This window comes from Taudactylus pleione, unplaced genomic scaffold (assembly GCF_031769625.1).
Source record: "Taudactylus pleione unplaced genomic scaffold, aTauple2 ptg000377l, whole genome shotgun sequence".
Taxonomy (NCBI): domain Eukaryota; kingdom Metazoa; phylum Chordata; class Amphibia; order Anura; family Myobatrachidae; genus Taudactylus; species Taudactylus pleione.
The window spans coordinates 4,575,023-4,641,801 of record NW_028284778.1 but is presented as its reverse complement, the minus strand read 5'-3'; the positions used below and the strand labels follow the sequence as shown (position 1 = coordinate 4,641,801).

Sequence of the window (66,779 nt, the reverse complement as noted above, 5' to 3'; positions counted from 1 at the left end):
GAGATCTGGAAATCCTGCCTGATCGGTTTAATATCCACTTTGGGAAATATAATAGATTATAATCCACAACAGCACTGGTAGTTTTAATGTCAGAAATATATAGCAATACGGCGCTGGATAGATGAATGCAACGAGATCCCCAAATGCAATGTATCATCAGATTTAGTAAACTGCCAATCGTTAGCACGCTGTAACAGACTAAGGGGTCTATTTACTAAGCAGTGTTAGGAGACAGAGTGAAAGTGATAAGGTGCCAGCCAATCAGCTCCTAACTGCCATCTCATAGGCTGTGTTTGAAAAATGACAGGAGCTGATTGGCTGGCACCTTATCACTTTTCACTCTGTCTCCTAACACTGCTTAGTAAATAGACCCATTAATACGTAAGCTCTGTTATGTGGCACTTTCCCTAATTATTCGGGTAGTCTGTATTTCAGATAGCGCCACTGTTCCCCTACCCACTTCTCATAGTCTGGTCTTCAGCAGTAATAATTTGCTGGTATCGACGGATATTTACTGCCCTGTGTCACCGCTTCTTTCCGCGGCTGTAGCGTCTCAGCCTGGAGCTCTGAGCGGCACCTTCCGGGTTGTGTGTGTGCCTTCCTCCGGTACCTAGGGTAACAGAATGCCAGCATGTGAAGTTCCTCCAATTCGATTCTCCCCCTTAGGGCTTTGTCTGACGCTGTCATTCTGGCTGACTTTCTATATAATAATACTAGTAGAGGTAACTAGTTAGTTGTGTGGCTGCATCCCATGTTTATTGTTTTTATTTAGAAAGTGCGCAGATAGTTTACCATACATTCAGTTTAGACACACCTTCAGATAGTATAGCACTTGAACTGATAAGGACATTATGTCATCTATTAATTGATACAGTTGAATCCCTTGGAACAACTCAACGAGAGTTGGGGTAGATTTCCATCGCACGGGAATAACGGCCTTGGCAGCACTATTAAGATATTTCAAAAGAGATTTTTTATATATATATATATATATATATATACAGATAAAGGCATGCTTAGTAGATTCACAAGCCAAACTTCAGGCCTGTTTGGAACGTTCGGCCCCACATTTTCCCGAGTGACCAAAACCGCCTCATCCCAAAGGGCCAAAAAGCTGGACAGGACCACCATATATGGAGGGAAGTACCCAGGTCCGCATCCCATCTCTAGCAGCATGCCGTAACTCCCTGGGACATTTTCGATAAGATGGATGGGCAGGGTACCAACGAGAAAGTACTTGAAAATGAGTCTCAATAGTATATTGGTCAAGCTACTGTATGACTTCTCAAAAACAGATGACCATTGGGTATTGCAAATTTCAGTACCAAGGTCTCCCATTTCTTAGTAAAGTTTGGCAATGTAGAAAAGTAATTTTTAATCAACAGTTTATATAAAGTGGATACAAATTAAACAAAAAAGAAAAAGAAAAATGAGAGGTTACAGAGAAAGTGTGCGTGAGCTTTAAAAGAAAGGCTGCACCCATCCTTCCAAACTCTTATCATTGATTACCTTTCCTGATCAATGTCAAGGCTTTATTGTTATGCCTTATCCCAAAGTATTATATATAGAAGGTAAGTATTCTAGATCTATATGTTGTTTCCAGTAGTGTGTTTGTCTATGCATATTTTGCAGCCGCCGGGACATTCGTTGTGATGGCCACCTGCAGCGTCTCTGAACTGCCGCTTGCGTACAAAGACTCAACCATCAGTCAATCATTGAACTAGGGTTACTCAGAATGGTCGCCAGAACTGAGACCCCGAAGCCTTCGCAACTGCATATGGAATCGTAGATGCAGGCTGAGACATGCCTATGCAAATGGTCGTGACATTAGTGCATCTGGGTTGCAGGACCGTTGCGGAACATGAGCAGTGTGACTTATACACCTACGCAGTAGAAAAAATTGTCCGTTTGCAAAAAAAAAAAATATATGAATCAGGCCCTTAGTCACGAGTATGTGAGTTATTATTTGTTTTTAATCGATTATTGCAAAATATCACATTCTGATACCTGCCTATCAGCGATCTCAGATGCCGGTATGCAGATGAAAGAGGGCACGTTGTTTTGGATTATTGATCTGAAAAATGATACTTTGCCCTCTATATGTGGGATATACTGTGTGTACATACTATGCGACACGGGATGTAGTAGGCGTGCGGGATGCCGACGATCTGAATACCGGCGACAAAGAGAGATCGGGATACCGGCACCAGTATCCCGACCGCCAGCATCCTGAAGGTAAGTGTTAGGGGGAGGTTAGGGTTAGGTAGCGGGGTTAGTGTTAGGATTAGGGTGCGAGGAGGGGGAGGTTGGGTTTAGGCACTAGGGGGGTGGTTAGCTTTAGGCATCGGGGAGGGGGTGTTAGGTTTAGGGTGTGGGGACAGGGAGGTTAGGCTTAGGCACTAGGGGGGTAGTTTAGGGTTGGGGTTAGGAAAATACTTACCTTTCTTCCCTATGGGTGCCGGGATTCTGGCTGTTGGTATTCTGTCCTGCGGCATCCTGACAGCCAGGATTTCATACCCAACCCTGCGATACATCCTGCCCCGTTTTGAAAGCCCTTGCAATGAGCGGGTTTACGACCTTGTGCTAGTGCAAGCTGCGGGGGATTTTCTGGTGAAAGAAGCCTATACGCTTCTATAGGCAATATCATGTACAGGTGATGTTGCCTATCCTGTGCAAGCTCTGTAAATTTATGCTTTCCAGTGCTTGATGCATATGGACACATTGCAGAGTATATTGGGGGGAGATGTATGAAGCCCAGAAACGGTATCAGCGCACGTTAGGTGCGCTGATACCGCTTCTCCCCGATGTATGATTGGGGGCCTGGGCGGTAAATGACAGGGGCGCATATTATTGGCGCTATCTACAAGATAGCAGCGCCGATAGCCTGGGCCATGTACGAACGGTCAGACCGTCTGACCATTTGGCCCGCTGTAGCTGTCGTTATCGACAGCTACAGCCTGGCGCTGCCCTATACCCACAGCAGGCACAGTGCTGTCCCTGCTGCCGGCTCCAGGCTGCACGCGGGGGATACTTGTGAGATCCCGCGCATGCTCAGTGGAGCCGGCTGGGAGAGAGACACAGCGCATCAGCACTAGGCTGATGCGCTGTGGTCTCTATTGGGTAGCGCAGGAGGGGGGAGTTAACGCTCCCCCTCTCCGGCCGATGAGATGTTCATACATCTCATCGGTAGTGCTCCCTGCTTCGCCTCAGTAAAGAGACGAAGCGGGAAGCGTTATAGCGGCACGTTACGTGCCCCTATCATACATCTACCCCATTGTCTTTAGGGGTGATTAAAATTGCATCACCGACATGCAACTCCTGGGTACAGTACATGGAAGTTCTCTATTGCACTTGGCACTTAACGGTTGATGCACTTACCACAAATAATGGGAAAAAGTATGTGCGGCAAAATGTACCTCCTGGGTTGTGTCGGTCGTCATGCTGTTATTGTACGCAGTAAGGCTGCAACTAGCCTCAAGGAACATTATTAACTGCACCAAGCTGTCCTTCACGAGAGAGACCGAGCAGTTCCTGTCCCACGGAGATTCTATACATCAACACGTCGCTGCAAGATACCACAGGCGCTATCTTAGCTGACGTTATCAAGCTGCCTACCTACAGCGAGTCACGAGCCGGAACACAGTGTGGCAGAGGTGACCCTGCCACGAGGCTGATGGAGCCTGAGGTTTGCCGGTGAGTGGCAGGACATGACATTCCTTGTGGGACATCAGAGCCCTAGGACATTAATTATCTTGTACCTATATGACAGTGCGGCATTCCTTCTAAACCTGCAATTTATTGTAGGTAACTGATACTAATCCCTAACTGGATTCAGTTTAAGGATTATTGCAAAAAACACGTTTGCATAAGACGTCTGAAAGCTATTATATTCCGCTTGTGGAGCTTTATGCATTTTTATTTCTGCCTATACATATGGAAGAAAGTATATTATAAAGAATCCTCCAAGATATGGGATAATAAAAATCTACGCCTAATAAATAATCAGCATTAAACCTCTAGCTGATACAAACTATTGTGGTGATCCAGACAAATTAAGTGTTAATTATTGGCTACTTTTCAACACTTTTTGATGTTATATGTTTATTAGACATTTTATATTCATATTTATATTCATGTGTGTTTCATTGGCCAATGATGTCTGTTTTATATTAAATTCATTATATTTTTAATAAACAGATTTAACTTACTTTTGGCATAGCTGATAAATTCATATATATATATATATATTTTTTTTTTATTAATTGTTATTAATTTAGGTTTCAAGTGTTCCACAGCGCTGTTGTTTTCCTTAATTTGTGTTTCTCTTTTGGCTAGCAACCACAACAGCTGCGTAGAACATCTGTTATAGTAATTTAATCAGTACATGTATTGATTTATTGATTATTCCTTTTTGCAGCTTCGATGGCTTTATATTCTTAAATTTGCAATTTGAAATGTTAAATAAGCAATGTGATGTTATTGCTACAAATTGATTTATGTTTATACATTTCCGATTTATAGACTGTGTATCTATTTATGCTCTACTGTTACATACTGCTGCCCTTTCAGGTACACAATTTTTATATTTGATATAGTGTTGGCATGGTAGTGTCTAGATGCCCTTCACGGAGAGGACCCTGACGTCATCAGCTACTGTCCACCATCATTCCCTACACATCCACATGGGCATAGAGCGGGAATATAATCCTGTGGTGAGCAAAGTGAGCCACCGAGCCCGAAGTGTGGCGAGCGAAGCGAGCTCACGAGGGGACAAGTTGCTTCTTTAGGTGGACTTTATGGGCTTGGAATCGCAGTTCTGCCCTCACCTCACGTCACTTCCAGGTCCTTAGCATGAAAAGGAAATAAAATGAAATAAGCTCTACTGTGTCGGCATGGTTACGGTCTCCCGGTGATGATGTAATCAGTGGGCGGCTGTTTCCTGGGTTGAATGCCAACAGTGTGCACTGTGTGGTGGTGGTTTATAAGGTGAGTCAGTTTGTATTGTTCTTGTTATGCCCTGAGGACGATGTGAATAAAGCATCGAAATGTTGGTGATTTACCTACCAGCTAGTTATTACCGAGTGCCGCCGTTTGTGATGTAGATATATAAATATATATAAACAAAATGGTCCTTGGTGGTGGCTGTGCTGTTGTCTTTTGTTGGGTCTTGATAAAGGTCCTAGTGGACCGAAACGTCAACACAATATGATCGTGAGTTGAAATAAAAATAAAATTATTTTTGCATGAAGTCCGGTGAGTGCCCTTTCTTTTGGATTTTGTTGTGTTTGGGGCTATATGCCTTTAAAGGGAGCATCCCATGATTATACAAAGTCTGGCCCAGAGTGCAGTCCAATTGGGAATATATATATATATATATATATATATATATATATATATAAAAATATCACATGGGCACCTCCAACTCCCCCGGAGGTGCCTAACCCTAACCCTCCCCTACTGGTGCCTAACCCTAATCACCCCTTTATCTACCCTAACCCTTTCCCATCCCCTGCGGCTAGAGCCTAAGACACCCGGTTTACCTTCGTTCGGTATGCCAGGTGTCAGGATTTCGTAGTCCGATATCGGGCTTTTAGTGTCGGGATATCCCACCCGCCGGTACCCTGACTGCATACCAGGCATGGTACTTAGCTCAGTACTGTGCAAAAGTATTAGACAGGTGTGGAAAAAATGCTGCAAAGTAAGAATGCTTTCAAAAATAGAAGTGTTAACAGTTTATTTTTATCAATTAACAAAATGCAAAGTGAATGAACAGAAGAGAAATCTAAATCAAATCAGTATTTGGTGTGACCACCCTTTGCCTTCAGAACCGCATTGAGACATATCCGTTGTGTTGCCACAATCTTCCTGTTGATCTTATTTTTGTGTTTATAACTATATAACCCACCTATGAGTTGACATGCGGCTATGATATAAGCTCTATATCTATGTTATCTGCTTATTTTATTTAAATTCTGTCCATTAATTCATTCTCAGCCATTGTTTATAATTTGTCAAATGTTCCCCTTCACCCTTCCCCTCCCCGGGATGCTGCTGTAGGACTCATTCTGAAGTCTGGACAGTGAGCCCGATTCACTACAGATCGTTATTCTGCTTACACGCACGCACCGCAGTTGCTAATATCAGCGGTGCTATGTAAATGTGTGTATTCACATTGCGATCGCAGCCTGACATAAGGACGCCCACTTCCCCTTACTCACATCCGTATACTTAATCGGTAACATCGGACCCATACGCACAGGTAAGGTAGGTCAGACCTCACTCAGGAACTGCTAACTTCAGCGCACGCTATGAGGCATCAGGCTGCGTATGGTATCACAGTGGCTAATTTATGCACGCCCCTGCAACGGCGTTGAAACGCCCTGGCACGCCTGCGTTCCCTGACCACCCACAAACGCCACTTCCCATCAATCACTCTGCAACGGGTCTGCGCCACCGCTGCAACCCCAGCGTCTGGTTCGCGCACATGCACTGTGATGCGTATGCATGCGCAGTGCGTAATTATCGTCAGATTGCGTGCGTATTAGCAACTGCACTCCTTGCTGAATCAGGTCTAGTTCACAGTTCCGGACTTGTTGCCTTTCCCTGCTTGAAGTCAGATGTATCACATCTGAGGCACGATTTACAAACCATGAGGGGAAGAGAGGGGGGGAAACCGAAGTCGTAATATCGAGACAGTAGCTGCCTGATATGGAAGGGTGCCTCTGGCATAATAATGTTAGGTTTGCTGGCCCGCCGAAAAAGGAGGAGGACGTGCAGCCGAAGTTCTTGGAGAGGTGATTGGTCCAGATATCGCTGTGATGTGTTTGCTCCACTATAGGGATCAGGACATGATACACTGATTGGCTTGTGCGAAAAGCCCTCCTGTGTTGGACAATCACATTTTTGTGTTCCCAGTCTCTTCTCTATAGTATGTGCATTTCTTTCCAATTTAAAGGTATTTAAGAGACTCTGGGGTCTATTTACTAAGCAGTGTTAGGAGAAGTGAAAAGTGATAAGGTGCCAGCCAATCAGCTCCTAACTGCCATCTCACAGGCTGCGTTTGAAAAATGACAGTTGGGAGCTGATTGGCTGGCACCTTATCACTTTTCACTTCTCCTAACACTGCTTAGTAAATAGACCCCTCTGACTCGCTTACGCTATGGTCTTTCCCTCTAGGTTACGGGTGAGCTGTAATGAAAAAGCTGTTCAACACGCCTTGGGAGGCCGAAGTATGGTTGAACCACTATGTCCATGACAAGTGTCAACTGGACCAATAGCTGTTGCCTCTTCTGTTTTATGACAATTGCCCTTTGCTTAATGTAGCTCTATATTCTTTGCTATTGTTTTAGGGATTTACTGGCTTCTGTCCTATTTAGCTTTATGACCTCTACTTTCCTACATTGCTCTGATTTATTTAAAATGTTTGTGCCTATTTAATTGCATACATTTGTATTGTTAATTGTGATGATGATCCTGTATTTGACACTTAAGAAATTATGTTAATTTGGGTCTACATCTGATGGGGCAATTGGGCTGTGGTCAGGATCTGCGTGTCGGTCTCCCCTTCTAAAGTTATTCTGTACCACTGTGGCCCTGACTTTCTTCTTGTTACTGAAGGTAGCTGCCCAGTACGCATATTTCTGGGGTTTATAGTTCTAGGTGTTGTTTTTTTTCTTGGTGCTATTCCCGGAGCCGGTGTTGTTTGCCTTCCAGGCTAACTGCTTATCATTATTGTGTTTGTTTTCTTTACTGTATACTTCTGTTTATACGGACATGCTGGTTGCAGGTGGGTATAGCCCCTTATTATTTAAATCTGGGTGCATGTTTTTTCTTTTTTCCCTCCTGGAGTATAATTAATGCCCCTGTTGTAGTATCTGCATGGACATTCCATACTCTTAGTGGGGATGGGTACGAGATACCGGCGTTCGGGATCCCGGTGGTCAGAATCCTGACGCCGGCATCCCAATGGGGTTAGAATACCAACCCTAGCCTAATCTCCCCCTCCCGGCACTCTAGATCTTCCCCCTTAGTGCCTAACCCTAACCCCCTACCCCACTATTTACCTTCGGGATTCCGACTCTGGGTTCCTGACAGGTGTCGGGATTCAGGAGCTGGCATTGTAACCACCGGAATCCTCGTGGTCTGGATATTGACCGCATCCCCTCTTAGTGGTATAGTTAATCAGTCACTTAGCTTTCATCACATTTACCCTAGCTAGCCTAACAGCTGGCCTTGGTGATGTCAGTGGTTCGCTGTGTGGAAGCCTAATGGCACCTTCAGACCATCATTTTCTACATGAGTGTCACTGGGTGGTGATGCTATAGGATATTGGCACGTTGTGCATACCAGTAGTTATACCAAACTCATATTCATCCATCTATGGCATGGATGGACCATTTTCCTCATTTGATTTTTGCTGTAGTCCCCCTGCTCATTCTGGTGCCCCCAGGGTGCTTTACTTCTATCAGTGACCTATATTTGTAATACCTATGTTTGTTAAATTTGTTCACTACTAAATGTATACGACTCACTGCTATACTTAGTTCTGTCTCAGAATTCTGCCTTGACATATGTGGCTCCAGTCTCCTACCTTGTTTTTTGTGTGTTTTTTGATTTGTTGCTTGCCTGTGTAAAATTAGAAAAATCTTCAAACACATAAACAATATTTTAAAGTATAGCGATGTCACAGAAGACAGAAAAATAAAAGTACAAGATACTACAATCTAGCAGGAGCCCCTGAGGAATATTAGTACTGTAATTCAAACGGACGTCGGGAGAGACATCTTATGAACTAGCTGGGATTAATATTGTATTTTATGGTTTATGAAACATGCACTTTGTATATTCTGAGTGCGATCTCTCGACCCAAACACACACGTACATGGAATTTGCTCCTACTAAATCTAGAGCAGTGGTTCTCCAACTCGGTCCTCAGGACCCCACACAGGTCACGTTTTTCAGGTCACCCAGCAGGAGCACAGGTGTATTCATTACTCACTGACATTTTAAAAGATCCACAGGTGGAGCTAATTATTTCACTTGTGATGTTGTGAGGGGACCTGGAAAACATGCACTGTTTGGGGTCCTGAGGACAGAGTTTGAGAACCTGGGATCTAGAGTGTACAGTCTTTCCACTTGTGGATTTGTAGGCCAAGGACTCAAAGCTGCCGAGACAATTTCCTGTTTCAAATGGAATTAGGAAACGATTTAGGAAGAGATTGAGGATTAGTTCTTTACACCACTCAATTGGTATAATGTATAAATATGGCTTTGTGCTATAAGGCCTCTAGTTCTTCTATTATTCTGGCAGAGGTTATAGCTACCAAGGACTGAGCTTAAAGTGTAAGTGCCCTCAGAGGAATCTCTTCCATGGGCTCAAAAGGACCTCGAGCACCAGGTTTAAGACCCATGGAGCTACGAATGATTTTATTAGTGGAAAATCCTTGCCTGGAAAAATCTCTTGACTCAATCAGAAAATAATTTAATTTCCAGAAATATGCTTATAGCTGACAACTTTCAGTGTGATAAGTGCTTGTGCTTTCTGCAGACCTTCTTGAAAGAAGTCTAAGATCTGAAAAATTTTGGCAGTAGGAGCCTCAATCTTTCTCTTTTCACACCAACAGGTGAATGTTCTCCAGACTTCTACAATAAGCTTCAGAGGCATCTTCCTTACTGGCTCATAGAACTTCAACCAGTTTATGTGATTACTTTTTTCTTCAATAGTGCCATTCCAACTTCCACCCCATCAACGAAAGTGTTTCTGGACATGTATGCATGCCCCTGATGCCAAAAATTTGAAAAAGGAAGTGGTGGCCATGGCTCTTCTTTTAGCGTAACTTTTGCTGTTGCAAACAGTGGTCTCAGAAGCCAGAATGACAGAACAGGCATAACCTGGTCCTCTTCTTTGTTTCCTTTCTAGGATCCTTGTGATTAGCAGGAATAGTGGAATTACATACTTCCCTTTGAAAACTCATAGTGTTGTCAGACCATGTTGCCCCTGCCTCAAAACCCTTGTGTTGTAAATAAAACCTCCTAACCTGTACCTAGCAACTTGACAAAATCAGGTATATTTCATGGTTCCTGAATCTTTGGAGTAAGTGCTGAACAATTTCATTTCATCTCCCACTCAACTGGATGAACTCTATTTTTGACTGAGGAAGTCGGCTAGTTTGGAAGTCGGCTAGGTTGTTGTCTTCGTCCACCACATACAGGGACGTCAAGGATAGTAAGTTGCTCTATGTCCATACTAGAACTAATGTTTCTTCTTTCATCATCCCTCCTCTGCTCCTTGTGCCATCGCCTTGCTTAATTTCACCATCACTCTTTAATTGTCGGAAAAGACTTTTAGAAGTTTTTTTTGCTATCAGAGCTGCGAGGTGGTTGTCACACAGCTCTTGATTCAAAAATATTTGCATGCAATTTTTTTATTCATGTCATCCATAGCGACTAACATGAACCTCTCTGTAGTTCTGATCCCTGCCACCACAATAGGGACCTGAGGGTGTATTGTGATGATTGTTTTAGATGGTTGAAGTTGAGTATCTTTTCCTTAGATGTCAGGCTGCCCAAAGTAGGATGCCAATGGCTTAGTAAATACTTTACCAAGTCGTAACATTGACATCACAGATTTCTTGTGAGATTGTATCTCTTAGGTCAATAGCTGTACTTTCAGAATTCCCCTTGATGAAAGTGAAGCTTTGTGCTTTCTTGTGTTTATGTACATCACTAAAAATTTAAGTTGTTGGGATGGAACTAAATTATTCTTTTTGTGGTTGATGATCCAGCCATGATTTTATAGCTGTATTATTGCATTTATTTTAATTTTTCAAACAATGTAAAAAAAAATGTGAAGAGAGGTCAATAAAAAGCCTGTGTCAGGAAAAATGTTTAATGAAAATGATTCCATAGATAAAATACTTTACAGTAGCAAACAAAGTTTTCCCTTGTGTGTGAATATTATTTAGATTAACAAGATTTGATTTCTATCATTTCCCATTATCTAAATGTGAAAACGACGTCTCGCCTCTGTGAGTTCTTTGATGCTTGACAAGATTGGATTTCTGTGTAAAAAATTTCCCACACTCAGAACATGGAAACGGCTTCTCACCTGTGTGAGTTCTCTGATGTGTAACAAGAGATGATTTCTCGGTAAAACATTTCCCACACGCAGAGCATGAAAATGGCTTCTCACCTGTGTGACTTCTTTGATGTGCAACAAGAGCAGACTTGTCTCTAAAACATTTCCCACACTCAGAGCATGAAAACGGCTTCTCACCTGTGTGAGTTACCTGATGTGTAAGAAGACCTGATTTCTGTGTAAAACATTTCCCACACTCAGAACACGGGAATGGTTTCTCACCTGTGTGATGTCTTTGATGTGTAACAAGAGATGATTTCTCTGTAAAACATTTCCCACACTCAGAGCACGAAAATGGCTTCTCCCCTCTGTGAACCCTCTGATGTGAAACAAGAGCTGATTTGTGTGTAAACCAATTCCTACACTCAGAGCATGGAAATGGCTTCTCGCCGGTGTGAAGTCTCTGATGTATAACTAAGGCTGACTTGTGGGGAAAAAATTTCCCACAATCAGAACAGGAGAACGGCTTCTCACCTGTGTGACGTCTCTGATGTTGAACAAGATGTGACTTCTGTGTAAAACATTTCCCACACTCAGCGCAGGGAAATGGTTTCTCACCTGTGTGAGTCCTCTGATGTTTTACAACATCTGATTTCTGTGTAAAACATTTCCCACAATCAGAACATGAAAACGGCTTCTCGCCCGAGTGACTTCTCTGATGTATAACCAGAGACGATTTCTGTTTAAAACGTTTTCCACACTCAGAGCATGGAAATGGCTTCTCTCCTGTCTTAGTTGGCTTATGGGTAATTAGCTTTGTGTTCTGTGTAAAACCTATAACGGCTGTAGAACAGGGAAATATTGTATCTACTGTAAGAGCTGTAATAGATGCAGAATCTGAGTTATCAGGAGAACATTGCTCATGGTTGGAGGTATCAGATGACGTATTGTGATGTACGGGATGTATAACTGGGGTAATAGGGTTTTCTCCTGGAGAACCTTGTGTGATTCTGTAATCTTCTATTTCACAGTTTGGAGATAAACTGAGATCTTGCTCTGATATATTCCCACTGCTGTGTCCATCAGCTGAGGATAAAACATATAAATGAAAACATCAATGTTCCTCTATAACAAGATTAGTTTTCCAATAAAGACTATGGCAAAACGTCCCCAAATTATCATCAAATTAGAGAATTCAAGATATTTAATGGTGAACTGTATAACTCATTTCAACTAGGCTATATTTAATGAAGAAGAAAAAAACACTCCTTTCAAACATATAGAAAGATGCACAATATCCATGAAATGTAGCGAAAGAAAGGTATCTGGAAGGAAGATCGACTGTCAATAGGGCGACAAGGTCAAAATGTCAACAGGGACAAAAGGTCGACTGACAAATTGCCGGAAGAGTTAAAAGGTCGTGACGTGGTAGGTGGGCAAACATCCTTGGCCAAATATGTACTAAGAACCTTATTATAAAACCATGTTAATTGTTGGAGATTATTATATATATTTTGATAATCAGTATTCTTTGTGCTTATAGTGTGCACCTGCATCTCCCTTTTTTCTGCTGTAGAACTACAGGTCTCAGCATGGTAACACCTTATATTATGTTTAAGAGTAGGATGTGCAGCCCAGCCCCCCTTTTTTCCTTGGGGTTAAATGGTCAACAGGTTCAAATGGTCGACCCACACATGGACGACCCAAAAATGGTTGACACATTTTTCAACACTTTTAGGGTTAGGCTGCTGGAGGGGATGGTTAGGCACTAGGATGAGGGTTAGGTTAGGAAGCATTTAAGAATTGGACTCCAGCAAATAAAGAAATTGTGGTATAGAAACAGTTCACATACTTGAATGTATGTAAATGTCCCGTGCGTCACACAAAGAACCACCCTTAATATTTTTTTATTTTTTTTTAAATAGTAATATATTTTTTCCGTAGCGTTGGTTTATTCTATCCCTTCCGCACAATTCACACTAATTATCTGGGATAAATCTGTGCTATGATATACACTTAAGCTGGCCACACACTAGACCAACTTACATCCAACCAGCCAACTTGTTGATTGGTTGGAATGAAAATCTGGTAAGGAATGGAATCAGCAATTTGCTCCCAAACGCTGGAGAATGGACCAAAACTGTTGTTTGAACAAATAGTTTAGATCAAACATTTAACAAACTTGTTTGAACTACCATTTTCATCTATTTTCTGGCATTTAGGAGCAAATTGCTGATCATTATTTACTCCCATACGTTACCAGATTTTCATTCCAACCAATCAACAAGTTGGCTGGTTGGATGTAAGTTGGTCTAGTGTGTGGCCAGCTTTACTGAGTACCTCTCTGTTCAAGCACTAAACTTTCCCACTGGGAAATCTTGACACATTTGCCTGCCCCTGGGATCAGACAGGAATTTGAGGTTCTCACTTATCTCCTAGTTATCCTTACTCCTTAGTTGATTCCGTGCCTTTTTCCTGATTCAGAGATGTACGCTATTCCGATGTTCACCCAGTTGAGCGATTATCGGCTGTCTGCACATGCGTCTTAGTTGCTAGCAGCGACTCTTCATTCGCAAAGTGATTGACAGTTAGGGGCCGTTTTGGGGAGGTATCCGGGAACAGTCAGATTCCCGGCTCCGGAATCCTGACTGCTGCAAACCCAACAGTAAGCATTAGGGTTAGAGTTATTCTGCGGGAGGGAAGGGTTAGGGTCAGGCTGCATGGGGGTTGGTTAGGATACTGACCTGCATGCGTCGCGATTATGCTACCGGGATCCTGACCAACAGCAGCATCAGTGCCGGGCTCCAGCAACCAACCAGTACGGGATCTCAGCTGCGTACATCTGTGAATCAGGCACCGTGTGCGGAACATATAGAATAAAGCCAAGACCCCCTAGCCTGTAATGCCCTAATGCCATGCAAGGCAAAATGCATGTACTATGTAAGAGTATATTGTGGGACGGTTGTATTAAAAGTTTCATAGTGTGTGAATGGCACGATTTTAATAAATTCCCCATCCCGGGAGCCAATTTCAGGGACTTGATTTCACCTTTTATTACACCAATGGGAATCGGCTCTTTATTATGGGAACATTTTATCCTTAGCAACTATAATCTTTGATTTGTGTGTTCGGTTACATAGGTAAACATTTGACATTTCTGATCCCTTCAAAGTGTCCACTGTACATTGTTCCATTTTTATAGGTAGGAAATGAACAAAAGTAAGTCCTATGACAATGCTAAGAGTATTCTTCCTCTTCCAGCTAGGCCTGCTGGCGAGGAGCCTCCACTACTTGGAGTTCAAGATGAATGCACCAACATTTTCTTTTGCAGTATATTTTTCCAAGGATTTTGCTTCCCCTTATTAGCTTTGCCCATGATCTGTTAAATGCCCTTTAGTGTCATTATAGGGATATTAACTCAAACAACCTGAGAATGTATAACTTCACATCAAACCACACAACCAAATTGTCCAATATACTGTATGTAATAACATAGGTACTTGCAGTTATAGTACACTGCTTGCATCAAATAAAATTAAGACAATATAATAATTACCAAGTACCACATAAACAAACTTAATTACTATTAAGGAACAGAGAGGATCATGAGTAATGTCACATGTGGTCTCACCCCTTAAACAATGTTAAAATCACTATAGTGACCTCCGTTGTACTGATGCATGAGATACACCAGAGAGTGTGGGGAGGAAACTGGTCAGATCTCTGGGCTGATAACACACAGTGACATGATGTGAGGAGGAGAACAGGAGTATAATAGGGTCTGATGGCTCCTGATGTATGAGATACACCAGAGAGTGTGGGGAGGAAACTGGTCAGATCTCTGGGCTGGTAACACACAGTGACAAGATATGAGGGGGAGAGCTAGGGTATAATAGGGGCTAATGGCTCATGATGTATGAGATACACCAGAGAGTGTGAAGAGACTGGTCAGATCTCTGGGTTGGTAACACACAGTGACATGATGTGAGGGGGGAGAGCAGGAATATAATAGGAGCTGATGGCTCCTGATGTGTGAGATACACTAGAGAGTGTGGGGAGGAGACTGGTCAGATCTCTGGGCTGGTAACACACAGTGACATGATGTGAGGGGGAGAGCAGGAGTATAATAGGGGCTGATGGCTCCTGATGTATGAGATACACCAGAGAGTGTGGGGAGGAGACTGGTCAGATCTCTGGGCTGGTAACACACAGTGACATGATGTGAGGGGGACAGCAGGAGTATAATAGGGGCTGATGGCTCCTGATGTATGAGATACACTAGAGAGTGTGGAGAGGAGACTGGTCAGATCTTTGGGCTGGTAACACACAGTGACATGATGTGAGGGGGAGAGCAGGAGTATAATAGGGGCTGATGGCTCCTGATGTATGAGTTACACCAGAGAGTGTGGGGAGGAGACTGGTCAGATCTCTGGGTTGGTAACACACAGTGACTTGATGTGAGGGGGAGAATAGGAGTATAATAGGGGCTGATGGCTCCTAACTCATCCACTGGGCAGATACATTATCCTCATTAGTTTGTGCTGACAGAGGAGGGTGCAGAATGAGAGGCTGATGTACTGACAGAACAAGGAGAATATGTGACTCTGCTCTCTAATAAGTGATTATTACACACCTGTGCTGATATCTGTAGGGATTTCCTCCTCCTTACACCGCTCATCACCCCTGACATAGGTCTCTTCATCTGCCTTCATATCTTCTACCTTAATAACAGTTAGGTCTTCACCCTAATTAACCCACAAAACAATGGTTTAATAATGTCTGAGATCATTAGTTGAGAGTAAAAAGTAGAATCATATAGTAATAAGTCACTTTGATATTTGATAAGACCCTAAATCATACCTACCTGATCCTCCTGTGGGATCCTGTGATTCTCCTCTGTACAGTCCTGGGAATACAGAGAACGGGGACATCTCTCTGGGGTATCTCTGTTATTGGCTGCATCTGTAGGAGACACACAGTGACTGAGTACATTGTATATATGTGATTATCAGATGATGTGTGTATATAGGTGGTCCCCTTAACTATTTTCCACATTAAAAGAAATTAAAGTCTCCCTTGACCCTGAAAGTAGCCAGTGACTAAGAGGCTGATGTAGTGACAGAACAAGGAGAATATGTGACTCTGTCCTGTAATAAGTGATTATTACTCACCTGTGCTGATATCTGTAGGGATTTCCTCCTCCTTACACTGCTGATCACCCCTCACATACGTCTCTTCTTCCTCCTCTATATATTCCACCTTAATGACTGTTAGGCCATCACTCTAAATAACCCACAAATTACACATTAATATCTGATTTCATTAGCTGAGATTGAACAGTAGAATATCAGTGTATTAGACACACACAGCTTCTCTACAGATCATATAGTGTTAGGTCACTTTGGTATGTATGTGTTGAGACACCAAATCCCATCTACCTGATGATCCTGTGAGGTCCTGTAATTCTCCTCTGTACAGTCCTGGGAATACAGAGGACGGGAACATCTCTCTGGGGTATCTCTGTTACTGGGTCCATCTGTAGGGGACACACAATGAGATTGCTTACATACTTGTATATACAGTGCTTTGCAAAAGTATTCACCCCCTTTGCATTTTTCATGTTTTGTTGCCTCACAACCTGGAATTAAAATGGATTGTTTGAAGGTGTGCATCATTTCATTCACAGAACATGCCTACAACTGGGAAGTTGTGTTTTTTTTTTTTAAATTGTGAATCAAACAACATTTAGGACAACATAACAGAAAACTTCAGCGTGCATAACTATTCACCCCCCTAAAGTCAGTACTTTGTTGAGCCACTTTTTGCGGCAATTACAGCTGCAAGTCGCTTTGGATAAGTCTCTATGAGCTTGCCACATCTTGCCCCTGGGATTTTTGCCCATTCCTCAAGGCAAAACTGCTCCAGCTCGTTCATGTTGGATGGTTTCCGCTTGTGAACAGTAAACTTCAAGTCTGACCACAGATTCTCAATTGGATTGAGATCTGGGCTTTGACTAGGCCATTCCAACACATTTAAATGTTTCCCCTTAAACCACTCGAGTGTTGCTTTAGCAGTATGCTTCGGGCCATTGTCCTGCTGGAAGGTGAACCTCCGCCCCAGTCTCAAATCACAGGCAGACTGAAACAGGTTTTGCTCAAGAATATCCCTGTATTTAGCACCATCCATCTTTCCCTCGACTCAAATCAGTTTCCCAGTCCCTGCTGCTGAAAAACATCCCCACAGCATGATGCTGCCACCACCATGCACAGATGCACCAGTCTCTACTGTGGAACTCTGTAACTCCTTCAGGGTTACCTTTGGTCTCTATGCTGCCTCTCTGATTAATGCCCTCCTTGCCCGGTCTGTGAGTTTTGGTGGGCGGCCCTCTCTTGGCAAGTTTGTTGTGGTACTATGTTCTTTCCATTTGACGATGATGGATTTGATGGTGCTCTGGGGGATCATCAAAGATTTGGATATTTTTTATAACCCAACCCAGAATTGTACTTCTCAACAACTTTGTTCCTGACTTGTCTGGAGAGCTCCTTGGTCTTCATGGTGTGATGCCTCTTGCTTAGTGGTGTTGCAGCCTCTGAGGCTTTTCAGAAAAGGTGTGTTTATACTGACAGATCATGTGACACTTAGATTTCACACAGGTGGACTTCATTTCACTAATTATGTGACTTCTGAAGGTAATTGGTTGCACCAGAACTTTTGAGGGGCTTCATATGCACATGCTAATTTTCAGAATTTTATTTATAAAGATTCTTTTTTTATATATATATTTTTCTCATATCACTTCACCAAATTAGACTATTTTGTGCAGATCCATCACATAAAATTCAGATTAAAAAAATAAATAAATTACAGGTTGTAATGTAACAAAAAAGGTAAAAAGCCAAGGGGGATGAATACTTTTGCAAGGCACTGTATGTGATTATCAGATGTGTATGGATCGAGGTGGCAAGTTCCTTCTTACCCAGTGATGTGAGGGGCCGGTAATTCTCCTCCATCATCACTCCCTTGTACGGACCCCGGTGTTCCTCTATATACTTCCCCTCCTGCATGGAGACATAGACAGTGACATCTACATACCTTATAGGAACCTGGCCCACATACAAAAACCTAGACAGTGCATACAAAAAACAGTTACAGGAAGGACAGGGCTGTATTTGTGAAATAAGAATTGTCTATTGTTCATGTATATACGATATATAAAGATATATGTGAATAAAAAAGAGACCACAATCCCTAACTGTGTAAGTTACACCTAAAAAAAATATTAAAAGCTGCAATCCATAATATTCCTGCTGGGCTGCTTAAGCAGGGTGCCGAGCCCTACCCGTTTAGCAAATGTTAAACACACCCAGGGCCTGATTCAGACCCGCTCGCTCTGAATCATAGTGGGGTTTTTTTTTTTCGGCCTCCAGGCCGCTCGCTAAGCTGTGGGTGACCACCCACAGCTTTTGCGGATGGCCTGGATATGGTCGCGATAATCACCCACAGCTTAGCGAGCGGCCTGGAGGCCGAAAACCCGCCCCCCACTATGATCGGGCTTGCGAGGAGACCCTGTGGTAGGGTCTCAGCTCTCGCAAGCCCAAGTGGACTTCCTGCTAATAGAGCAGGAAGTCCACTACTGACATCACGAGTGATGTCAGTAGGGCCGCCCACAAACACCAGGCGTTCCTAAGGGAATGCCTGCGTTTGTGCAGCCACCCCCCCTCCCCGCCTACAAAACGGGGCGAGCTGTCAATCAACATCGATAGCTGCTCCGTCTTGTAGTGAGACCCGTTACGACGGAGCTGCCGTCGCAGTACGGGTCTCGCGCATGCGCACGCCAGAGGTTACAGCTCTGGTTACAGTTGTGCTGATGAGAAGACTGAGGCACTGATACTATATATGAGAGCGGCTCCCTGCTGCCCGGTTACAGCTGTGCTGATGAGAAGACTGAGGCACTGATACTATATATGAGAGCGGCTCCCTGCTGCCCGGTTACAGCTGTGCTGATGAGAAGACTGAGGCACTGATACTATATATGAGAGTGGCTCCCTGCTGCCCGGTTACAGCTGTGCTGATGAGAAGACTGAGGCACTGATACTATATATGAGAGCGGCTCCCTGCTGCCCGGTTACAGCTGTGCTGATGAGAAGACTGAGGCACTGATACTATATATGAGAGCGGCTCCCTGCTGCCTGGTTACAGCTGTGCTGATGAGAGGACTGAGGCACTGATACTATATATGAGAGCGGCTCCCTGCTGCCCGGTTACAGCTGTGCTGATGAGAAGACTGAGGCACTGATACTATATATGAGAGCGGCTCCCTGCTGCCCGGTTACAGCTGTGCTGATGAGAAGACTGAGGCACTGATACTATATATGAGAGCGGCTCCCTGCTGCCCGGTTACAGCTGTGCTGATGGGAAGACTGAGGCACTGATACTATATATGAGAGCGGCTCCCTGCTGCCCGGTTACAGCTGTGCTGATGGGAAGACTGAGGCACTGATACTATATATGAGAGCGGCTCCCTGCTGCCCAGTTACAGCTGTGCTGATGAGAAGACTGAGGCACTGATACTATATATGAGAGCGGCTCCCTGCTGCCCGGTTACAGCTGTGCTGATGGGAAGACTGAGGCACTGATACTATATATGAGAGCAGCTCCCTGCTGCCCGGTTACAGCTGTGCTAATGAGAAGACTGAGGCACTGATACTATATATGAGAGCGGCTCCCTGCTGCCCGGTTACAGCTGTGCTGATGAGAAGACTGAGGCACTGATACTATAAGAGCGGCTCCCTGCTGCCCGGTTACAGCTGTGCATTAGGAGGATATCAGGTGAGCGGAATGAGGAGGCATTAGGGGAATATCAGGTGAGCAGTATGAGGAGGCATTAGGATATCAGGTGAGCGGTATGAGGAGGCATTAGGAAAATATCAGGTGAGCGGTATGAGGAGGCATTAGTAGGATATCAGGTGAGCGGTATGAGGAGGCATGAGTAGGATATCAGGTGAGCGGTATGAGGAGGCATTAGGAGGATATCAGGTGAGCGGTATGAGGAGGCCTTAGGAGGATATCAGGTGAGCGGTATGAGGAGGCATTAGGAGGATATCAGGTGAGCGGTATGAGGAGGCATTAGGAGGATATCAGGTGAGCGGTATGAGGTGGTATGATGATATCAGGTGAGCGGTATGAGGAGGCATTAGGAGGCTATCAGGTGAGCGGTATGAGGAGGCATTAGGAGGATATCAGGTGAGCGGTATGAGGAGGCATTAGGAGGATATCAGGTGAGCGGTATGAGGAAGGATTAGGAGGATATCAGGTGAGCGGTATGAGGAGGCATTAGGAGGATATCAGGTGAGCGGTATGAGGAAGGATTAGGAGGATATCAGGTGAGCGGTATGAGGAGGCATTACGAGGATACCAGGTGAGAGGTATGAGGAGGCATTAGGAGGATATCAGGTGAGCGGTATGAGGAGGCATTAGGAGGATATCAGGTGAGCGGTATGAGGAGGCATTAGGAAGATATCAGGTGAGCGGTATGAGGAGGCATTAGGAGGATATCAGGTGAGCGGTATGAGGAGGCATTAGGAGGATATCAGGTGAGCGGTATGAGGTGGTATGATGATATCAGGTGAGCGGTATGAGGAGGCATTTGGAGGCTATCAGCTGAGCGGTATGAGGAGGCATTAGGAGGATATCAGGTGAGCGGTATGAGGTGGTATGATGATATCAGGGGAGCGGTATGAGGAGGCATTAGAATATCAGGTGAGCGGTATGAGGAGGCATTAGAATATCAGGTGAGCGGTATGAGGCGGCATTAGAATATCAGGTAAGCGGTATGAGGAGGCATTAGAATATCAGGTAAGCGATATAAGTATAACAGGTAAATGCAGGATGATGATCCGCACTAGCTTGGAGAGATCTGTAATGTAATCACACCTGTACTGGTAATCATATAATTGAACATACTCCACTGCAAAAATGTAAAAAGCAGGAAGATAATGCAATAAGCACATTTTAAATAGCACGCCTATCCAATGCATTCTGAGACAAAAACAGGACACCCGTCCCCTCTATATCCACCTATGCTAACTGCTGCCCCCAGGCAATGAAGTACTGGAAGTGGTGATGGGAGGCCATGTCCTATATGGACATTGCTGACCAGGGTCAGCACAAAGCTCTGGGGGCAGAATCATGTGTCTGATTTACCTGTACCTATCATATATGGTAATCTTCAGATCTCACTAGTCACTCATGTAGGTACATACCCCACCAGCCACTGCCTGCTCTCACCCCCGGAAGTTTTTGCACCCCAACTTCCGCCCTGTGCGTTCCACAAGATTTACACCTTTTGCGTTCCACTAGACTTCCGCCCTGTGTGCGTTCCAATAGACTTTCACCTTCGGTGCGTTCCACAAGACTTCCGCCCTGTGCGTTCCACAAAATTTCCGCCCTGTGGGTTCCAAAAGACTTCCCCCCCTGTGCGTTCCACAAGACTTCCGCCATGTGCGTTCCACAAGACTTCCGCTCCGTGCGTTCCACAAGACTTCCGCCCTTTGCGTTCCACTAAGCAGGATGAAGCAGAGAGAGGAGACACTTCTCGGTGTTTTACTGCAGATGATATTATTTACTATTGTTAAACCTCTGAAGCTGATACAGAGGTTCTGTGCAGTAGGCTCTAGAATCTCTTTCCTTTGTACACTAGCTCCAGAAAATGGTAATGAGAAACTTAGAGGGTTTTCCATTTTCATATCAATTTTGAAAATTGCAGATGAAGCTTGTAAATGTAATTCTCTGTACATAATGACCTTAAGCTGGGTACACACTAAGCGATCCATTGTACAGTATATTGATTCGATCGCATAGTGTGTACCAACCGAACCTGTGTGCCCTTGGGTCGTTCATCTCATCGTTCCGTCTGCTGTGCTGCATAGCAGATGGGACTATGCAATGAATGACCCCATGTCACATAATGTCACATCGCACGTCCTCCGCTATATTATGCAGTGTGTACGGACAGCGAGAGTGCTAATCTCACTTTAGACGTGTCCTGAGTCCCAATTTGCACAGTGCCACCTATATCTAGAGCCTCCTGAATGTATTCCTGCATGGCCTTATCCTCTGGGATAGATAAGGCATACAACCTACCTTTAGGAAGTCTGGCTCACGGTAACAAGTCAATGGCACAAACAAAAGGATGGTGAGGCGGAAGAATGTCTACTTTTTTCTTGGAGAAAACCTCGGCTAAATCATGATATGGAGCAGTGATAGCTGAGACTTTGAATGATGCAGCAGCAGCAAGGCGAACAGGTCGAGACAGACACTGGGAAAAGCAAGTCGATCCCCACTCAAGGATTTTCCCAGTTTGCCATTGTATCACAGGGTTCTGTGTTTTCAGCCAGGGTAACCCCAAGATGACCGGAACCAGCGGACACTGAAGAAGGAAGAACGACAAGTCTTCCCGATGCAGCGCACCAACAGATAATTCTATAGGAGGGGTCCAGGAGACAACAGGAACTTTGGAAAGGCTTGCCCCGTCAAGACCGATAACAGACAGGGGAGTGGATAATGACTCGGTTTTCAGACCCAAGGTCTTGAAAAAGGACAGGTCTATAAATTTATCTGCTGCTCCCCTGTCTACGAAGGCCAGGACGGAAACTTGACCATTGGGTAGATTGATCACCGTGGTGATAAGGACAGAATTTTCTGGAGAGATGGATGCAAGGCCTAGATGTACCTCCCCTAACTCATCTAGACCTTGCCTTTTCCCAACTTGACAGGACAAAGCTGGGCTAAATGTATTACCACCGCAATAGATGCAAAGACCCAAAGAACGTCGCCTACGTTTCTCTTCGACCGGTAGACAAAATGCTCCCAGTTGCATCGGCTCCTCCAGCTCAGATGAAGCCATCCATAGTGGAGACCGTGGAGACAAAGACAGTAAATTATTTTCAACTCTGTGCTCCCAGGGTCGCCGATCAATGCGGATGTCTAGATTCATGAGGATATCTAGAGAATCCGGAGAAGGATATTGGACCAGGATATCATTAATTTGATCCGATAACCCCCAGTGAAACTGACTACGTAAAGCCTGGTCGTTCCAACCAGCATCCACGTCTCACTTACGGAACTCCGTACAGTAATCTTCAGCCGCCGTATTCTCCTGCTTTAACGACCTGAGACTGGCTTCCGCCATGGCCGCTTTGTCAGGGTCATCGTAGAGCAGCCCTATTGCGGCAAAAAATTAGTCCACAGTCTGTAATGCTACACTACTGGAGGGAAGACCAAAGGCTTAGGTCTGAGGGTCTCCCTGTAACAAAATAATAATTCCTACTTGCTGGACCTCTGAGCCCGAGGATCTGGGTCGGAGCAGAAAATACAGCTTACAGCTCTCTTTGAAATTAAAAAAGTATTTTTGGTTTCCTGAGAACTGATCAGACAGACTCAACTTGGATTCTAGCGCAGCATGGGCAGAAGCACCTTGAGTCTCCTCGACTAGAAGGGAAAGTTCTTGCACCTTTTGGGTAAGGAATTTAATCTGCGCAGCTAGAATTGGGGCAGGATTTTGGGCAGGCTCCATCACAAAAACTATCCTAATATAATGGGGCCGGTGATAATGTTAGGGTTGTAAGGAAAGTTACCAAAAACTCAGTCCAGCAACAGTCTAGAGAGCTGGGATGTTTGTGAAAGAGGCCTGTGGGCCAAATAAGAAGATGCAGCCTTTGGCCTGAATAGCAGTCTTTGGGCTATGTGGCAGCCTCTGGGCTTGTAGCAGCCTTGAGGGCTGGAAAGCTTGACTAGATGCAGCCTTTGACTGAGTAGCAGCCTTTGGGCTGTGTAGCAACCTTGAGGGCTGGTAACTTGGCTAGATGCGGCCTTTGGTCCGAGTAGCAGCCTTTGGGCTGTGTAGCAGCCTTGAGGGCTGGTTAACTTGGCTAGATGTGGCCTTTCGACTGAGTTGCAGCCTTTGGGCTGTGTAGCAGCCTTGAGGGCTGGAAGACTTGGCTAGATGATGCTGGTATGCGTTAAGTGCTACCGGGATGACACTAGCGGCAGTACATGGGATGCATACTCAGGACACAGATATCCACCTAGTGCCCGCGGGATTACACTTCCGGCAGTACAAACAATCACATACGCTGGAGTGCGACCTGTGCCATTGACACAAGCCGCTGGATGCTGGGTTGCGCACTGGAGCACTGAGTGCGGTCTATGCCGTCAAGATAACACAAACGGCAGGAACAATAAAGATGACTAGATACTGGGAACTTGACTGGATTACAGGAGACAATGCCAGAGCCGGAAACACATGAAACGCTATCATCGGAATCGGAGCAGCGTTCACGCCAGGAGGAAATAGCCGCAGGAGCCAATCCAGAAATGATTGACACTTGATGGGGAGGCGTTTCAGTGAATTACCGCCCTGCGTTCGCCTGGTCCTACTTTCACAGTGCAGCAGCTTGTGACACTGTATCTCATCCATATATTCTCTTGTACCCCCAGTAACAGTGTAATGGTAGTGTGATATACTGTATTATTATACATAGGCATATTATTTATGTGTGTAATATAACAGGGTGCAGAGCTGTGTCTCACCCATATACTCTCCTGTACCCCCAGTAATAGTGTAATGGTAGTGTGATATATTATACATTATATATGTGTGTAATACAGGGGCGGAACTAGTGGCGGTGCAGCTGGTGGGTTGCATCTGGGCCTGCTTTGGTGCAGGGGCCGCTGCACCTGCCGCTAGTGTCCCTTGGGCCCCACAAGTGTAGGGCAGACTTCAGTGAGAGCGGTCTGCACTACACAGTAACAAACACAGCCGCCAGCGGGTGATGGGAGAGACGTCATGACGTCTCTCCCACAGTGCAGAGCGGGCTGAGAGGAGCGGACAGTGGGGATTTAAGTAAGGTTTTCTTTTGTGTGTGTAAGGCGGTACGGGAACTGGCACAGCGCAGGGGGAGGCTACTGGGGGCACTGTGTAGGGGGGGTGGCCGCTACTAGGTGCACTGTATAGGGTGGGCCGCTACTAGGGCCACTGTATAGGAGGACTACTGGGGGCAATGCAGCATAGGGGGGATTACTACTGTGGGCAATGCATAGGGGGTACTACTATTGGGGGCAATGCATAGGAAGGACTACTACTGGGGGGACCACTTCTGGGGGCACTGCATAGAGGACCAATACTGGGGGCACTGTATAAGTGGCACTGCATAGGGGGCCAATACTGGGGGCACTGTATAGGGTGGCCCAAAGCATATTCTTGCACCTGGGCCCACCACCCCCTAGTTCTACCACTGGTGTAATATAACAGGGTGCACAGCTGTGTCTTGCCCATATATTCCCGTTTCCCCAGTAACAGTAAAATGGTAGTGTGATATATTATACATAGGCATATTATATGTATGTAATATACAGGGTGCACTGCTGTTTCCCCCATATATTCCCCTGTACCCCCAGTAACAGTGTCATAGTAGTGTGACACATTATTATACATAGGCATATTATATATGTATGTAATATAACGGTGCACAGCTGTATCTCGCCCATATATTCCTCTGTATCCTCAGTAGCAGTATAATGGTAGTGTGATATATTATTATTCATAGGCATATTATATATGTGTAATATAACAGGATGCACAGCTGTGTCTCACCCATATATTCCCCTGTACCCCAACAATGTAATGGTAGTGCGATATACTATTAGGGTTGGGAATGGGATCCCAGCGGTCGGGATGCCACCGGTCAGAATACCGACAGCGGCATCCCAACAGTCAAAATCCTGAAATTACCAGGCAAGTACCGTAATGTTGTTACCCCTAACCCTCCCTTCCCAGTGCCTAAACCTAACCTCCCCCGTAGTGCCTAACCTTCCCCCTAGTGCCTAACACTAAACCTTGTCTAACCCACAATACTTACCTTCAGGATACTGGAGCCCGGATCCTGATGCTGTCGGGATTCCGGTGCCGATATTTTGACTGTCGGCATCCCACACGCCAGGATGCTGACTACATCCCATATTATTATACAGAGGTATATTGTATGTGTATGTAATATAACAGGGTGCTCAGCTGTGTCTCACCCATATATTCTTCATTACCCTCAGTAAAGTGTAATGGTAGTGTGATATATTAGTATAAATAGGCATATTATATATGTGTGTACTATAACAGGGTACACAGCTGTGTTTCACATATACAGTATTGTGCAAAAGTTTTAGGCAGGTGTGGAAAAAATGCTGCAAAGTAACAATGCTTTTCAAAAATAGAAGTGCTTAAACTCTCATCCAGATGTTGTCCCATTTTGAAGATAAAACTTGACCAATGTGAGAGTTCAATGCTAAACTCTCCCATTTTCTAAACTATTCTAAACCATTGCCTTCAAAACAGCATCAATTCTTCTAGGTACACTTGCACAGTTTTTGAAGGAACTCGGCAGGGAGGTTGTTCCAAACATCTTGGAGAACTAGCCACAGATTTTCTGTGGATGTAGGCTTGCTCACATTCTTCTGTCTCTTCATGTAATCCCAGACAGACACGATGATGTTGAGATCAGGGCTCTGTGGGGGCCATATCATCACTTCCATTACTCCTTGTTCTTCTTTACGCTGAAGATAGTTCTTAATGACATTGGCTGTATGTTTGGGGTCATTGTCCTGCTGCAGAATAAATTTGGAGCCAGTCATATGCCTCCCTGATGGATAAGTACCTGCCTGTATTTCTCAGCATTGAGGACACCATTAATCCTGACCAAAACCCCAACTCCATTTGCTGAAATGTAGCACCAAACTTGCAAGGAATCTCCACCACTCTTCACTGTTGCCTGAAGACACTCATTATTGTAACGCTCTCCAGCCCTTCAGTTCAGAACTGGCAGAAACCAGTGGGACCCAGGTACACCCATCTACTGTTTGTAGAAGTCCAGACCACTTCCTCCTGGTGCACCTCCCCGAACATTTATTGCAAAGATTCTCCATTATAAGGATCGAGATGCAATATTGAGAATGGCTCGAGGTAAAGGTCCCTTGGTACGAAAAGGAATCACTACTTCAGTATTTCTGGATTTGCTACAGATGTATAAAAGGATAGAGCTAAATTTCATCCTATCAAACGCTGACCCCGTGACATGAATCTTCAATATGCTATGCTGTTCCCTTCTAAAATACGTGAAATAGCGGATGGTGAAAAACATTTTTTTACAACACCGAAGAAGGCGGTGGCATGTTTGGATCTTAAATAAAATCTGACAATAGACAGCTAGTTTCTGATGCATCTCATTCAGTTCAGATTAGGCACAAGGTTCTTGTGGAGGGAGTTGCTTCAGGCATCTAATTTCAAATAATATGTCAGTTTACATAGTGTTAGATCTATGGACATTAAGGATATATGGAGAGCCCCTTGCATTGATGATTGTTTTTTATAAATTTCCTTTTTATTTTTTGCGTTAGCAAATTTAAGGGGATAAGTATACCTCAGGAAGGGAGGGTGTACAAGGTAGGTGGAGGTTGGTTGGGATTGAATTGTAGAGATTGTGTCTGTTTTTTTATGTTCTCTTTTGTTTTTGTTGTGCTGCACTGGACTCTTTTTCTATGTAATATTAGTTTTTGTTATATTTAATGTTACATTTTCTAACTTGGAATGTTAAAAGTGTAAATGATCGCCTGAAAAGGTAATTGGTTTTTAATATAATACTGATATTTTGTGGTTAACGGAGACACTTTTAATGGGGGGTAAGTCATTGACGCTTAAACGACCCTGGGCAGGTTGAGTGAAAAAAGCAAGAAGTGTCCGTAATACAGGTATTTTTAAGAATATGATCCTCCACTCATTTTCTTAGTGTTTAGCAGCAGTAGTTCCATAGAACAAATGGATAGAATACTCTTATTCTAGGTAATCGCCTTTCAATTGTATCTTTCAATTAGTTATTGTACTCTGTTTTTTTTTTTGTTTCAATTTATATAAGCTTCATTGTGATGAAGATTTTATGAACTTGAAATTGAGTACAGCGCTGTAAAGGTATCTTTAGGTTACTGTATTACTTTGGGCGATTTTATGAAGTGTCACCATTTATAGCTGCAGTATCTTAAGTGCACTGCTATTTTTATTAATTGTTCTGTGACACTAGAAGCTGATGGTTGCGATGGGAAAAACCACCACTTGCCTGTTTTATAAGCTTTAGTAAATCTACCCCTAAAGCTTTAATGGTACAGGTTAGATAGCCAGTATACGTGACAACATGGAATGCCTGGAAGGAATTCCAGGAAACAACACAACGGAAAACGATGGGTAATAGATTGCCAAAAAACAAGTACACATGGCACCACACACTCTCCCCTCCCTACTTATAAAGACTTTCCCTATATCAGCTGCTTTATTTATATTGTTTCCCTTTATTCTGCTTGTATAAAAAATTTTTTTTTAAGAAAAACAAAAAGTCATCTTAATTGGCAATTATAGCTTTTATTTATTACTTTATTTGCATTTAGACCATATCAGGCATTGTACTATTATTTCATCCACTTATTCACTATATAATAAAAAGTACACATACAAAATAAAATCAAACTGAATCTTAAAAGAGCAAATATAAAAAACATTCTATTAGTCACATATAAACTACAGTACACAATACAGCAGTCATTATAAAACATAGGCCAGCGATGTACTGTAAATTGCATAGAATGAGTGGCAAATATAGAACTCTACAAATATTTAAATGTAGTTTGATTATACTGTTATTGATAAAGCAAAAACATATTACTAAGCACTGCACATTGAAAGGATCATGATACAAATAATAGCATGAAATAAAAGGTAAAAATGACATTGCCACATAAAGCTTAAAAATCTTAATAGTGAAGAGAGAACACTTGATATGTATTGGGCCCCATACATATGCGACGGATTGCTGCGATCCCGCGATGCTGCAACCCGGGCATCGTAGGATCGCAGACATCCAACATGTTGGAATTCGGCAACTTGACGATCGTGATCAAAAAATTATCGCAATCGTCAAATCGGGGACATTTCACATGTGAAATGTCCGCGATCTGGCGACGGATCGCAGAACATCGATGGTAGGCGATCGGAAATATCCGATGGGCGATCGGAAATTTCCGATCGCATACCTGCATCGCGGTGATCCGTCGCAGATGTATGGGCACCTTTAGAAATTGGAATAACAATTGTAGCTGTTAGTGCGAATACATGGTAAGGATACAAACATTCTGCTAGCTCCTGGCACCAGGCAGTTGAAAACCGCAGAGACCGAACTAGTTCTGGGCAGTTGCTGACAATTTTGTACTGTACATCACAGCTGAAGTAATAGGTTTAATCTCGCACACACAATGAAATAAATGTATATGAGAAAATAGTTCCTATATACAATTTAACCCGAGCTATTAATATAAAACAAATTTATGACTCTGCAGTAGGTAAAGAATAGTACAACACTAACTGTGTAATACTAAAAAATTAGATTAAATAAAAACATTTATGCTAAAAAATATACAAATAGTATCTCTTATTACTCAGTGTCCAGTTCTATGAGTGGATACACTGTTCTCTTAATTTGTTTATAAACAGGCAATTGAAGCTGGACAACTACACACTCCTGTATTACTGCTGCATAAGGGACAAACAGAATTTTGGACTTCACATATTTACCAGTGATTATATACCCAGAGAAGGATCTCACTGTACTGCCAGCGTGCAGCTTTCTCTTTGTTTGGCTTTAACCATCGATGCATGACTCCTCTCAAACTTCTACTCCCATCAAACTTACTGCAGTTCTATTTAAGACTTTAATGTGTTGTTTATCATGTATATGGACTGAGGCTGTTTATGAGCCATTAAGTGGAACAGTGAATCCACTCATAGAACTGGACACTAAGTAATAAGTGATACTATTTGTTGCCAATCTTTATAACTAATGTTGTGCCATTCTCTCTACCTACTGCGGAGCCACCTATTTATATTATTAGCGTGGGTTGAATTGTATGTATATGGGAATTATTTCCTAATATACATTTATATTGTTGTCTTTATTTGGAATATTTTGTGTAATTTCCCCTCAAACCCACAGCTTTTACTAACTGGAACTTTGACACTTGATATATATTTGCACATTCATATATTAAAGCGCCTACTTGTCAAATTTTATTTTTATGAAGTCTCGGCACGTGGCCGAAAGACAGAAATGACATGAAATTCATATCCGTGGGTTGTGGTGATTTAAAAATTTAAAGACACTAAATTAAAATGTATGTTTCGGAATATTTTCATTAAAATGAGAATTCTACTATTGATCTTGTATGATTATGTTTTATCTTTGTTTTATCGAGATTTTAGCAACTATATAAATTACCTGAGTGAGACAGTAACAGAATACAGAATTCTACAAACAGACTCACACCTTCAATTACAGTAGGACATAGCAGATTGTAAACGTTCCCATATTATACCTCCAGGATTTTATATATTATTTAGGAGCCTATAATAAGAATCTGGTCTGGTAAATCCCACACATAAGCGATCTGTTCTAATCTTATGTTATTAATACACATTCTCCTATGTGGAAGGTGATAACATTATAACATGTTAATATACTGTATGACGAACGTTTAACTGTCCTCCGTAACTCGGCCATATTTATATACCTTTGAGTATACCCTCTGTAAATATATACATGCCTTTTTTATCATTTCCATGAACACATTTTACAATATTTAAAATATTACTGCAACCTCACTTCATGTCTATCAGATCATGGAAATTACTTTGCCACTATGAACACTGATGTTTAAGCAATTGAGATTTCAGTGTAAAACCCATCCCACACTGAGAACATGGGAATGGTTTCTCACCTGTGTGACTTCTACGGTGACTAACAAGATGGGATTTCTTTGAAAAACATTTCCCACACTCAGAGCATGGAAATGGTTTTTCACCTGTGTGAATTCTCTTATGTCCCAAAAGACTTGCACTCTGTGCAAAAGCTTTACCACACTCAGAGCATTTAAATGGCTTCTCACCTGTGTGAGTTCTCTGATGTGCAACAAGATATGATTTAGCTGTAAAACATTTCCCACACTCAGAGCATGAAAATGGCCTCTCACCCGTGTGACTTCTCTGATGGTTAAGAAAGGATGGTTTGCCAGTAAAACATTTCCCACACTCCAAGCATGAAAATCGTTTCTCCCCTGTGTGAGTTCTCTTATGTGAAACAAGATGTGATTTAGTTATAAAACGTTTCCCACACTCAGAACATGAAAATGGTTTTTCGCCTGTGTGAATTTTCTGATGTGCAGAAAAATCCGCTTTCCTTGTGAAACATTTTCCACACTCAGAGCATGAAAATGCTTTCTCACCTGTGTGAAGTTTTTGATGTTTAACAAGAGTCAATTTTACTGTAAAACATTTCCCACACTCAGAACATGAAAAAGGTGTTGCACCTGTGTGAATTTTCTGATGATCAACAAGCGTTGATTTCTGTATAAAGGATTTTCCACACTCAGAGCAAGAGAATGGTTTTAATCCTGTGTGATGTCTCTGATGCATGACAAGAAGTGATTTATGCATAAAACCTTTTCCACACTCAGAACATTGAAATGGTTTGTCATCTTTGTGTGTTTTGACATGTGCATTAAGTTGTGATTTCATTGTAAAACATCTCCCACACTCCAAACACGGAAATGGTTTCACACCTGTGTGTATTTTTTCATGTGCAACAACTTGTGATTTTGTAGTAAAACATTTCCCACACACAGAGCATGAAAACGGCTTCTCACCTGTGTGAATCCTCTGATGTCTAACAAGATAAAGTTTATCTGTGAAACCTATTCCACACTCAGAACATGGAAATGGTTTCTCACCTGTGTGAATACTCTGATGTTTGATCAGAGTGGATTTCAGTGCAAAACATTTCCCACACTCAGGGCATGGAAACGGTTTCTCACCTGTGTGAGTTCTCTGATGTCTAGATAAATCTGATTTTCTTTGGAAACATTTATCACATTCAGAACATGGAAATGGTTTCTCACCTGTGTGAATACTCTGATGTTTCATCAGATTGGTTTTCAGAGTAAAGCATTTCCCACATTCAGAGCATGGAAATGGTTTCTCACCTGCGTGACTTCTCTCATGTATAACAAGACTTGCTTTCAGTGTAAAATATTTCCCACACTCAGAGCATGAGAATGATTTTTGCTTTGTGTGAGTTTTCTTATGTCTAACCAAGGCTTGCTGATGTGTAAAACGTTTACCACATTTAGAGCAGGGAAGCAATGTATCACCTTTTCGAGCTGTACTATGTGCAGCAATATCAGAATTATCAGGAGAACGTTCCTCATGACTGGAGGGATCAGATGATATATCTGCACAGTGATGTACTGGATGTATATGTAGGGAAATAGGGATTTCTCCTGGAGAATCTGGCACAATGCTTTTATGTTCAATTTTAAAATCTGGAGACAAAATTAAATGTCCCCCTGAGGTATTCCTGCTTGGGCGTCCATCTGTTTAAAAGAAATGTTTGAAAATAAACTTTTTTTACACAGAGAAGCAAATTTTCTTACTATTAGCAAAGTTCAGATGTTCATTTCAATAAGTACAAGTATTACAATAATAAATAGACATACAGCAAATATGGTTTCTGCACATGTAAATAATTAGCTTAAAATATAAAAACAACCACATTACCAATTGTCAATGCACAGAAATAAGGGACGTTGGGCCTGATAATGCAGAGGACTCGGTTAAGGAGCCTCACGCAGATTCCCGATTATCGGGAATCAAATCTGCACATGTGCAAGACCCGTTCTGTGCATGTGTAGAACGGGTCCGGGAGATTGCACACGCTTATGCCTGATTAATAGGCAGAGGCCATTGTGGGGGCAGCCTGTGGTACCGGAGTCGGGGTCTGTCGCCTCCATTTTCCATGAGTGGCAAGGCCAGGGTCTGCGCCCACGGATGCAGACTTTTTGGCCTTGCACACTGTCAGGACCTGGGCAGAATGCGGTAAGCTTCAGCTACCACACCCTAACCAAAGGGTTAACCATCGTGACCACTGATCCTAGGCTGTAACAGACAGACACCGCCTGCTGCATTTGCATTTTAGCAAGGACGGAATCGCACAGCTGCCTGTGTGCGGCTTTACAATTCCGTCCTCTGCTGAATCATGGCCCTTTAATGGGTAGCATTCCACAAGCATACACATAGCTCAGTTAGTATCATAGCACAGGATGCCTCATATATAGTGACATTACCTAATCACAGCACCCAACCAGTCACATCACACACTAACACTGGAGAAGTGGAAGCACAATAGATGTAGGCTAAATTAGCATACTGCCCATGAGTTTACATAACAAGAAGTCTTAAAGGCAGACACATAGGTAACAAAAGAGAGTGAAGAGAGTGAAGCAGCCTCTATATGCCGCTCTGGCCAACTTCAATTAGATCCGCAGCCACAGGCCAGATAGTGATTCGGGCTGAAACTTTGTTGCAGACAGAGCTTCAGAGAATGGTGATGGCAATGTACGGGGACTACACTTATCTTTGCAAATATATGCAACAGAGATCTCTAGATTTCTATTATTATGTAGTATTCAAATCTTATTGCTGGCCTTTTGCAGTGTGCTGGGGGGAACATTTTTTTCTTGTCTCCCTTTACAAGCCCCTGTGAAATACCATTAAGTTGATCTGATCAACCACTATTTTGTATTACTGTTCTGAGATGCATGGATGGGACCAACATTGTTAGGGTGTGCTGGTTCTTGTAGTGCTAGTTGGAGGTCTCTGGAGTACCTCCAGGTGAGGTGGCTCTCAACTTAGATATATCAATGTATGTGGATTTCTATTATCATGTAGTATTCAGATTTCAGAGATATTATGCAGCTGTGAATGTGGTTATAGCTGTGTGTGTGCAAGATGGTGGAGCCTGTGTGCAGTGTGTTGTGTGATGTAGTGTGTAAGTTCAGAATGTGACTAGGAGACTATTCAGATCTCTTGTATGGTAACACACAAATGGTTTGAGAAGAGCAGGTGTGAAGCAACGCTGATAGCTCCTGAATGGTCAGTTTTCCTCATACGTTTATAGTGACATAGGAGGGCGTAGAGTTGTAGTGATTGTAATGAATGATTATTACTCACCTGTGCTGATACCTGTAGGGATTGCCTCCTCCTTACACTGCTGATCACCCCTCACATAGGTCTCTTCTTCTACCTTCATATCTTCTATCTTAATATCAGTTAGGTTGTCACCCTAATTAACGAACAATAAAACAACACTTTAATTAGGTCTGAGATTATTAATTGAAAATAAACAGTAGAATCATATAGTGAAAAAAATCACTTGGAATTTGACGATACCCTAAATCCCACCTACCTGATCCTCCTGTGGGGTCCTGTGATTCTCCTCTGTACAGTCCTGGGTATAAGGAGACCGGGGACATCTCTCTGGGATATCTCTGTTACTGGCTCCATCTGTAGGAGACACACAGTGACTGAGTACACTATATACTGTATGTAATATCATATATTGTGTGAGTACATTAAATTAACCTATAGATTGATAGGGAGAGCAGGAATGACTCCGAGGGGTATATTTACTAAAAGTCAATCTTGGTTGATTCTGTATTTCAGGGTCTAACTCACACATTTACTAACAGATGATTTTTGACAGAATTTTTGTAAACTATGTAACAAAATCATGTTAGTAAATGCGTGATCTAAGGGTATATTTACTGAAAGTAAATTTTTGGTTGATTTTGTGTTTCAGGGTCTAATTCACACATTTACCAACAGATTATTTTTTTAATTTATTTTTAAAACAATATTAAAAATCATCTCTCAGGAAAGGATAATAGTGACTTTACCTTTCCTAAAAAAAAGACTGTTATGCAGGAATAGATCCACATTTACGCCCCATGAGAACATTAGTTCGGAAACCAAGGTATTTATGTACCTGGTGTCCAAAGAATTTGATACACTGTACAAAAAGAAGCGATACCAGAGATTACCCAAAGATTTGACGCCTGGCAAAAAGAAAGCTATTGAAGAAATTAATGGGATGATGTACTGGTTAAACCCTCGGATAAAGGGGGTATCACAGTAGTCTGTCCCAAAAATATGTACATGATAGAAGCCTGGAAACCACTGGATAATGTACAATGTTACCATAAGCTTTTACTCAATCCTACTAAGAACTATAAGGAACTATATACAAGAGTCACTGGTCAAGCATTTCATTATGGAATCATTTCTAAGGAGGAATATGAATTTCTTTACATGGACAATCCTAAGATTCCCACATTCTACCTACTCCCTATGGTCCACAAAATCTTGAGAGAACCTCCCGGGAGACCTATAGTCTCCGGAATAGGGGGACTCAGAGAAGGTAAGTGTTTTTATTGATGTACACCTGAGATCTTTTGTCACGGAATTACCATCTTTTGTGAAGAATACATCTGATGTCCTGGAAAGGCTAGAGGACATAAGATTGGAAGAACACCAGTTATTGGTAAGTATAGATGTTGAATCACTCTATACCTATATTAGTCATGATCTTGGACTCCAAGACAGTTGAGTATTTTCTTAAAATGGAAGGTTTGGGAGATTTTCAACTCTTCATTTTAAAATTCCTACATTTTACTCTCAATCGCAACTATTTGTATTCAATGACTTATATATTCTCCAGGTAAGAGGGATGGCTATGGGGGCGGCTTGTGCACCCATGTATGCCAATTTCTTCCTGGGATGGAGGAAGAGGGAAACGGTGTTCAGAGAAGATAACAAATTCCTGACCAGACACATAGTATAGTGGTTAGGTTACGTAGATGACGTGTTCACCATAAGGGATGGCTCGGAATTACAACTATTATGGTTCATAAAAAAAACTTAACACCAACGATCTAAACCTAAAATTGAATTTCGAATACAATAAGATGGGTATTTCGTTTCTGGACTTAAGGATATATATCGTGACAGTAACATGCTGGTGACAGAACTCTATCGCAAGAAGACGGCTACGAATAGGGCTCTTCATAATTCCACCTCACATTTCCCGCCAACGATATGCAATATACCGAAAGGAGAATTTTTAAGGCTGAAGCATAATTGCTCTAATGATCAAGTCTATGAGGAGAAATGTATTGAAATGACGGCATGCTTGAAAGAACGTGGCTATAGTCATAGACTCATAAAAAAGCCAAAATCCGTTGATCTTCCATGAGAAGAAGAAGGATAGGTTGAATGGACTTGGAGACTTCTGTGATGAATGGAAGGCTCTGAAGCAAGCTATACAAAAACATTGGCCCATATTGCTGTCTGATCTGGATCTGGCTGAAAAATTAGTAACCAATTTATGAGCTGGAGAAGGTCCCCCAATTTGCAAGATCATCTTGTCCAAAGTCATTTTATCAAATCTCGGTCAACAACATCTACCGCTAAAGAGACATTTCCCTGTGGGTCATGCAGGGCCTGCAAATATGATTCCGACAAAAGATATAAAGGATACATATGAAAATGTACATAAAATCAAGGACTTCTTTAACTGTAAATCGACCAATGTGGTATATTGCATAACATTTCTATGCAAGTATACGTGGGTATTACCACAAGCCTGCTGTACCAGAGAAATATAGAGCATGCAGGTCCCATCAGAAATGCAGATAGGGACATGGCTAATATGAAACCAGTTACCACCGTTGCAAGGCACTTTCATCAACATCTCCAGGATTCCACGCATGTAATTACGTTTTTTTGTCTTGAAAGAATCAAATTAGGCATCAGAGGTGGTGATGTAATGAAGGAGCGGCTCAAGAAAGAGGAAATCACTTATTTATTAGACTGGTAACACACTATGACCAACATAAATTGAATATCATATGGAATAAGGACAGTGTGAGTACAGCTTTTGCAACATTGTTTAAGTGATTGTGCAGTATTTTGAGACGTTGCCAAAGTGTAACAGAATATATTCTACTTGGAACACAGACATAGATAGTAAGAAGAGATGTGAATAAATATATATATATTCTGAGAAATGGAATCACTGCAACTCACAAATCTAAATCTCTATTTATTGAACACATTTGCAAAAATCGAACAAAATCTTTTTACACGTTGTCATTATGGGATATTGTGTGTAGAATTTTGAGGACAAACATGAATTTATTCCATTTTGAAATAAGGCTGTAACGTAACAAAATGTGGAAAAAGTGAAGCTTTGTGAATACTTTCTGGATGCACTGTAGTAAAAATGTTTTTGTTTTAAAGTATACTGCAATAATTTTCTAAATAATTTTGAAACGACAAATAAGACAAAATAAGCAGTTACATTGATTTCTCTCAGTAAAATGTAGTCAAAATGTATCTCACTGTTTCTGGGTCCTATCATGATGATTTAATGTAAAATCTAAAAGCTTTTCAAAGAAATGAGAACCGGTTCTGTAATCGAGCATTAAGACCTCCTCACGGGCCCCTTAAATGCACCTCTGACCTCTCCCTGTGCCCCTAAATTGCCCATCTGACTCGCCACATGGTATCACACCTCACCATAGTCCCCTTAAAGGGATACGTTCAGCAACCCGACAGTCAGGATTCCGGTGCTAAGAATACCAATGCCGGAAACCCGACATCTGTCAGAATCCTGGTGCCGGCATCCCGAAGGTAAGTAGCGGATTTAGGGGGAGGGTTAGGGTTAGACACTAAGGTGGTTGGGAGGGCGTGGCCTAACTGGCAGAGTGGACAGACGTGGCTTTGTATAGCTCCTGCCTTACCTGTCCTTTATAGGGAAGAGCCTGCTTCTTGTTCGCCTGACCCACCACTGCTCGGGCACCTGTAAGAGCCCACACCACCCTGGCTCCATCTCCCGGAATTCCGGAGTGATTTGAGCCCCTTGCTCGATTGAGGCCTACATCTTCTCCTAAAGCCGCAGCCTCGAGTTTGGAGCTTCCGTGGACCGTGGGTTGTGCCTCCGCTGCGGCTGCCGCTCCTGACCCCAGCTACCTCCCGGGGTGTGCCGCTACCTTCCCCCGTGAGGATCCTCCGGTGAGTGCCACTCTCACTACAGTTTGCAGCCCCCTGGACGCCGCTTGAAAGAGCGCTACTCTAATCGCGGCCGCCGTCGCCGCTGGCTCCTGCTGGGCCCCGTGAAGTGCCGCTTAAACCTGCAGCACTCTCCCCTCCGTGGAGGCTCTACTGCTGGGCTCTGCCCCACTGCCCCCTTTGGGGACCATTGGAGGCGGTTTTGCAAAGTTCTGCGGGCGGCCACACTTATACAGCCTCCAACCCCAACTGAAACCTATAACACCCCTGCCACTCCATACTCACTATAAGTGTGGGTGGCTGTCTCCAGGAGATCGTCTACCTCAATGAACACTCTGAAGAGACGACTGGTCCTTCTATCTCTGTATAACCCTCTGTGGTGTCCGTTATCCTGTTAAGAATTTAACTTGTGCTGGAATCAGTAATTATTCTCCATTACAGTGTTCTCTGATCCAGTGATACTGGTGCTCCCCCCGGTGGTCATAGCTTTTATTACATGCCATAACAGCACTTGGCATTAGATTTATATTTTTCATCTTTATCGACAACACTTTTGAGCGATATTTATGTAATAAGGGCTCTTAACCGCAATGACTGTCTCTACCATACTACCATGAAACAAGGCGTCATACATCCATAATGGCTATATAATAATCCCCTGGCCTCTGGGGGTTGGTGATCGACTGCCTCAGCTTTTCATATGACATCGTAACATTTAAACGAACGTTTACTGCCTATCATTAACCTACATTTTCAGTTATCTGTATGCCATGGGCAAAACCGGGAAATCTGCTCATAAGAAAGAGACTCCTCATCCTAGAACAGAACCATCTCAATCTGGTCTACGTCCATTTCTCTTGCCAACTCCTGCTAAACAAGACTCTATCTCTGACTCAGTAGCTTCCTCACCAGATCCATCAAATCCTCCTAGCCCTATGTCAATGGAGACCCCAGCTTCTCAATCCTCTGCGAAGTCAAACAATGACATACAGGAACTTATGACATACGTCAAGATATTGCCAACAAAGTCAGATATCCAAAACACTCTTTGTCAGGAGTTGGCGTCTGTTAAGCAGGATCTTTCTTTACTGTCGGACCGCCTTACGTCCCTAGAAGATAGTCAGGAACACACAGATTCCTCTTTGTCTAAGTTGACAACTATAGTTGCCCAACAATCTAGGGAACTACTCTCGCTTAAAACCAGAATGGAAGACTTGGACAATCGTGGCCGAAGAAATAACGTACGCGTAAGGGGCTTGCCTGAGGATGTCCTCCCTTGGAACTTAATCGATGCTTTAACAAAGATTTTCAATGAGATACTCGGCAACAACCCAAACGACAAGCTACAATTTGACCGAGTACATCGAGCTCTGCGGCCGCGTGGCTCCTCATCCGACCGCCCGAGAGATGTAATCTGCCGATTACACTACTTTGCCCAAAAAGAGGAAATAATGCGGAAAGTCAGGCAACTAGACGGTGTGGATTTTAATGGCGATGTTATTCACATTTTTCAAGACTTATCTTGGCACACTCTGCAACAGCGCCGAGCTCTACGGCCACTGACTGATGAATTGCGTAAACGCCAATTAAAGTACAGATGGGGATTCCCCTTCCACCTGCAGGTGACTCTCTCGGGCAAATCACACACTCTCTACAACCCCTCTGACCTATTATCCTTTTGCTCTTCTCTGGGCCTCCCGAAAATTGAAACTCCTGATTGGAAAGAACCATTAGCTCAATGGGACTTGCCCTCAACTGAATCCCGTCCTTCCTCTTGGCAGACGGTCCGGAATCCTCAACGTCGAAACAGGTTTTCCCCAGATCATTCCGAAGCGGAAGTTACCTGATTGTTTATTTCCATCTCCCTTTTCTAGGATAGTGTTTACTATAGAGAGCTACTTTATATTTAATATTGACAGTGTTATATTTCCCACAATGTAATGTTCGCTAAACTTTAGTATGTCTTGATGTTTATATCCAGATTTTTATACCTTGCTAATTTTTTGAGGTTGAAGTTGACGCCAACCCCCTGTGCCCCCACACCCGCTTAATGTATATTGCTACTGAGACTTCGGACCATAATTTTTGTTCCGTGGTTTCAGTCGCGGGTTTTTCAGTATTGTTTATCTTGCATATCTTGTTAATGTCTGTTTTTCACTGTTGTTTTTTCCTTTTTTTCTTTATTTGTTTTTCCTTTTTCTCCCCTTGGGTCTTTGAATGCTGTTATTTCTTTACCATCCATAATGTCCCTGCCTACTAAACTTTTAATCTCTTCCGTCAATGCCCGGGGATTAAATTCTCCAGAAAAGCGTTCTCAAATGTTGCGCTCTCTATGGGCAAATAGAGTTGATGTAGCACTGGTTCAGGAAACCCACTTTAAAATAGCAGCGCGCCCTCAGTCTTTGTGTGATAGGCATTATTCTGCTGCCTACTATAATAATAACCCAGAGGGGAAGTCGAAAGGCGTCGCAATTATTTTCTCACGCAAACTCCCCATCTCTGACGTAACCATACATAGATTGATTCCGGGTAGACTCCTCTTACTTACATGCCACATATATAACCAGGCCTTTACTTTCATCAATATATATGCCCCAACAAGGGCCAATATGACTTCCTCTGGTCTGCAATGGATATGGTTGACCCCCTACTTCAGGGTATTGTTCTGTTGGGAGGAGATCTTAACTGGTCCTTAGACCCCTCGCTAGATATATCTAATGATGCGCCTAGGTACTCTCTCGCTAAGTACAAAAAAGTCAAGACTTTGCTTCATAATTACCAATTGGCAGATTCCTGGAGGACATTATATCCCATGGGCCGTAACTACTCCTTTTATTCCCATCCGCACAACACATACTCTCGCCTGGACTACCTATTCCTCAGCCATAGACATCTCCACATGCTCGCTGAAGCTGACATTGGGCCAATAACATGGTCAGATCACGCTCCGGTCTCATTGACTTTGATTCTCCCACATTTTTCCTCTAAACAATGGACGTGGCGACTAAATGAATCCCTCCTACAGGACACATACTGTAAAGCTGAAATCGATAATGCGCTATCTGACTATATTACCCACAACGTCTTACCAGAAACTTCCCCAATTTCAATATGGGAAGCGCACAAGTGCGTTATCCGTGGTAAGCTTATTCAATTGGGCTCCTATATTAAAAAACAAAAATCTGCACAGATTACGACCCTTTTACAACAGATTAAGTTACTGGAGGCGTCTCATAAACAAACCATGTCTAAAGAGGACTATCATAAGCTTGTGGAATCTCGCAATATTCTTAGCAAATTACTTTCGAACAACATACAGTTGTCCGTTAAAAAGTGTAGAAGTCGCTTTTACCACTGGGGGAATAGGCCGGGAAGACTTTTGGCTAGAGCGCTGAGAGCCCAGCGAGCATGCGGATTCATACACACACTTAAGGATAATAGGGGAAGGCCTCATGTTGAAACCTCTAAACTTGCAGAATGCTTCCAACAATATTATTCTTCTCTTTATAACCTTCCTAATACTAATCCTGTATCATCTAATCCTCTTACTTCACAAAATGTTCTTGACTATCTGGCTTCCATTTCCTTTCCTACTATCTCACCTCTAGATAAGCTCGCTTTGGAGAATCCATTCTCTGTGCGTGAGCTAGAGTTAGCATTAGCTTCTTCACCTGCGGGAAAGTGCCCTGGACCTGACGGCTTAACCGTAGGTTATTACAAGAGTTTCCAGAATAAACTAGTCCCTATGATATTGAATGCTTTCAACCATATCTCAGTGGAATCGCAATTTTCTAAACAATTCCTAGAGGCACACATTTCAGTCATCCCCAAAGCTGGTAAGGACCCCTCCCTGTGTTCGAGCTACAGACCCATTTCATTATTAAACACGGACCTTAAATTATATGCCAAGTTAATAGGCTAAACCCCCTCATTCCTCAGCTAATACACACTGACCAAGTCGGATTTGTCAAGGGACGGGAGGCACGTGATAATACCACAAAAGTCCTTAATTTGGTACACTTTGCTACTACTCAATCAAAGATCCCTATTATCCTACTCTCCACCGACGCTGAAAAAGCGTTTGATAGAATTAATTGGTCTTTTATGAGGTCTGTGCTTCTGCACATGGGATTGGGTCCCGTGACACTGCATAGGATTTTGGCCCTTTATTCCTGTCCCTCGGCGAGAGTGAGGGTCAATGGTGAACTGTCTGGATCTTTTTCCATACACAATGGCACGCGACAAGGCTGCCCTCTGTCGCCATTGATTTTCATCCTTTGCATGGAGGCTTTGGCCGGATCTATACGCGCCAATCCCCTTATTTCTGGGATTATGGTAGGTGAACAGGAACACAAACTGGCTCTTTTTGCGGATGACCTATTGGCTACTGTTTCCCACCCGGTGACGTCTTTGCCTCACTTGATGCATGAGTTTGACCGTTTTGGACAGTTGTCCAACTTTAAGATTAACTTCTCAAAATCTTGGGCCTTAAATCTGTCTGCTCATGCTTCTGTAGTTTCAGGTTTACAGTCTGCTTTTCCATTCCCTTGGCACCCTTCCCATATTACCTACCTAGGGGTTAAAATTCCTAAAAACATGTCGCATCTCTTCAACATTAATTTTTCTCCTATCCTCTCCTCCATTCGAATGGACTATTCCCATTGGCATTTGAAACAACTCTCTTGGCTGGGTAGAATTAGCGTGGTGAAGATGAATACGCTTCCTAAATTGCTTTACCTCTTTCAGTCTTTGCCCATCCAGATTCTTGGTTCCGTTCGCTAAATGTCTTAATTCAGCAATTTATTTGGTCTAGGAAACAACCTAGGATTAAACGTACTCTTTTAACTCGACCAAAACAACTGGGTGGTCTCCAGCTCCCAGATATCAAAGCATACTATCACACTATCCACCTTAATAGAATTCTTGAGTGGGCTAGATATAGAGAGGTGAAGCAATGGGTCGCCCTCGAAGGTCGCTTCATGAAACTTCCTCCTGAAATAACACCTTGGCTTCCTTCTATTCCTAAACTAGATTTCCATCATCCAACAATTTCTCCTTCCCTTTCGGTGTGGAATTCTTTAAGAAACCTGCCTTATATTTCTTCACGCTTTGGCCCTCTTACTTCTTTTTTGGATAACCCGGATTTTCCCCCTGGTGTTGATTTTATCCAATTCCCTAACTGGGTGAGGGAAGGCCTTTTTCGGACTGGCCAGCTGGTGACTAAGTCAGGCATTAAAGCATTTCTTGATATCCAGGAAAAGTGGTCAATACCTCATTCAGATTTCTGGAAATATCTTCAAGTTCGTCATTACCTGTCCTCTGCGGGTAGAATGAATGTTTCTAGCAGAGATCTTACTGCTTTCGAAAAACTTTGCATTTCACCAACTGATCCCTCCCACACAATTTCTGCTATCTACCAGATACTCCTTAACAACCCTTCCTGTATCATACCTCCTTGGGCTAAAAAATGGGAATTGGATTTAGGCATTACCCTCACAGAGCAAGAATGGCAAACTATATTTCTCAAGGCACACTGCAGCTCAACTTGCTCAATTATCAAGGAAACTCAATACAAGATTTTGATGAGATGGTATAGACACCCTACCCTACTACATGCCATGTTCCCAACAAAATCCAGCTCTTGCTGGAGATGTCTTAAGGCTCCAGGGTCATTACTGCATATATGGTGGGACTGTCCACAGCTATCTAAATATTGGTTGGAGGTCATCTCCATCTCACAACAAATTTTAGGCGCTCCTGTCACCACTGATCCAGCATTCTGGCTAATTAATTACTCTGAGTCATCATTGGGATACTACAAAAAGTCCTTGCTGCGCCATTTGAGTAATGCCGCAAGGGCTGTCATTCCAATTTTTTGGAACTCTTGTAACCCGCCCACACGTAGGGACTGGTTCCAAAGACTCGATTACTATATGTCAATGGAGGACTTTTCAATCCTCTCCACCAATAGTCCTTTTATTTTCACTAATACCTGGCTTCCATGGTTGGAATACAAAAACTCTATGGAATATAAAAACTATATGTTTCCAACCGTTATTACCCCGTAATATAGACTGCAGCTTCTTTATACTGGCTAACTATTTACTTTTAAAACACGACGACCCTCCCCTGTTCCCCCCTTTTTTGTTACTTATTATTCTTTTTACTTTATCTCCTTTATACTGTGAGATATTTGTGTTTATTGAAATGTATAAAAGTGGTTCTAAATTGTATACATTTGGACACGTACACGTTGATAATGTTATGCTTCTGTATGTTGTACGTTCTTTCTTTGAAACCTCTAAGAAAAACAGAGTGCAAAAAAAAAAAAAAAAAAAGACACTAAGGTGGGAGGTCAGGTTTAGGCACTGGGAAGGTTAGGGTTAGGCATCGGGGAGAAAGGGTTAGGGATAGAGGGAGGGTTAAGATGCCGGCGTCGGGATTTTGACCGCCGGCATTCCAACCCTAAATACACCTTATACCTCCCAACTTGACGTTTATTTAAAAAAAAGTTTCTGCAGTGAATATTGTATGGGGCTTATTTACTCAATAAAGACAAGGTGCTTTCATTTTTACCCTAAAGATGTTCTATGTGAAACATGTCGGTATACAGCTGTGAACTATCGACAAGAAAAAGATATGTGGCATTGTCTATGGTTGAATTTAAAACACAATAAATGTAGTTTTTATTGCTATTGCTGTTTAAATCTATGGGTCAAGCCACCTATAGATCACAGGGAGGGGGAGAGAGAGAGAGTTTACAGAGGGACTGAGACTTGTCTCAGACTGGCTGGGTGGTGGTTACTGTCATTTTACAGAAGGGCATGAAAGCCTGTCTCCTCCTCCTCCTAGAGTGTGCTACTCCTGATTTGATGAGCTGTCCGCCCACCACGCTGACAGCATTTGGACGGGCGAGACACAGCCGGCTTATGAAAGTTAGCGATATTGATGTTGGAATGTTGGTTGCAAATGTTGAAAAAATGGGCTCAGCACAGGTCTTCACAGCACTGAAAGGACTTAGTGAAATCCTTGTTTTACACTGGTTCTTATGACCCTACTTTGTAGTGCAGGACACAATTCAGTATTAAGCCCTGCAGATATAATATATGTATTTTTAATCTGCCTTAAAATAGACATTTGTTTTTAAATGCACAGCACTATTACAGCCTTTTTGTATGACCCTTATAGTTCATTTGTATAAGTTTCCATCACAGATTATGGAATACCTGAAATGACTATTGGAACTTTAGCATCTTTACTATATGTATTGCCGTATCTTTTTGGCAATACGATTGTTTGGTGACCAACAATGTCCTGTATATTGACATTATCAAGTAGTTATCCAGGTACAAGCTTTGGCTGCGCTCTACTTACTTATTTCACCATTGCCAATATCTATTTTCATACACAGAAAAACCCAGATAGGAACAGGGCTTAGGAAGACCGCCACCATCTGTACTGGGACGGGCGCCACCCAATGTACTGGGGCCTGGGACGGCCGCCACCCCTCTGTACTGGGGCCGGTTGCCACCCTCTACACTGGGCCCAGGGACGGCCGCAACCCTCTATACTGGGATTTAGGAAGGCTGCCTCAACAGCCGAGAGGTCTGGGGAATTAAAGGCCGGTACCATAAGGATAATAATAATGTGGAAACTAGATACCACCTTAGGTAGGAAACCAGGGCGAGTGCGAAGCACCGCCCTATCCCTATGAAAAACACAAAGGGAGGACGACATGAGAGAGCCCCCAAATCTGACACCCTTTTGGCCGAAGCAATGGCCAGAAGAAACACAGTCTGAGCTGTAAGCTATTTGAAATCCACTGAGCCCAGTGGTTCAAATGACGGTCCTTGGAGAGCCCTCAGGACCACAGCCAAATCCCAATGAGCCACAGGTGGAACAAATGGGAGGCTGAATACGAAGTACACCTTGCATAAAGGTGCGGACATCAGGAAGAGTAGCAATCCTACACTGAAACCACACTGACAAGGGCAGAAACTTACACCTTCAGAGAAGCAAGGCGAGGACCGTGATCTAAACCCACCTGTAGGAAAGCCAAAACCCTGTATATTCCAAACACCTGAGGATCATAGCCTCTAGGGCGACACCTTTCAAAGAAAGCATGCCACACTCTGTGGTAAATTCTTACAGAAGCAGGCTTCCGAGCTCTGAGCATGGTGTTAACTACAGAGCTAGAAAAACCCCATGACCTTAAAAGTACTGTCTCAACAGCCTCGCCATCAAAGACAGACGACCCAGGTCTGGGTAATGGCAAGGACTTTGAGACAATAGGTCCGGACGTTGAGGCAACAGCATCAGAGTGTCTATGGAGAGACTCCGAAGATCTGAGTACCAGTGATGTCTGGGCCACGCTGGTGCTATCAACAGGAGCATACCTCCTTCTTGCTTGAACTTCCGAAATACTTGAGGAAGAATGGAGGGAAGAGGTACTCAAACTGGAAGGTCCACCGGACCAACAGAGCGTCTACCAGAAGAGCCTCCTCGTCTCTTGTTGTTGACCCGTACACAGTCAGGAGACCATGAGGTTTATCTCTGGAAGGCCCCACTTGTTCACTAGGAGTTAAAACACCCCCTGGTGAAGAGACCATTCCCCTGGATGCACATCCTGATGGCTGAGGAAGTCTGCCTCCTGGTATGAACACTGCCGAGACAGCTGGGAGATTGCGTTCCGCCGAAGCCAGAATGCGGGACACCTGTGTTAGGGTCGCCTGTCTTCTGGTTCCTCCTTGGCGGTTTATGTAAGCCACTGTGGTGGCGTAGTCTGACTGGACTTACATGGGATGTCCGGGAAGAACTAGACTAGCTTGCTGAAGAGCTCTGAAAACCACTCAAAGTACCAATATGTCGATTGGAAGAGCAGATTCTGCTGTCGGCCACCTTCCCTAAAGAAGTGTGGACCTGTCACAGCCCCCCAACCTCGGAGAATGGTGTCTGTCATCAGGACAACGTAATCCGAGATCCAAAAGGGGCGTCCATTGTTGAGGTGGGAGGTCTGTAGCCACCAGGCCAGAGACAGCCGTACCTCTGGAAAAAGCAGCATTGTCAGTGTCTTTATCTGATGGGGCAACCCATTCCATCTGGAGAAGATCAACTTCTGCAGAGGTCTGGAGTGAAACCTGGGCATATTCTACCATGGTGAACTTTGACACCATGGATCCCAGTAACCTCATTGCCGAGTGAAGGGACACTCGGCGACTCTGAAGACAAACATGAATCTTTTGCCTGCAACGCAGAGCTCTTTTCCTCTTCCAGTGTATCAGCCAGCACAGGGAGCGGTGTGCCGCCACTGTTGCCGAGGAAATTCTAGAAGTGAGGAGACTTATAACCAAGGCTGCCTCATTAACATATATGGATCCAAGGCATCTGCCCTTCCATTCTCTGGCTACCCAGCTTAGTCATAGCTGGTCTGGAAGCCTCCCCCTGTAAGGGAGTATATGGACTTCCAACAAAGTACCACTTTGCGATACGTAGCATTCGAGAGAATATAGGCAAGGTTGCAGTACTCACTAGGCATGTAATGAACTACAGGAAATGGATAACCTGCAGCTAACATTCCCGTGATATCACTGACAAAGGGAATTCCGCCAAATACCCTTTACACATAAAAGTTCTGCGCCCGCGAAACCTCGCTTTTCACAAAAAAGTCTCGCTTTGGTGAAAAAATATCGCGCAGGCAAAAAAGTTTCGCTTTGGCGAATCCCAGACCGCCTACCTAGCGTGGCATACAAGCGAAACTTCATTGTCGAAGCGAAAAGTAGGCAAAAAGGGCACAATATGCGGATTCCGCCTTAAGCGTGCCCCATGTTGGCTTAAGGTAAATTCCTGCAACATGGACTGGAGGTAGCAGCCAGTCTCTGTACAAAACTAGAGAGAGAGAGAGACACTACTGTGAACACTGCGTGAACTACCAGGGAGGGAGAATTAGCCGTTTCTCCTCACATACTTGCCTAGTAACAGGTAGAGTGGAACAGCGGGGAGTACGTCATACCTGCAGGCACAACCGCATGGTAACAGCACACAGCATGCACTGGGTATAATGCGACCACATAGTATATACATACATATATATACATTATAGTAGTAAAGCAAAATACTAGTCCTGTCTGATGCTTGTCAAGCCGCAGGAACTTGCTGCATAAATATGGCAGAGTGCAATACCAATTCTCACAAATATATATTGTATATAAATGTGAGAAACTCTCAGTGTTCACATCACCCTCCGCTAACAGTACTGAGCATGTGGTACGTTTTAGCTGAGGAGAATAATCACGTTCACTCTCAGACATGATGAGTGTAAACGATGTGTATGTGACGCACCACACAGAAAAACACTTTTCATTTTAACTGTGAGGCAATAAGCACACTGCAGCACCGCACCGCAAGGGAGAGAAAGACAGGGATAGTAAAATGGCTGACAGTCAGAAGTGAAGTACAGTCAGACAGCGCTAGCATATAGTCACATACAATGCAGAATTAAATCACCTGCACCACAAGCACTATGATCAACTACGCAGACACAGGGCCTGGTAGGAAACAGTGCTGCATACACTGACCTCATCGGAGGACCGTGATGCCCCCTGTATCAGAATCCAGCAGCCTTCGCCACTTTTATAAAATGGCCGCCGAGGAGCTGATAGGCCCGGGGGAGGAACGCTGCCACAGCCCGCCAGACCGCTGTGGAAAAGCACTGTGCAGCGTGGGAGGCGCCGCCTGTGAGACAGGGAAAGCACACACTCCTGGCATGCTATTAACCCCTGGGATGCTGGAGCATTTTCCATACTGCTGCAGCCTGCTGGTGGTCTAGTGGAAGCGGGGGATCAGTACCTTGCTAGGGACAGATAAGCATGTAAATCGGCGGTAACCCACCGCGGGTTCCTGCCGCTTACCTGAATCCCCTTGAATCTGGCCACAGTCTGGAATACCGGGGTCCCCGCTAGCTGAGACCCTGGTACCTGCAAGCATCACCGGATCAGTACCGGCGTTCTGGCCCGGCGGGGTGAAGGAGCGGCAGCATGGACCTGTAATTAGCTTGTCCATGCTGCCCGCTCATATCATCGCAGCAAAAGCTGTTGGAAGAAACTTCAGGGGCTGTCCAACTGCCCCCTCTGAAGAGGTGATCTGACTCCGAGCCGGTCACCTACGAAACGGATTTGCCTTGGCTCGGGGGCGCCTGCCGTCTGGGGGCGGCCCTACTGACATCACAGGTGATGTCAGTAGTGAGCTTCCTGCTCTATTAGAGCAGGAAGCTCACTGGGGCTTGCGGGAACGAGACCGTACCACAGGGATCACCTGGCCGCCCGCTAAAGCTGTTGGTGGTCACCCACAGCTTAGTGAGCAGCCAGGAGGCCGAACATGAAAATAAAAACGGCCGCCCTGATTCAGAGCGAGCGCTCGCTTTTTGCGAGGGCCTCTGAATCAGGCCCACTATCTTTAAAAGTCTCCCTTAATCCCACGTATCGTGTTCGCTAACTAAAGATGATCAGAAACATCTACATTAGGAGCAATAATTGTCTTTTGAAAGGGACAGTTTATCTTAATAGAAAACAAGCAAACATAGCTGCAGAGGTCCTCCTCCGAGCCATATGAATAATCAATAAACAGTGCAAATGCCATTGGTAAAGAAAGATTTGAAGATGAGAAGCCTCTGGCGTTCTTCCCCGGTTCAAGTTCGTTCTGCTGGAAAGAAACCTCCAGTCCCTGGGGTTTCAGAGGAATTCACCAATATCGTCTTAAGCAGGAGAATGTTTGTGAGCTGTGAGTGGTATTTCCCCCTTACTAGCTCTGCCCATCACCTGTGATCAACCTGGGAACTCACAAGAGAATGTAATTGTCACTAATTCTGGGTACACACGGACAGATATGGAACGGGCGATGTATCTGTAGTGCATCGGCGGGTGTGTACAGGCGACGTCGTTCACAGGCATATCACATCTGCTCTATAGCACAGCCGATGCTGATATATCTTGCAGATATATCGGAACATATGGCTGTGTGCATGGGCGACCTACCGTCCACCCGTACACCTGCTGCAGGGGCCACTGGTGACTTACATCCCAACTGGGCTTGGCAAATGTAAATCCTAGCACAGACACATTGTGATGTCGCTTGTGAGAAAGTGTGGGGAGGAGACTGGTCAAATCTCTGGGCTGGTAACACACAGTGACATGATGTGAGTGGAAGAGCAGGAGTATAAAAGGGGCTGATGGCTCCTGATGTATGAGATACACCAGAGAGTGTGGGGAGGAGACTGGTCACATCTCTGGACTGGTAACACACAGTGACATGATGTGAGGGGGAAAGCAGGAATATAATAGGGGCTAATGGCTCCTGATATATGAGATACACCAGAGAGTGTGGGGAGGAGACTGGTCAGATCTCTCGGCTGGTAACACACAGTGACATGATGTGAGGGGGAGAGCAGGAGTATAATAGGGGCTGATGGCTCCTGATGTATGAGATACACCAGAGAGTGTGTGGAGGAGACTGGTCAGATCTCTCGGCTGGTAACACACAGTGACATGATGTGAGGGGGAGAGCAGGAGTATAATAGGGGCTGATGGCTCCTGATGTATGAGATACACCAGAGAGTGTGGGGAGGAGACTGGTCAGATCTCTGGGCTGGTAACACACCGTGACATGATGTGAGGGGGAGAGCAGGAGTATAATAGGGGCTGATGGCTCCTGATGTATGAGATACACCAGAGAGTGTGGGGAGGAGACTGGTCAGATCTCTGGGCTGGTAACACACAGTGACATGATGTGAGGGGGAGAGCAGGAGTATAATAGGGGCTGATGGCTCCTGACTCCCCCACTTGGCAGATACATTGTCCTCATTAGTTTTTGCTGACAGAGGAGGGTGCAAAATGAGAGGCTGATGTAGTGAGAGAACAAGGAGACTATGTGACTCTGTTCTGTAATATGTGATTATTACTCACCTGTGCTGATATCTGTAGGGATTTCCTCCTTCTTACACTGCTGATCACCCCTGACATAGGTCTCTTCATCTGCCTTCATATCTTCTACCTTAATACCAGTTAGGTCTTCACCCTAATTAACCCACAAAACAATAAAAGAATGTTTTAATAATGTCTGAGATCATTAGTTGAGAGTAAAAAGTAGAATCATATAAGTCACTTTGGTATTTGGTGAGACCCTAAATCCCATCTACCTGATCCACCTGTGGGGTCCTGTGATTCTCCTCTGTACAGTCCTGGGAATACAGAGAACGGGGACATCTCTCTGGGATATCTCTTTTACTGGGTCCATCTGTAGGAGACACAAAGTGACTGAGTACATTGTATGTATGTGATTATCAGATGATGTGTGTATATAGGTGGTCCCCTTAACTATTTTCCACATTAAAAGAAATTAAAGTTTCCTTTGACCTTGTAAGTAGCCAGTGACTAAGAGGCTGATGTAGTGACAGAGGAGGGTGTAGGATAAGAGATTGCTGTAGTGACAGAGGAGGGTGTAGGATAAGAGTGCTGTAGTGACAGAGGAGGATGTAGGATAAGAGATTACTGTAGTGACAGAGGAGGGTGTAGGATAAGAGATGGCTGTAGTGACAGAGGAGGGAGTAGGATAAGAGATTGATGTAGTGACAGAGGAGGGTGTAGGATAAGAGATTGATGTAGTGACAGAGGAGGGTGTAGGATAAGAGATGGCTGTAGTGACAGAGGAGGGTGTAGGATAAGAGATGGCTGTAGTGACAGAGGAGGGTGTAGGATAAGAGATGGCTGTAGTGACAGAGGAGGATGTAGGATAAGAGATGGCTGTAGTGACAGAGGAGGGTGTAGGAGAAGAGATTGCTGTAGTGACAGAGGAGGGTGTAGGATAAGAGACGGCTGTAGTGACAGAGGAGGGTGTAGGATAAGAGATGGCTGTAGTGACAGAGGAAGGTGTAGGATAAGAGATGGCTGTAGTGACAGAGGAGGATGTAGGATAAGAGATTACTGTAGTGTCAGAGGAGGAAGTAGGATAAGAGACGGCTGTAGTGACAGAGGAGGGTGTAGGATAAGAGATGGCTGTAGTGACAGAGGAAGGTGTAGGATAAGAGATTGCTGTAGTGACAGAAGAGGGTGTAGGAGAAGAGATTGCTGTAGTGACAGAGGAGGGTGTAGGAGAAGAGATTGCTGTAGTGACAGAGGAGGGTGTAGGAGAAAAGATTGCTGTAGTGACAGAGGAGGGTGTAGGATAAGAGACGGCTGTAGTGACAGAGGAGGGTGTAGGATAAGAGATGGCTGTAGTAACAGAGGAGGGTGTAGGATAAGAGATGGCTGTAGTGACAGAGGAGGGTGTAGGATAACAGATTGCTGTAGTGACAGAGGAAGGTGTAGGATAAGAGATGGCTGTAGTGACAGAGGAAGGTGTAGGATAAGAGATGGCTGTAGTGACAGAGGAGGGTGTAGGATAAGAGATGGCTGTAGTGACAGAGGAGGGTGTAGGATAATATGAGATATGGTAAGAACTTACCCTTGTTATCTCTATTTCTACGAAGTCCATAGGGTTCCACAGGATACCTTGGGGTATAGGTGTGACGTCAGTCGCAGGGCACCAAAGAGTTAAGCTTTCAGCCTCCCAGGATGCACTAGGTCCCCCTCCTATACCCCGCCCCTGGGCCAAGGCACCTCAGTTAGTTACCAAGCCATAGGCCGGAGGAGGAGAAGGAAGAGAGAGAACAAAGATCTGGACACATACAAGAATCACATTCTCACCAGAGGGAGACGGAAAACCGGTGACCAGAGCAAAGCCCATCTGCAGCACAGGTGCGACAGGGCGGGAGTCCTGTGGAACCCTATGGACTTCGTAGAAATAGAGATAACAAGGGTAAGTTCTTACCATATCTCATATTTTCTACTTCAGGGTCCATAGGGTATCCACAGGATACCTTGGGGATGTCCCAAAGCAGTATCCTTTAAGGGTGGGGACGCTCCTGTGCAGAAAGGAGAATCCGCCGCCCGAAGGAAGCATCCTGAGAGGCGAAGGTGTCAAACCTGTAGTACCTCACGAAGGTATGGACAGAAGACCACGTAGCAGCCTTGCAGATCTGAACTGCCGAGGCACCACGTCGAGCTGCCCACGAAGGACCCACAGACCTAGTGGAATGAGCCTTCAGAGAAGGAGGGACCGGTAGGCCTTCATGAAGATAAGCTTCAGAAATAGCCATACGGATCCAGGCTGCCAAAGTTTGCTTTGAAGCAGGCCAACCCTTTTTACGGAAGCCATAGAGGACAAACAAAGCGTCCGACTTCCTAAACGAAGAAGTGCGGTCAACATAAGTCCTTAAGGCCCGCACAACATCCAAAGAGGCCTCATCCACGGAAAGACCCGGTGCGTTAAAGGCCGGAACAACTATTTCCTCGTTAACATGAAACTGGGAAACAACTTTGGGAAGAAACTCGGGCTGAGTGCGGAGCACTGCCCTGTTCCCATAAAAAACCAAGAAAGGGGGTCTACAATAAAGAGCCCCTAACTCAGAAACACGTCTGGCCGAAGCAATGGCCAGAAGGAAAACAGTCTTAGCTGTTAGCCATTTAAGATCCACTGAGCCCAGTGGTTCAAACGGCGGTCCTTGGAGAGCCCTCAGGACCACAGCCAAATCCCAAGGCGCCACAGGTGGAACAAAGGACGGCTGAATGCGGAGAACACCCTGCATAAAGGTGCGCACATCCGGGATTGTAGCAGTCCTACGGTGAAACCAGACAGATAGGGCCGAAACCTGTACCTTCAAAGAAGCAAGGCGAAGCCCATGATCTAGTCCCGCTTGCAGGAAGGCGAGAATCCGAGACAGACAAAACTCCCGCGGTGCATAACCTCTCGGTCGACACCACTGGAAGAACGTATGCCACACGCGATGGTATATCCTCGCGGAAGACGGTTTCCGAGCTCGTAACATGGTACGCACCACAGAGCTGGAAAACCCCCGGGACCTCAGCATGGCCGTCTCAACAGCCACGCCGTCAAAGACAGCCGAGTCAGGTCCGGGTGAAGGCAAGGACCCTGAGACAGAAGGTCCGGTCGTAGCGGCAACCGCAGAGGACTGTCCACGGACAGACCCTGAAGGTCTGAGAACCAGTGCCGTCTGGACCACGCGGGAGCTATCAACAGGAGCATCCCTCCTTCCTGTTTGAATTTCCGGATTACCCGTGGAAGAAAGGAGACCGGAGGGAACAGGTATGCGAACCGGAACGTCCACCGGACGGACAGAGCATCCACCAGAGACGCCCCTTCGTCTCTTGTGCGAGACCCGTACACCGGCAACTTGTTGTTGTGCCGGGACGCCATGAGGTCGATTTCTGGAAGACCCCACCTGTCCACCAGTAGTTGAAAAACGTCCGGGTGCAGGGACCATTCCCCCGGATGAACGTCCTGGCGACTTAGAAAGTCCGCCTCCCAATTTAGCACTCCCGGGATGAAGACCGCTGATATGGCCGGAAGATTGCGCTCCGCCCAAACCAGGATCCGAGAGACCTCTACGAGAGCCGCCCGACTGCGAGTTCCTCCTTGCCTGTTTATGTAGGCCACGGTGGTAGCGTTGTGCGACTGGACCTGCACCGGGCGACCCTGGAGAAACCGCTGTGCCTGCTGGAGAGCATTGAAGACCGCACGGAGTTCCAAGATATTTATTGGAAGCTCCGCTTCTGTCGGCGTCCACCTGCCCTGGAACAAGTGTGGACCCGAAACTGCTCCCCAGCCCCGAAGACTGGCGTCCGTTGTCAACAGGACCCAATTTGGAACCCAGAACGGACGTCCCTTGTTGAGGTGGGTCGTCTGTAACCACCACGCAAGGGACAGGCGAACCTCCTGGGTGAGCACAATCGTCTGGGACTTCAGAGACTGAGGCAGCCCGTTCCACTTGGACAGGATCAGGTGCTGCAGAGGTCTGGAGTGAAACTGGGCGTATTCCACCATGTCGAACACCGACACCATGGAGCCCAGTAACCTCATCGCCGAGTGTAAGGACACCCGGCGGCTGTGCAGGCAACTGCGCACCCTTGACTGTAAAGCAGAGATCTTGTCCTCCGTCACGAAGATCCTTTGCTGTCCCGAGTCCAATAAGGCTCCAAGATGCAGAATCCTCCGAGACGGGATTAGAGTGGACTTCTGCCAGTTGATTAGCCAGCCGTGCCGTTGCAGCAGTGCAATGGTCAGGTCCAAGTGGCGTAACAGGAGCTCTGGAGATCCTGCCACCAATAACAGGTCGTCCAAATACGGCAACATGCGGACTCCCTGCAGCCGCAGAGAAGCCGCCATGACCGCCATCACCTTGGTGAAAACACGTGGTGCTGTTGCTAGGCCAAAAGGTAACGCCCGAAACTGGAAGTGGTCGCTGCGGATTGCAAACCTGAGGAACTGTTGATGGCGCAAAAGAATAGGGACATGCAGGTAAGCGTCCTGTATGTCCAATGACACCAAGTAGTCCCCAGGTTCCAGCGCCAGAATGATGGACCGTAGGGTCTCCATCCGAAACTTCGGGACCCGCAAAGACTTGTTGAGTGCTTTGAGGTTGAGAATCGGACGATATGACCCATTGGGTTTCTGTACCAAAAATAGATTTGAATAGAAACCCTGGCCCCTCTGGGAGAATGGAACAGCCACTATAACTCCAGCCTGGAGCATAGTGTGCAATACCTTCCGCAGCTCCGTAGCCTTGTTCCGGTCTGATGGTAGACCCGTGGTGAAGAAGCGAGCCGGGGGTCTGTGCCGGAAGGAGAGGGCGTATCCGTGGGAAACCACCTCCAGAACCCAAGTGTCTGTCGTAGTGGTCGACCAACACTGGGCGAACTGTAGCAGGCGGCCTCCCACCCTGGGATCCCCCAAAGGGAGGCCCGGACCGTCAGGCCGCAGGCTTGTCATCTGGCTTGGGGGCCGGACGTCTGGTACTCCATGCCTGCTTCCGGGGCTTGACCGATTTCTTAGGGCCAGCCTGTCGAGGAAACGACTGTGGTTTGGGCCTGCCCTGGGCCCTAGATGACCGAAAGGACGATGGTCCCGAACCAGAAGGAGCAGCGGCCGACGGGAGACAAGCAGATTTGGCTGCCGCCAGCGTGGCCACAATCTTATCCAGATCCGGACCGAAGAGAACTTCTCCGGTAAACGGCAACGCTTCCAGACCTTTCTTGGAATCTGCGTCCGCCTTCCAGGATCGCAGCCACAAGGTGCGACGAGCAGCTACCGCTGCTGAAGAAATTCTAGACACCAGAGTACTAATGTCTAGAGCCGCCTCGTTGATGTAGGTGGCCGAATCACGGAGATTGCCAATCAACTCTGCCTGTTCGGCCGGACAGTCGGATTCAAAAGAAGCCTCTAATGAATCCGCCCAGCGCTCCATCGCTCTGGCAACCCAGCAAATGGCCATAGCCGGCCGTGCTGCCCCCCCTGCAAGGGAATAAGCGGACTTCAGGCAGATTTCTACCTTGCGGTCCGTAGCATCCTTAAGGGAGGACATGGATGGCATCGGCAATGTGGCACTACGGACAAGACGGGTCACGTGAGAATCCACCTGTGGAGGGGAATCCCACTTAGCAAAATAATTATCCGCGAACGGATAAGCCACCGCCAGGCGTCTCTGCGGCTGGTATCTTTTGCCAGGTTGTTTCCACGCCTCCTCTAAATGGTCCACCAACTGACCCGAAAGAGGAAAGACTGTGGCATCGCCCTTCACATCTTTGAAAAAGGCATACTTAGATTTAGCCGCTGGGGGAACTTCGTCCTCAATCACCAAGGCTGTGCGGACCGCCCGAATAAGTCCAGGAATATATACTTTGGACTTAGCATCAGCGTCCTTAGTATGGAGAGGTTCCTGATCGTAAGGATCCAGAATCTCCCCATCATCAGACGTCCCTTCGTCATCCTCATAAGGAGCGGACAGAGACGCCACCGGCCTTTTATGAGGCCGCATCACAGACTCCCCTTGCAACACATCCGACAAGTGCTGTACAGAACTCGTCAGGGAGTTAACCCACGCTGGCTCCTGAGAACCCGGGAGCGGGGAAATAGGGAGACTGTGGGGTACCACCAATTGTCGTGGGAACCCCTGCATGGGTGACGACACCACAGACTGCTGGGACAAACCCATCGGAGTAAACGCGGGCTGCGGAGCTAACTGGCCCACTAAAGCTGTTAACGCCTGAGCGAAACAAGCCCAGGGCGGCTCCTGTACCGGTGCTGTAACCGTAATAGGCCGCGCCATGGACAAACACTGCCGGCAAAGGCCCTCCGCGCTACCCTCCCCCTCCGCTAACGGTACTTTGCACGTGGTACACTGTAGCTGGAGGGGAAAATCACTTTCAGACATGATGGCACCACGTATGTGACCTCTCTCACCAATTAAGTATTAAATAGGCGAGAGACCACCCTGCAGCACCGCACCGCAAGGGCTTTAGCAGAAGAACAGGGACAGTAATAAAGCTGACAGTTTAGAGAAGAAAAGTTACAGGCAGCGCTAGCACAGTCACATACAATGCAGAGAAATAACAATTCCTGCACTAACAGCGCTGATCACTCAACTACACAGACACAGGGCCTGGTAGGACACAGCGCTGCATACACAGACCTGAGCCACAGCGGAGGAGAGGTATGCGGGGGGACCCAGACCACGATGCTTCCGTCCAGCGCTTCCAGCAGCGTTCACCATGCGTTCTGGAGAAGATGGCCGCCGAGGAGCAGAGAGGAGGCTGGCCTGGGGGAGGAGCGCTGCCACAGGACCAGTCGGCAGCATGCAGAGAGGGCTGTGTACAGCGGGGGAGGCGCCGGCTGTGAGACAGGGAAGGCGCGCTCCCCTGGCATGCATTTAACCCCTGGGACGCCGCAGCGCTACCGCTCTGCTGCGGTCCGCTGTCCCAGGGGGTAGTGGAAGCGCAGGTTGGTCGCCTGGCTCCACGCTGCAGCCAGTCCCCAGGGAGCCCCCTGCCTGGGGACTTAGGACCATGTGATCAGCGGGGACCCACCGCGGGACCCCGCTGCTTACCTCTGTCCCCCTTGAATCCGGCCATGGTCCGGAGCATCTGGGGTCACCGCTAGCTGTGACCCCAGACGCCCACCAGCATCCCCGGATCAGTACCGGCGTTCTGGTACCGGCGGGGTGTAGGGAAGACAGCATGGACGTCAGGACTGACTGTCCATGCTGTTCATCCAGATGTGCAGCCACAGCTGCATGAAGAAAAAGCTTCAGGGGCTAGGAGAGCCCCCACTCCAACAGGTGCACCCGACTCCGGCCGGGCACCAAACTAAACTGAGGTGCCTTGGCCCGGGGGCGGGGTATAGGAGGGGGACCTAGTGCATCCTGGGAGGCTGAAAGCTTAACTCTTTGGTGCCCTGCGACTGACGTCACACCTATACCCCAAGGTATCCTGTGGATACCCTATGGACCCTGAAGTAGAAAAGAGATTGCTGTAGTGACAGAAGAAGGTGTAGGATAAGAGATGGCTGTAGTGACAGAGGAAGGTGTAGGATAAGAGATGGCTGTAGTGACAGAGGAGGATGTAGGATAAGAGATGGCTGTAGTGACAGAGGAGGGTGTAGGATAAGAGATTGCTGTAGTGACAGAGGAGGGTGTAGGATAAGAGATTGCTGTAGTGACAGAGGAGGGTGTAGGATAAGAGATGGCTGTAGTGACAGAGGAGGGTGTAGGATAATCCATCGCTCCGAGTCTCGTACCAAAGGGGGCGTGCTGTTGAGTGACAGCACGCCCGCTTAGGTGGGCGGGCCGCGGGAGTGGCTGTCCAAACGGAGGCGTTCCCATGTGAACGCCTCCGTCTGGGGCCGGCCCCACCGACATCACGAGTGATGTCAGTGGGAGAGATTTCTGCTCTTTTAGAGCCGAAATATCTCTGGGGCTTGCGGCAACGAGACCCTACCACAAGGGTCTCTTCGCAAGCCCGATTGTCGCGATGGTCTTGACCATCGCGACCATCTTCCTGGCCGCTCGCTATAGCTGTGGGTGGTAACCCACATCTATGCGAGCGGCCTGGAGGCCGCTCTAAAAAAAAAAAAAAACCCGGCCCTGATTCAGAGCGAGCGCTCTGTCATAGCGTCCGGCTCTGAATCAGGGCCTCTGTTCTGTAATAAGTGTTTATTAGTCACCTGTGCTGATATCTGTAGGGATTTCCTCCTCCTTATACTGCTGATCATCCCTCATATACGTCTCTTCTTTCTCCTCTATATATTCCACCTTAATGACTGTTAGGCCATCACTCTAAATAATCCATAAATTACAATTTAATGTCTGATTTCATTAAGTGAGATTGAACAGTAGAATATCAGTGTATTAGACACACACAGCTTCTCTACAGATCATACAGTGATAAATCACCTTGGTATGTGGTGAGAGCATAAATCCCACCTACCTGTTCCTCCTGTGGGATCCTGTGATTCTCCTCTGTACAGTCCTGGGAATACAGAGGACGGGGACATCTCTCTGGGGTATCTCTGTTACTGGCTCCATCTGTAGTAGACACACAGTGACTGAGTACATTGTATATATGTGATTATCAGATGATGTGTGTATATAGGTGGTCCCCTTAACTATTTTCCACATTAAAAGAAATTAAAGTCTCTTTTGACCTTGTAAGTAGCCAGTGACTAAGAGGCTGATGTAGTGACAGAACAAGGGGAATATGTGACTCTGTCCTGTAATAAGTGATTATTACTCACCTGTGCTGCTATCTGTAGGGATTTCCTCCTCCTTACACTGCTGATCACCCCTCACATACGTCTCTTCTCCATCTATATCTTCTACCTTAATATTAGCTGGTTCTTCACCCTAAACCCACAAATCAAAAAAATCAAACTTTAATAATGTCTGATTTCATTAATTAAGAATAAACAGTAGAATATCAGTGTATAAGACATACACAGCTGCTCAAATGTGTCACATTGGTATTAGTGAGACCCTAAACCCCACCTACCTGATTTCGTAAATCCCTCCTACCTGATCCTCCTGTGGGGTCCTGTGAGTCTCCTCTGTACAATGCTGGGAATACAGAGGACGGGGACATCTCTCTGGGGTATCTCTGTTACTGGGTCCATCTGTAGGAGACACACAATGAGATTGCTTACATACTTGTATATATGTGACAATCAGATGTGTATGGACCGAGGTGGCCCTGAGCACTACTGTCCACTTTACAATACATTCAAGCTCCTTCTTACCCAGTGATGTGAGGGGCCGGTGATTCTCCATCATCACTCCCTTGTACAGACCCCTGTGTTCCTCTATATACTTCCCCTCCTGCATGGAGACATAGACAGTGACATCCACATACCTTATAGGAACCTGGCACACATACAAAAACCTAGACAGTGCATACAAAAAACAGTTACAGGAAGGACAGGGCTGTATTTGTAAAATAAGAATTGTCTATTGTTCATATAGTCAGGAGGCACATATAGAAACCGCGGTAATTCCTACACCGTTCACCTGATTTGGATGTAATTACCCTCAAATTAAATCTGAAAGTCTGCAGTTAAATCACATCTTGTTTGTTTCATTTCAAAGCCATTGTGGTGGTGAATAGAGGCCAAAATATGAAAATTCTGTCAATGTCCCAATATTTATGCACCTGACTGTATATATAATAGATATATGTGAATAAAAGAAGACCACAATCCCTAACTGTGTAAGTTACACCTAAAAATAATATTAAAAGCTGCAATCCATAATGTTCCTGCTGTGCTGCGTAAGCAGGGTGCCGAGCGCTACCTGTTTAGCAAATGTTAAAATACACCCTGTCCCTTCCGGAAACTGTGGCAGATCAGGAGGATTTCCTACTGCAGATTGCAGGGAATCAGATTTGCACTGTACCATGCATCAGACATTGTCCCGAGATCCCGTCTCACATGAGCCCCAGTCCCCATGTGCAGTCATGGCTGCCGAGGGCCCCCAGTTACAGCTATTGACAAGTTGGTGATCTGGAAGGAAGGGGTGACGGAGAGGGAGCGTTTGACAGTCGCCCCCTTGTGGAGTGTTGTTCATAGTTAGGACGCATCATCTGCTCCTAACGGATGAAGAGGCAACAAAGAGAAGCTGGCAGAACTTATCCAGCACTATGCCAGCCAGGAGGAGAGCGGTGGCATTGACCAGGCTTAGAGGGGGTGGTGGGTGGCTAGTTACAGAACAGTAGAACAGGGTATTTAAACCCTAAAGCCGCACATCCACTACCCGATTACACAGAGCGATAACACGATTAAGACATCGTAATCGTGCAATCGCTCAGTAATTGGGCATGAAAATGTCGGAAATGACTAGCGATGCGCACTCTCACTGGTCGTTTCTGAAATCAATCATCACCCGAACATGCTGGTCAACCTGCTGATAACGACAGAATGGCCATATTCGGAGATGATGGAGGGTGCCTACACTGAATGATCAATCGTTCAATGTAGGCACTGTAGGTGAACAGCAACGACGGTACGATTACGATGTCGTAATTGTACTGTCGTGCCGCCGTCGCCTACTGGATGTGCGGCTTACAGCTGTGCTGATGTGAGGATGAGGCACTGATACAATATATGAGAGCGCCTCCCTGCTGCCTGGTTACAGCTGTGCTGATGAGAAGACTGAGGCACTGATACTATATATATGAGAGCGGCTCCCTGCTGCCCGGTTACAGCTGTGCTGATGAGAAGACTGAGGCACTGATACTATATATGAGAGAGGCTCCCTGCTGCCCGGTTACAGCTGTGCTGATGAGAAGACTGAGGCACTGATACTATATATGAGAGCGGCTCCCTGCTGCCCGGTTACAGCTGTGTTGATGAGAAGACTGAGGCACTGATACTATATTTGAGAGCGGCTCCCTGCTGCCCGGTTACAGCTGTGCTGATGAGAAGACTGAGGCACTGATACTATATTTGAGAGCGGCTCCCTGCTGCCCGGTTACAGCTGTGCTGATGAGAAGATTGAGGCACTGATACTATATATGAGAGCGGCTCCCTGCTGCCTGGTTACAGCTGTGCTGATGAGGAGACTGAGGCACTGATACTCTATATGAGAGCGGCTCCCTGCTGCCCGGTTACAGCTGTGCTGATGAGGAGACTGAGGCACTGATACTCTATATGAGAGCGGCTCCCTGCTGCCCGGTTACAGCTGTGCTGATGAGAGGACTGAGGCACTGATACTATATATATGAGAGCGGCTCCCTGCTGCCCGGTTACAGCTGTGCTGATGAGGAGACTGAGGCACTGATACTATATATGAGAGAGGCTCCCTGCTGCCCGGTTACAGCTGTGCTGATGAGAAGACTGAGGCACTGATACTATATATAAGAGCGGCTCCCTGCTGCCCGGTTACAGCTGTGCTGATGAGGAGACTGAGGCACTGATACTATATATGAGAGCGGCTCCCTGCTGCCCGGTTACAGCTGTGCTGATGAGGAGACTGAGGCACTGATACTATATATGAGAGCGGCTCCCTGCTGCCCGGTTACAGCTGTGCTGATGAGAAGACTGAGGCACTGATACTATATATGAGAGCGGCTCCCTGCTGCCCGGTTACAGCTGTGCTGATGAGAGGACTGAGGCACTGATACTATATACGAGAGCGGCTCCCTGCTGCCCGGTTACAGCTGTGCTGATGAGAAGAATGAGGCACTGATACTATATACGAGAGCGGCTCCCTGCTGCCCGGTTACAGCTGTGCTGATGAGAAGAATGAGGCACTGATACTCTATATGAGAGCGGCTCCCTGCTGCCCGGTTACAGCTGTGCTGATGAGAGGACTGAGGCACTGATACTATATATATGAGAGCGGCTCCCTGCTGCCCGGTTACAGCTGTGCTGATGAGAAGACTGAGGCACTGATACTATATATGAGAGCGGCTCCCTGCTGCCCGGTTACAGCTGTGCTGATGAGGAGACTGAGGCACTGATACTATATATGAGAGCGGCTCCCTGCTGCCAGGTTACAGCTGTGCTGATGAGAAGACTGAGGCACTGATACTATATATGAGAGCGGCTCCCTGCTGCCCGGTTACAGCTGTACTGATGAGAGGACTGAGGCACTGATACTATATATGAGAGCGTCTCCCTGCTGCCCGGTAACAGCTGTGCTGATGAGGAGACTGAGGCACTGATACTATATATGAGAGTGGCTCCCTGCTGCCCGGTTACAGCTGTGCTGATGAGAAGATTGAGGCACTGAGAAGACTGAGGCACTGATACTATACATGAGAGCGGCTCCCTGCTGCCCGGTTACAGCTGTGCTGATGAGAAGACTGAGGCACTGATACTATATATGAGAGCGGCTCCCTGCTGCCCGGTTACAGCTGTGCTGATGAGAAGACTGAGGCACTGATACTATATATGAGAGCGGCTCCCTGCTGCCCGGTTACAGCTGTGCTGATGAGAAGACTGAGGCACTGATACTATATATGAGAGCGGCTCCCTGCTGCCCGGTTACAGCTGTGCTGATGAGAAGACTGAGGCACTGATACTATATATGAGAGCGGCTCCATGCTGCCCGGTTACAGCTGTGCTGATGAGAAGACTGAGGCACTGATACTATATATGAGAGCGGCTCCCTGCTGCCGGTTACAGCTGTGCTGATGAGAAGACTGAGGCACTGATACTATATGAGAGCGGCTCCCTGCTGCCCGGTTACAGCTGTGCTGATGAGAAGACTGAGGCACTGATACTATATATGAGAGCGGCTCCCTGCTGCCCGGTTACAGCTGTGTTGATGAGAAGACTGAGGCACTGATACTATATTTGAGAGCGGCTCCCTGCTGCCCGGTTACAGCTGTGCTGATGAGAAGACTGAGGCACTGATACTATATTTGAGAGCGGCTCCCTGCTGCCCGGTTACAGCTGTGCTGATGAGAAGATTGAGGCACTGATACTATATATGAGAGCGGCTCCCTGCTGCCCGGTTACAGCTGTGCTGATGAGGAGACTGAGGCACTGATACTATATATGAGAGCGGCTCCCTGCTGCCCGGTTACAGCTGTGCTGATGAGGAGACTGAGGCACTGATACTATATATGAGAGCGGCTCCCTGCTGCCAGGTTACAGCTGTGCTGATGAGAAGACTGAGGCACTGATACTATATATGAGAGCGGCTCCCTGCTGCCCGGTTACAGCTGTGCTGATGAGAAGACTGAGGCACTGATACTATATGAGAGCGGCTCCCTGCTGCCCGGTTACAGCTGTGCTGATGAGAAGACTGAGGCACTGATACTATATGAGAGCGGCTCCCTGCTGCCCGGTTACAGCTGTGCTGATGAGAAGACTGAGGCACTGATACTATATATGAGAGCGGCTCCCTGCTGCCTGGTTACAGCTGTGTTGATGAGAAGACTGAGGCACTGATACTATATATGAGAGCGGCTCCCTGCTGCCCGGTTACAGCTGTGCTGATGAGAAGACTGAGGCACTGATACTATATATGAGAGAGGCTCCCTGCTGCCCGGTTACAGCTGTGCTGATGAGAGGACTGAGGCACTGATACTATATATGAGAGCGGCTCCCTGCTGCCCGGTTACAGCTGTGCTGATGAGAAGACTGAGGCACTGATACTATATATGAGAGAGGCTCCCTGCTGCCCGGTTACAGCTGTGCTGATGAGAAGACTGAGGCACTGATACTATATATAAGAGCGGCTCCCTGCTGCCCGGTTACAGCTGTGCTGATGAGGAGACTGAGGCACTGATACTATATATGCGAGCGGCTCCCTGCTGCCCGGTTACAGCTATGCTGATGAGGAGACTGAGGCACTGATACTATATATGAGAGCGGCTCCCTGCTGCCCGGTTACAGCTGTGCTGATGAGAAGACTGAGGCACTGATACTATATATGAGAGCGGCTCCCTGCTGCCTGGTTACAGCTATGCTGAGAGGACTGAGGCATTGATACTATATATGAGAGCGGCTCCCTGCTGCCCGGTTACAGCTGTGCTGATGAGAAGACTGAAGCACTGATACTATATATGAGAGCGGCTCCCTGCTGCCCGGTTACAGCTGTGCTGATGAGAAGACTGAAGCACTGATACTATATATGAGAGCGGCTCCCTGCTGCCCGGTTACAGCTGTGCTGATGAGAAGACTGAGGCACTGATACTATATATGAGAGCGGCTCCCTGCTGCCCGGTAACAGCTGTACTGATGAGAAGATTGAGGCACTGAGAAGACTGAGGCACTGATATTATACATGAGAGCGGCTCCCTGCTGCCCGGTTACAGCTGTGCTGATGAGGAGACTGAGGCACTGATACTATATATGAGAGCGGCTCCCTGCTGCCCGGTTACAGCTGTGCTGATGAGAAGACTGAGGCACTGATACTATATATGAGAGCGGCTACCTGCTGCCCGGTTACAGCTGTGCTGATGAGAAGACTGAGGCACTGATACTATATATGAGAGCGGCTCCCTGCTGCCCGGTTACAGCTGTGCTGATGAGAGGACTGAGGCACTGATACTATATATGAGAGCGGCTCCCTGCTGCCCGGTTACAGCTGTGCTGATGAGAAGACTGAGGCACTGACACTATATACGAGAGCGGCTCCCTGCTGCCCGGTTACAGCTGTGCTGATGAGAAGACTGAGGCACTGATACTATATGAGCGGCTCCCTGCTGCCCGGTTACAGCAGTGCTGATGAGAAGACTGAGGCACTGATACTATATATGAGAGCGGCTCCCTGCTGCCCGGTTACAGCTGTGTTGATGAGAAGACTGAGGCACTGATACTATATTTGAGAGCGGCTCCCTGCTGCCCGGTTACAGCTGTGCTGATGAGAAGACTGAGGCACTGATACTATATTTGAGAGCGGCTCCCTGCTGCCCGGTTACAGCTGTGCTGATGAGAAGATTGAGGCACTGACACTATATATGAGAGCGGCTCCCTGCTGCCCGGTTACAGCTGTGCTGATGAGGAGACTGAGGCACTGATACTATATATAAGAGCGGCTCCCTGCTGCCCGGTTACAGCTGTGCTGATGAGGAGACTGAGGCACTGATACTATATATGCGAGCGGCTCCCTGCTGCCCGGTTACAGCTATGCTGATGAGGAGACTGAGGCACTGATACTATATATGAGAGCGGCTCCCTGCTGCCCGGTTACAGCTGTGCTGATGAGAAGACTGAGGCACTGATACTATATATGAGAGCGGCTCCCTGCTGCCTGGTTACAGCTATGCTGAGAGGACTGAGGCATTGATACTATATATGAGAGCGGCTCCCTGCTGCCCGGTTACAGCTGTGCTGATGAGAAGACTGAAGCACTGATACTATGAGAGCGGCTCCCTGCTGCCCGGTTACAGCTGTGCTGATGAGAAGACTGAAGCACTGATACTATATATGAGAGCGGCTCCCTGCTGCCCGGTTACAGCTGTGCTGATGAGAAGACTGAGGCACTGATACTATATATGAGAGCGGCTCCCTGCTGCCCGGTAACAGCTGTACTGATGAGAAGATTGAGGCACTGAGAAGACTGAGGCACTGATATTATACATGAGAGCGGCTCCCTGCTGCCCGGTTACAGCTGTGCTGATGAGGAGACTGAGGCACTGATACTATATATGAGAGCGGCTCCCTGCTGCCCGGTTACAGCTGTGCTGATGAGAAGACTGAGGCACTGATACTATATATGAGAGCGGCTACCTGCTGCCCGGTTACAGCTGTGCTGATGAGAAGACTGAGGCA

General features: G+C 45.7%; 1 protein-coding gene across 6 annotated transcripts; it reads right to left on the bottom strand.

Moving 5' to 3' along the window:
• Positions 1–10,882: 10,882 nt before the first annotated feature.
• On the bottom strand, positions 10,883–60,381 carry LOC148508057 (uncharacterized). Of its 6 annotated transcripts, XM_088445239.1 has the most exons (11): positions 60,297–60,381; positions 60,076–60,173; positions 59,799–59,907; positions 59,492–59,589; positions 59,229–59,340; positions 51,313–51,410; positions 51,080–51,191; positions 34,462–34,559; positions 34,227–34,338; positions 30,905–32,590; positions 10,883–11,911 (listed from the first exon to the last, which is right to left on the bottom strand). In XM_088445239.1, the coding sequence occupies exons 1-11, from the start codon at positions 60,379–60,381 to the stop codon at positions 10,986–10,988; spliced, it is 3,534 nt and encodes a 1,177-aa protein (XP_088301365.1). In that variant the 3' UTR covers positions 10,883–10,985. The 6 variants fall into 6 exon arrangements, with proteins under 6 accessions (XP_088301365.1, XP_088301361.1, XP_088301362.1 ...); XM_088445235.1 differs by lacking the exons at positions 30,905–32,590; positions 34,227–34,338; positions 34,462–34,559; ... (5 more) ...; positions 60,076–60,173; positions 60,297–60,381 and adding exons at positions 15,711–15,822; positions 15,942–16,039; positions 16,249–16,360; ... (1 more) ...; positions 18,054–18,135; positions 21,340–21,377 and having other exon boundaries at positions 10,883–12,163; XM_088445236.1 differs by lacking the exons at positions 30,905–32,590; positions 34,227–34,338; positions 34,462–34,559; ... (5 more) ...; positions 60,076–60,173; positions 60,297–60,381 and adding exons at positions 15,711–15,822; positions 15,942–16,039; positions 16,249–16,360; ... (1 more) ...; positions 18,054–18,135; positions 21,281–21,342 and having other exon boundaries at positions 10,883–12,163.
• Between the last annotated feature and the right edge of the window lie 6,398 nt (positions 60,382–66,779).

Coding starts and splice junctions, on each gene's coding strand:
- LOC148508057 (XM_088445239.1), bottom strand. CDS start 60,381: ATGCAGGAGGGGAAGTATATAGAGGAACACAGGGGTCTGTACAAGGGA. Junction 59,341..59,491: donor GGATCCCACAGGAGGAACAG/GTAGGTGGGATT, acceptor TGGATTATTTAG/AGTGATGGCCTAACAGTCAT. Junction 51,411..59,228: donor CCCTACAGATATCAGCACAG/GTGACTAATAAA, acceptor TGTCTCCTACAG/ATGGACCCAGTAAAAGAGAT.